The sequence below is a fragment of the Solanum dulcamara genome, chromosome 5 (genome assembly GCF_947179165.1).
Source record: "Solanum dulcamara chromosome 5, daSolDulc1.2, whole genome shotgun sequence".
NCBI classification, from domain to species: Eukaryota; Viridiplantae; Streptophyta; class Magnoliopsida; order Solanales; family Solanaceae; genus Solanum; species Solanum dulcamara.
In genome coordinates this window covers 14,387,737-14,459,825 of record NC_077241.1, presented here as the reverse complement: position 1 = coordinate 14,459,825, position 72,089 = coordinate 14,387,737, and the positions used below count along the sequence as shown (strand labels likewise).

Sequence of the window (72,089 nt, the reverse complement as noted above, 5' to 3'; positions counted from 1 at the left end):
TAATAAGAATAAAGTCAGTACATGCCAAGAATCACATCAAAATCAACCATGTCCAACTCAACTATGTCAGCCATGGAATCCCTATGATAGATTGATACAATACAATCTCTATAGACCCTCTCAGCTAAGATAGAATCACCAACAGGAGTAGACACACTGAAAGGCTCAAGAAGACACTCAGGAAGGATCTCAAATTTACTAGCCAAGTAAGGAGTCACAAAAGATAATGTAGCACCCGGATCAAGTAATGCATACACATCAAAAGAAAGGACTCGGAGCATACCAGTAACAACATCGGGTGCATTTTCTTGGTCTTGGCGACTACCTATAGCATACAGACGGTTGGTTCCCCCACTTGCACTTGAAGCTGCACCTCTATGATTACCTCTATTCTGTGGAGCTGCAGAAGAAAACTGAGCTCTACTACTTCCATCTCCTTGCCTCTTTGAAGGACACTCATTCTGGAAGTGACTTGTCTTTCCACATCCGTAGCAAGCATTGGTGCCCACACGACACTCTCCCAAATGGAGCCTCCCACATCTAGCACATGGTGGTTTTCCTCAAGAACCTTGAGCCATACTTAATTGGGACTGAGAACCTTGAGATCGAAAGTTTTGGTGACTTAGAGATCTTTGATCATACCTGGTATTAGGTATAAAAGTATTTATTGGAGAAGGTGCATAATTGGAAGACCTTTTTTTGAAAGAAAGACTTGTTACCTTTCCCTTGCTTCTGCTCATTCTCAAGCCCAGCAGACTTAGCCTTCTTGCTTAGGTGTTCCTCTCGGTCTTTTTTCTTGTCATCCTCAACCTGCTGAGCATATACCATCAATCTAGAAAAATCCATGTCAGAAATCATTAGCATTGCCTTACATTCTTTCTTTACATGTTTGCCTAGGCCGGAGACAAACTTCCTCATCTTAGACCTCATATGAGGAATCATTTCTGGGGCATATTTGGACAATTGAATAAACTTCAAACTATACTCTTTCACAGTCATACTCTCTTGCTTGAGGTTCACAAACTCCTCAATTTTTGCTTCACGTAGCTCTTGGGGAATGAAGTTATCAAGAAATGCTCTTTCAAACTGATCCCAAAGAGCAGGCTCTGCATCCTCACCTCTACTTTCTTCTCACTGGTTATACCAGATATTTGCCACATCCTTGAGTTGATAAGAAACCAACTCAACCCACTCAATCTCTGTAGCATGCATCACTTTTAGTATCTTCCACATCTCATCAATGAAATTTTGGGGGTCTTCATCAATGTTGGAACCCGTGAAGACCGGCGGATTCATTCTCAAAAAATCTCTAATCCTAGTGGAAGCAGACGGATCTTGATAACTAGAGCTAGGAGTTGGTGAACTCTGGCTACTATTTCGAGCAGCCACCAACTGGGTGGCATAGCAATCGCTCCTCGAAAATCTTCCTCAGAAGTAGGAGTGGTCTGAACAGTAGATACTTGGGGTACCTCAGTAGACCTTGCAGGTCGGCCCCTAGTTCTCCGTGGAGGCATCACTGACTATGGAACCTCAGTGCTGGCAGCGTTCCTCTGACTAACTGAACGTTTAGGAGGCATGTCAGAAACGCGTAAACGCATAAATTAGAAAGAAAGCTTTTATAAAGTTAAACTCTATCGCACGAACTCAGATTATGAAAGAAGTGAAATAATTCCTAATGTCCTATAGCTTCCTAATTATAAGTGTGGTGCACGACACACCCATAAACAAGACTCTACTAGACACGGCTTCATAGACACCCTAGGACTCTTGAACTCTGGGATCTGATACCAAGTTTGTCACGCCCCGAGAGGGTACCCTAAGCGTGGCCGGCACTCAGAAACCATTTCTGCCTTTCGAGAGAACCACTTGGTCTCATTTCTTATTTATTCATCAGCGGTAGACTTAAGAATACTAATGTGGGCTAGTCATAATCAAAGGAAAAATAGATAATTTTTATAAGAAGTAGTTTCTAAGGAGAACTACTCCGATTATATCATCAGACTCTGTCTATGAAGCCTCTAATACTCTTAGATGGTGCTAATGACATGTCCATGGCTACCTCAAAAGAAACATCACACTCAACAATAATAAAAGGATAAGGAGTTCCTTTGAATACAAGAAGGACTCACCAAATAGCTGAAAAGAAATGATCTTCAACGATGCGCCTGTTGAGGATCTCTAACACCTGTATCTGCATCATAAAACGATGCAGGTCGAATGACGTCAGTACGTGGAATGTACGAGTATGTAAAATAGCAGGAAAGTAAGGACAGATATCAAGAAACTCCTCTCAAGAAAACTCAGCTCAGAACTCAACATCATCTCAACATGAATATGTAATGCAATTTTAAAATATAATAATAAAAATAATAGTAATAAGCAATGCTTACTCAGTTGAGAGTTTCTCTAACCGACAACCATCACTTATGAGCTAGCGATGATACAACGAAGCGATGTCGTTGCCACATCCATCCAATACCTTGCCAGGGTAAAGGACATCACCATCTTGGATCCACTCATCAAAGTCCTCTTTTTGGGACTTAAGAGGCATAGCCTCCATCCTACGCTGGCTACGTAGTTCTGGGGTTTGAGTCAATTAAACTCTTACCCAATTCGGATACTACTCCCAAAATATGTGCTCATATTAAACTCATCATCTAGTCTCATTGGACTTTAATTTAAATCATCAAACTCATCTCATTTCATGTTCATCAATCATTATACTTCCAAAAAACATCATTTACATCTCATCAAAACATCTTGCTCAAAATATCATTTGCTCAAATTCATTCAAACTCAACTCTTATGCTCTTTTAAAACTCAATAAAATACATATATAGTATTAATTCATATAACTTTCTTTTTATCAATGAAAATAATAAAAAGCCAACATCTTTACTCAAAACATATGTAAAAATATTCATGAACATCAAATCAATTAGGATTCATTGGAAAGTAGCCATTAACAATAATTCCAATAATATAAGAGATAACAATAATAATAATATTAATGCATAAATATATCAAACTCAATAGAAGAAGAATTAATTTATTTAGAATTCAAGATTTGGATAAAACTCAACTATAACTTAATTATAATGAATTTAAATATTGGGCGCATGGACGAACTCAATCCAATGCTATGAAAGTCTTACATACCATAAATCCAAAGGTTTACTCCGAATTGGAACACTCTTGGACCCCTAGCCTTTTCTTCTCGTCGGAGCATTTTATGTACTACCCGGAATATAAGAATAACCGGAGTAGTATTTTTATACTACTAAAACTAAAACTATATTTGAGAAGAAGTATATAGAGAGAAGAAATGCTTAAGAAAGCTTGATGAATAAAATGAGGAAATAAGGTGGGTATTTATAGGTGGAAAGAGGGACCTAACAATAAATAAAATAATTTTAAAAAAAATCTAAAAATTTAATGGAATATATTGATGTCATGGATGATGTTAAATGGAGTACAATTTATGTCATGCATGATGTCAAATGTATCTAGAAGTTTCCATGGTAGGTAAGATGAGTTCTTTTTAACAGAATATATTTTTTCGAAGCTACGTTTGAATAAGATAAATTCCTTATTAGGATTTGGTTTCTTCATAAGAATTGTAGATATGGAAGTCTAGTTTCATATCGTTCAAGAATCAACCAATTTGGAGAAACCTACAGTGAGATATGAATTTTATTCTATCAACACTCAATTCCGTCACAGCACTATATCTTAAAAAGATTAATTTATTTGACCTATTTATACTCCGAATTTGAAGTTATGTTCTTTATGAAAGTTGTAGGTAAGGATGTTGTGATTACCCAGAAATTTGAATCACCTAATTTGGACCAACCTATGAAAAGTTATTCCCAAAATACAGAGGCTGTATTATTTTCGTCGAGAATTGAAATACCGACATACAACATTTTAGGGGTTGTTACAACGAAGCGATGATACAACGAAGCGATGTCGTTGCCACATCCATCCAATACCTTGCCAGGGTAAAGGACATAGCCATCTTGGATCCACTCATCAAAGTCCTCTTTTTAGGACTTAAGAGGCATAGCCTCTATCCTACGCTAGCTACATAGTTCTGGGGTTTGAGTCAATTAAACTCTTACCCAACTCGGATACTACTCCCAAAATATGTGCTCATATTAAACTCATCATCTTGTCTCATTGGACTTTAATTTAAATCATCAAACTCATCTCATTTCATGTTCATCAATCATTATACTTCCAAAAAACATCATTTACATCTCATCAAAACATCTTGCTCAAAATATCATTTGCTCAAATTCATTCAAACTCAACTCTTATGCTCTTTTAAAACTCAATAAAATACATATATAGTATTAATTCATATAACTTTCTTTTTATCAATGAAAATAATAAAAAGCCAACATCTTTAATCAAAACATATGTAAAAATATTCATGAACATCAAATCAATTAGGATTCATTGGAAAGTAGCCATTAACAATAATTCCAATAATATAAGAGATAACAATAATAATAATATTAATGCATAAATATATCAAACTCAATAGAAGAAGAATTAATTTATTTAGAATTCAAGATTTGGATAAAACTCAACTATAACTTAATTATAATGAATTTAAATATTGGGCGCATGGACGAACTCAATCCAATGCTATGAAAGTCTTACATACCATAAATCCAAAGGTTTACTCCGAATTGGAACACTCTTGGACCCCTAGCCTTTTCTTCTCGTCGGAGCATTTTGTGTACTACCCGGAATATAAGAATAACCGGAGTAGTATTTTTATACTACTATAACTAAAACTATATTTGAGAAGAAGTATATAGAGAGAAGAAATGCTTAAGAAAGCTTGATGAATAAAATGAGGAAATAAGGTGGGTATTTATAGGTGGGAAAGAGTGACCTAACAATAAATAAAATAATTATAAAGAAAAATCTGAAAATTTAATGGAATATATTGATGTCATGGATGATGTTAAATGGAGGACAATTTATGTCATTAATGATGTCAAATGTATCTAGATGTTTCCATGGTAGGTAAGATGAGTTCTTTTTAACAGAATACTTTTTTTCGAAGCTGCGTTTGAATAAGATAAATTCCTTATTAGGATTTAGTGTCTTCATAAGAATTGTATATATGGAAGTCTAGTTTCCTATCGTTCAAGAATCAACTAATTTGGAGCAACCTATAGTGAGATATGAATTTTCTTCTATAAATACTCAATTCCGTCACAACACTATATCTTGCAAAGATTAATTTATTTGATCTACTTATACTCCGAATCTTAAGATATATTCTTCATGAGAGTTGTAGGTAATGATGTTGTGGTTACCCAAAAATTTGAATCACCTAATTTGGACCAATCTATGAAAAGTTATACCCAAAATACCGAGGTTGTATTATTTTCATCGAGAATTGAAATACCGACATAAATATTTTAGGGGTTGTTACAAGAGGCATCGAGGATACACTCAATATTATTGATATTCGGTACGGCGTCGCTAGTTTTCTACTTTGGCTGCATCTGGGATGTCTGTAGCCTATACTTGACTATCCAGCGCGGTGTTACCCTTTTGTACATCATCTTGGTTTCTCACACTTCGGTACTACTACAGTGATGTTATTTATTTATGTAAGACTTGGTTCGGGCCCAGGAAGTATATACAAACTTCTAACATCCCCTAGGGATGGGCGTTCGGTATTTCAAGAATAAACATCGACTCAAAGGTAGAAGTAAGGAATATTACCTTGAATATCGTCATCAGAAGGCACAAATAGATGAGGATAGTTAGCCTTCATTTCTTCTTCAGCTTCCCATGTAGCCTCTTCAACAAATTGATTTCGCTATAGGACTTTGAAAGATGCCACTTCCTTAGTTCTTAATTTGCGAACCTGACGATCAAGAATTTGAACTGGAATCTCTTCATAACTCAAACTCTCTTTCACCTTAATGCTCTCAGCTGGCACAAAAAGTGAAGGATCTCCCAAACACTTCTTAAGCATAGAGATATAAAACACGGGATGAATAGCAGCTAATTCGGGGGGAACTCCAAATTATAGGATATGTTACCTACCCTCCTCATAATCTGATAAGGACCAATGTAGTGGGGACTAAGCTTCCCTTTCTTTCCAAATCTCATCACACCCTTCATGGGTGAAACTTTCAAGTATACCCAATCGTACACTTCGAACTCCAAATCTCTTCTTCTAACATCAGTGTAGGATTTCTGGCGACTTTGAGCAGTCCTCAACCTCTCTTGTATGGTTTTCACCTTCTCCATAGCTTGGTGAACCAAGTCTGGTCCAATCAACTCAGCTTTACCAACCAATTGGTGATATACATCTCCTCCCATACAGAGCTTCATAATGAGCCATTTGAATACTCGAATGGAAACTATTATTGTATGCAAACTCAATAAGAGTTAAATGATCATCCCAATTACCTTTGAAGTCAATGACATAGGCTCTTAACATATCCTCCAAAGTTTGTATCGTACGCTCTGCCTGACCATCTGTTTGCGGATGAAAAGCAGTACTAAGGTTCACTCTTGAACCCAAGCCCTTCTGAAATGACTTCCAAAACTGAGCAGTAAATTAAGCTCCCCTATCAGAGATGATAGACAAAGGAACTCCATGCAGTCTAACAATCTCTCTAAGATACAGTTTGACATAATCCTCTGCAGTGTTCGTAGTCTTAACCGGCAAGAAATGGGCAATTTAGTCATCCTATCCACAATCACCCAAATAGAGTCATGTTGTTTGCGGGTTCGTGGTAAACCGGTAATGAAGTCCATATTGATCATTTCCCACTTCCATTCTAAGATCTCTATATTCTGAGCCACTCCACAAGGCCTTTGGTGCTCAACTTTAAATTGTTGTCAATTCGGGCACTTGGACACAAACTCTGCTATATCTCTCTTCATTCCACTCCACCAGTATACTTCTCTCAAGTCATGATACATCTTTGTTGAACCTGGATGGATGGAATACTTAGAATTATGGGTTTCTTTCATGATTCTCTCCCGAATACCATCAATACTTGGAACACATAATCTTTCTTGATATCTCAACACTCCATCTCCCCCTTTGGTAAAAGCCATTACCTTCTGCTTGTGAACCTCATCCTTCAGTTGAAGAAGAATGGGATCCTGATCTTGCTTTTCTTTCACCTCTGCAACTAGAGATGATTCAGCTCCATTTCGTACTATTGTACCACCCTCACTAGAGTCAATAAGTTGAACTTCCAAACGCGCAAGTCTATGCACTTCCTTTGCCAACTCCTTCTTTTCCTCTTCCACATGGGTTGTACTCCCCATAGATAACCTGCTAAGAGCATCAGCAACTACATTTGCTTTACCTGGGTGGTAGAGAATGCTCATGTCATAATCCTTGAGCAACTCTAGCCATCTCCTCTGCCTCAAATTCAGCTCCTTCTGGCTGAATACATACTGTAAGCTCTTATGGTCTGTGAACACATCCACATGTACACCATAAAGATAGTGATGCCAGATCTTAAGAGCAAATACCATAGCTGCCAACTCAAGGTCATGAGTGGGGTAGTTCCTCTCATGAGTCTTAAGCTGCCTGGAGGCATAGGCAATGACCTTACCTTTCTGCATCAATACACATCCCAACCCAACTCTTGAAGCATCATAATAGATTACAAAACCATCCATTCCTTCGGGTAGGGATAGTACTGGAGCAGTAGTCAATCTAGCTTTCAACTCTTGAAAACTTTTCTCACAAGCATCAGACCATTGAAACCTAGCCTTCTTCTGAGTCAACTTAGTCAATGGTGAGGATATGGATGAAAATCCCTCAACAAACCTCCTGTAGTAACCAGCCAAACCTAAGAAACTTCTTATGTCGGTTGGAGAGGTGGGTCGGGGCCAGTTCTTAACTGCCTCAATCTTTTGAGTATCAACTTGGATTCCATCCCCAGATATAATATGGCCTAGGAATGCTACAGACTCAAGCCAAAACTCACACTTTGAAAACTTAGCATACAACTCCTCCTCCTTAAGAGTTTGAAGGACAATCCTAAGGTGATTTGCATGCTCACTCTTACTTTTAGAGTAGACCAAAATATCATCGATGAAGACAATTACAAACGTATCTAGGTATGGCTTGAATACTCGGTTCATGAGGTCCATAAAAGCTGCTGGAGCATTTGTCAATCCAAAGGACATAACAAGAAACTCAAAATGACCATAGCGGGTTCGAAAAGCCATGTTCGAGATGTCACATTCTCTCACTTTCAACTGGTGATAGACTGATCTGAGGTCTATCTTAGAGAAGCATGTGGCACCCTGAAGTTGGTCAAATAAATCATCTATTCTGGGGAGAGGGTACTTGTTTTTAATGGTGATCTTATTTAGTTGTCGGTAATCAATGCACATTCTAAGGGACCCATCTTTCTTTCACACGAATAGGATAGGAGCTCCCCAAGATGAGACAATTAGCCTAATAAACCCCTTATCTAGGAGGTATTCAGTTTTTCTTTCAACTCTTTCAACTCAGAAGGAGCCATCCTATAAGGAGGAATAGAGATAGGTTGTGTATCAGGAAGGATATCAATACCAAAGTCTATCTCTCTATCAGGAGGGTTTCCTGGTAGATCCTCAGGAAAGACTTCAGGAAACTCATTCACAATGGGAACTGACTCAAGAGATGGAGTCTGATCATTAATATTTTTGACTCGGACTATATGATATATACATCCCTTAGAGATTAATTTTCTGGCCTTAAGGTAGGAAATAAATTTACCCCTAGGCACTACAGAATTCCCCTTCCACTCTAAGATAGGCTCGTTTGGAAATTGAAACTTGACAATTCGGGTCCTACAATCAACTGAATCATAACAAGAATAAAGTCAGTACATGCCAAGAATCACATCAAAATCAACCATGTCCAACTCAACTATGTCAGCCATGGAATCCCTATGATAGATTGATACAATACAATCTCTATAGACCCTCTCAGCTAAGATAGAATCACCAACAGGAGTAGACACACTGAAAGGCTCAAGAAGACACTCAGGAAGGATCTCAAATTTACTAGCCAAGTAAGGAGTCACAAAAGATAATGTAGCACCCGGATCAAGTAATGCATACACATCAAAAGAAAGGACTCGGAGCATACCAGTAACAACATCGGGTGCATTTTCTTGGTCTTGGCGACTACCTATAGCATACAGACGGTTGGTTCCCCCACTTGCACTTGAAGCTGCACCTCTATGATTACCTCTATTCTGTGGAGCTGCAGAAGAAAACTGAGCTCTACTACTTCCATCTCCTTGCCTCTTTGAAGGACACTCATTCTGGAAGTGACTTGTCTTTCCACATCCGTAGCAAGCATTGGTGCCCACACGACACTCTCCCAAATGGAGCCTTCCACATCTAGCACATGGTGGTTTTTCTCTAGAACTTTGAGCCATACTTAATTGGGACTAAGAACCTTGAGATCGAAAGTTTTGGTGGCTTAGCGATCTTTGATCATACCTAGTACTAGGTGTAAAAGCATTTGTTGGGGAAGGTGCATAATTGGAAGACCTTTTCTGAAAGAAAGACTTGTTACCCTTCCCTTGCTTCTGCTCATTCTCATGCCCAGCAAACTTAACCTTCTGGCTTAGGTGTTCCTCTCGGTCCTTTTTCTTGTCATCCTCAACCTGCTGAGCATACACCATCAATTTAGAAAAATCCATGTTAGAAATCATTAGCATTGCCTTATATTCTTTCTTTACATGTTTGCCAAGGCTAGAGACAAACTTCCTCATCTTAGACCTCATATGAGGAATCATTTCTGGGGCATATTTGGACAATTGAATAAAATTCAAACTATACTCTTTCACAGTCATATTCTCTTGCTTGAGGTTTACAAACTCCTCAATATTTGCTTCACGTAGCTCTTGGGGAAAGAAGTTATCAAGAAATGCTCTTTCAAACTCATCCCAAAGAGCAGGCTCTGCATCCTCACCTCTACTTTCTTCCCACTGGTTATACCAAACATTTGCCACATCTTTGAGTTGATAAGACACTAACTCAACCCTCTCGATCTCTGTAGCATGCATCGCTTTTAGTTTCTTCCACATCTCATCAATGAAATTTTGGGAGTCTTCATCAACGTTGGAACCCGTGAAGATCGGTGGATTCATTCTCAGAAAATCTCTAATCCTCGTGGCAGCAAATGGCTCTTGATAGCTAGAGCTAGGAGTTGGTGAACTTTGGCTACTATTTCGAGCAGCCACCAACTGGGTGAGCATAGCAATCGCTCCTCGAAAATCTTCCTCAGAAGTAGGAGTGGTCTGAACAATAGGTACTTGGGATACCTCCGTAGACCTTGCAGGTCGGCCCTAGTTCTCTGTGGAGGCATTACTGACTGTGGAACCTCAGTGCTGGCAACGTTCCTCTGACTAGCTGAACGTTTAGGAGGCATGTCTGAAATGTGTAAATGCACAAATTAGAAAGAAAGCTTTTGTAGAGTTAAACTATATCGCACTAACTCAGATTATGAAAGAAGTGAAATAATTCCTAATGTCCTATAGTTTCCTGATTATAAGTGTGGTGCACGACACAACTATAAACAAGACTTTACTAGACATGGCTTTATAGACACCGTAGGACTCTTGAACTTTGTGCTCTGATACCAAGTTTGTCATGCCCTGAGAGGGTACCCTAGGCGTGGCCGGCACTCAGAAACTATTTCTGGCTTCCGAGAAAACCACTTGGTCTCATTTCTTATTTATTCATCAGTAGAAGACTTAAGAATACTAATGTAGGCGTGTCATAATCACAGTAAAAATAGATAATTCTTAGAAGAAGTAGTTTCTAAGGAGAACTACTCCGATTACATCATCAAACTCTGTCTATGAAGCCTCTAATACTCTTAGATGGTGATAATGACATGTCCATGGCTACCTCAAAAGAAACATCACACTCAACAATAATAAAAGGATGAGGAGTTCCTTCAAATACAAGATGGACTCACCAAATAGCTAAAAAGAAATGATCTTCAACGATGCGCCTGTTGAGGATCTCTAACACCTGTATCTGTATCATAAAATGATACAGGTCGAATGATGTCAGTACGTGGAATGTACGAATATGTAAAATGGCAGGAAGGTAAGGACAGATATCAAGAAGCTCCTCTCAAGAAAACTCAGCTCAAAACTCAACATCATCTGAACATGAATATGTAATGCAAGTTTAAAATATAATAATAAAAATAATAGTAATAAGCAATGCTTACTCAGTTGAGAGTTTCTCTAACCGACAACCATCACTTATGAGCTAGCGATGATACAACGAAGCGATGTCGTTGCCATATCCATCCAATACCTTTCCAGGGTAAAGGACATGTCACGCCCCGAGAGGGTACCCTAGGCGTGGCCGGCACTCAGAAACCATCTCTGGCTTCCGAGAAAACCACTTGGTCTCATTACTCATTTGTTCATCAGCGGAAGACTTAAGAATACTAATGTGGGATTGTCATAATCAAAGGAAAAATATATAATTCTTAGAAGAAGTAGTTTCTAAGGAGAACTACTCCGATTACATCATCAGACTCTGTCTATGAAGCCTCTAATACTCTTAGATGGTGCCAATGACATGTCCATGGCTACCTCAAAAGAAACATCACACTCAACAATAATAAAAGGATAAGGAGTTCCTTCGAATACAAGAAGGACTCACCAAATAGCTGGAAAGAAATGATCTTCAACGATGCGCCTGTTAAGGATCTCTAACACCTGTATCTGCATCATAAAACGATGCAGGTCGAATGACGTCAGTACGTGGAATGTACGAGTATGTAAAATGGCAGGAAGGTAAGGACAGATATCAAGAAACTCCTCTCAAGAAAACTCAACTCAGAACTCAACATCATCTCAACATGAATATGTAATGCAAGTTTAAAATATAATAATAAAAATAATAGTAATAAGCAATGCTTACTCAGTTGGGAGTTTCTCTAACCGACAACCATCACTTATGAGCTAGCGATGATACAACGAAGCGATGTCGTTGCCACATCCATCCAATACCTTGCCAGGGTAAAGGACATCACCATCTTGGATCCATTCATCAAAGTCCTCTTTTTGGGACTTAAGAGGCATAGCCTCCATCCTACGCTGGCTACGTAGTTCTGGGGTTTGAGTCAATTAAACTCTTACCCAACTCGGTGCTCAATACTACTCCCAAAATATGTGCTCATATTAAACTCATCATCTAGTCTCATTGGACTTTAATTTAAATCATCAAACTCATCTCATTTCATGTTCATCAATCATTATACTTCCAAAAACATCATTTACATCTCATCAAAACATCTTGCTCAAAATATCATTTTTCTCAAATTCATTCAAATTCAACTCTTTTACTCTTTCAAAACTCAATAAAATACATATATAGTATTAATTCATATAACTCTCTTTTTATCAATAAAAATAATAAAAAGCCAACATCTTTACTCAAAACATATGTAAAAATATTCATGAACATCAAATCAATTAGAATTCATGGGAAAGTAGCCATGAATAATAATTCCAATAATATGAGAGATAACAATAATAATAATATTAATGCATAAATATATCAAACTCAATAGAAGAAGAATTAATTCATCTAGAATTCAAGATTTGAATAAAACTCAACTATAACTCAATTATAATAAATTTAAATATTGGGCGCATGGACGAACTCAATCCAATGCTACGAAAGCCTTACATACCTTAAATCCGAAAGTTTACTCCGAATTGGAATACTCTTGAATTCCTAGCCTTTTCTCCTCGCCGGAGAGTTTTGTGTACTACCCGGAGTATAAGAATAACCGGAGTAGTATTTTTATACTACTAAAACTAAAACTATATTTGAGAAGAAGTATATAGAGAGAAGAAATGCTTAGGAAAGCTTGATGAATAAAATGAGGAAATAAGGTGGGTATTTATAGGTGGGAAAGAGGGGCCTAACAATAAATAAAATAATTATAAAAAAAAATTTGAAAATTTAATGGAATATATTGATGTCATGGATGATGTTAAATGGAGGACAATTTATGTCATGCATGATGTCAAATGCATCTAGATGTTTCCATGGTAGGTAAGATGAGTTCTTTTTAACAGAATACTCATTTTCGAAGCTACGTTTGAATAAGATAAATTCCTTATTAGGATTTGGTTTCTTCATAAGAATTGTAGATATGGAAGTCTAGATTCATATCGTTCAAGAATCAACCAATTTGGAGCAACCTATAGTGAGATATGAATTTTCTTCTATCAACCCTCAATTCCGTCACAGCACTATATCTTGCAAAGATTAATTTATTTGACCTACTTATACTCCGAATTTGAAGTTATGTTCTTCATGAAAGTTGTAGGTAAGGATGTTGTGATTACCCAGAAATTTGAATCACCTAATTTGGACCAACCTATAAAAAGTTATGCCCAAAATACAAAGGCTGTATTATTTTTGTCGAGAATTGAAATACCGACATACAACATTTTAGGGGTTGTTACAATATCTCCCCCTTGGGATCATTCATCCTCGAATGAAGATGAAAATAGGAGACATAAAAAATGAATATCATCAATACATCAACTCCGATACTCAAATGGTTAATGACTCAAACTCAAGAATAAACATCGACTCAAAGGTAGAAGTAAGGAATATTACCTTGAATATCGTCATCAGAAGGCATAAATAGATGAGGATAGTTAGCCTTCATATCTTCTTCAGCTTCCCATGTAGCCTCTTCAACAAATTGATTTTGCCATAGGACTTTGACAGATGCCACTTCCTTAGTTCTTAATTTGCGAACCTGACGATCAAAAATTTGAACTGGAATCTCTTCATAACTCAAACTCTCTTTCACCCCAATGCTCTCAGCTGGGACAACAAGTGAAGGATCTCCCAAACACTTCTTAAGCATAGAGATATAAAACACGGGATGAATAGCAGCTAATTCTGGAGGCAACTCCAATTCATAGGCTACGTTACCTACCCTCCTCATAATCTGATAAGGACCAATGTAGCGGGGACTAAGCTTCCCTTTCTTTCCAAATCTCATCACACCCTTCATGGGTGAAACTTTCAAGTATACCCAATCGTACACTTCGAACTTTAAATCTCTTCTTCTAACATCAGTGTAGGATTTTTGGCGACTTTGAGCAGTCCTCAACCTCTCTTGAATGGTTTTCACCTTCTCCATAGCTTGGTGAACCAAGTCTGGTCCAATCAACTCAGCTTCACCAACTTCAAACCAACCAATTGGTGATCTACATCTCCTCCCATACAGAGCTTCATAAGGAGCCATTTGAATACTCGAATGGAAACTATTATTGTATGCAAACTCAATAAGAGGTAAATGATCATCCCAATTACCTTTGAAGTCAATAACACAGGCTCTTAACATATCCTCCAAAGTCTGTATCGTACGCTCTGCCTGGCCATCTGTTTGCGGATGAAAAGCAGTACTAAGGTTCACTCTTGAACCCAAGCCCTTATGAAATGATTTCCAAAACTGAGCAGTAAATTGAGCTCCCCTATCAGAGATGATAGACAAAGGAACTCCATGCAGTCTAACAATCTCTCTAAGATACAGTTTGGCATAATCCTCTGCAGTGTTCGTAGTCTTAACCGGCAAGAAATGGGCCGATTTGGTCATCCTATCCACAATCACCCAAATAGAGTCATGTTGTTTGCGGGTTCGTGGTAAACCGGTAATGAAGTCCATATTGATCATTTCCCACTTCCATTCCGATATCTCTATATTCTGAGCCACTCCACAAGGCCTTTGGTGCTCAACTTTAACTTGTTGGCAATTAGGGCACTTGGACACAAACTCTGCTATATCTCTCTTCATTCCACTCCACCAGTATACTTCTCTCAAGTCATGATACATCTTTGTTGAACCTGGATGGATGGAATACTTAGAATTATGGGCTTCTTTCATGATTCTCTCCCTAATACTATCAACACTTGAAACACATAATCTTTCTTGATATCTCAACACTCCATCTCCCCCTTTGGTAAAAGCCATTACCTTCTGCTTGTGAACCTCATCCTTCAGTTGAAGAAGAATGGGATCCTGATCTTGCTTTTCTTTCACCTCTGCAACTAGAGATGATTCGGCTCCATTTCGTACTATTGTACCACCCTCACTAGAGTCAATAAGTTGAACTCCCAAACGCGCAAGTCTATGCACTTCCTTTGCCAACTCCTTCTTTTCCTCTTCCACATGAGTTATACTCCCCATAGATAACCTGCTAAGAGCATCAGCAATTACATTTGCTTTACCTGGGTGGTAGAGAATGCTCATGTCATAATCATTGAGCAACTCTAGCCATCTCCTTTGCCTCAAATTCAGCTCCTTCTGGCTGAATACATACTGTAAGCTCTTATGGTCTGTGAACACATCCACATGTACACCATAAAGATAGTGACGCCAAATCTTAAGAGCAAATACCACAGCTGCCAACTCAAGGTCATGAGTGGGGTAGTTCCTCTCATGAGTCTTAAGCTGCCTGGAGGCATAGGCAATGACCTTACCTTTCTGCATCAATACACATCCCAACCCAACTCTTGAAGCATCACAATAGATTACAAAACCATCCATTCCTTCGGGTAGGGATAGTACTGGAGCAGTAGTCAATCTAGCTTTCAACTCTTGAAAACTTTTCTCACAAGCATCAGACCATTGAAACTTAGCCTTCTTCTAAGTCAGCTTAGTCAATGGTGAGGATATGGATGAAAATCCCTCAACAAACCTCCTGTAGTAACCAGCCAAACCTAAGAAACTCCTTATGTCGGTTGGAGAGGTGGGTCGGGGCCAGTTCTTAACTGCCTCAATCTTTTGAGTATCAACTTGGATTCCATCCCCAAATATAATATGACCTAGGAATGCTACAGACTCAAGCCAAAACTCACACTTTGAAAACTTAGCATACAACTCCTTCTCCTTAAGAGTTTGAAGGACAATCCTAAGGTGATTAGCATGCTCACTCTTACTTCTAGAGTAGACCAAAATATCATCGATGAAGACAATTACAAACGTATCTAGGTATGGCTTGAATACTAGGTTCATGAGGTCCATAAAAGCTGCTGGAGCATTTGTCAATCCAAAGGACACAACAAGAAACTCAAAATGACCATAGCGGGTTCGAAAAGTCGTCTTCGGGATGTCACATTCTCTCACTTTCAACTGGTGATAGCCTGATCTGAGGTCTATCTTAGAGAAACATGTGGCACCCTGAAGTTTGTCAAATAAATCATCTATTCTGGGGAGAGGGTACTTGTTTTTAATGGTGACCTTGTTTAGTTGTCGGTAATCAATGCACATTCTAAGGGACCCATCTTTCTTTCGCACGAATAGGACAGGAGCGCCCCAGGGTGAGACACTTGGCCTAATAAACCCCTTATCTAGGAGGTCTTTCAGTTGTTCTTTCAACTCTTTCAACTCAGCAGGAGCCATCCTATAAGGAGGAATAGAGATAGGTTGTGTATCAGGAAGGATATCAATACCAAAGTTTATCTCTCTATCAGGAGGAATTCCGGGTAGATCCTCAGGAAAGACTTCAGGAAACTTATTCACAATGGGAACTGACTCAAGAGATGGAGTCTGATCATTAATATTTTTGACTCGAACTATATGATATATACATCCCTTAGAGATTAATTTTCTGGCCTTAAGGTAGGAAATAAATTTACCCCTAGGCACTACAGAATTCCCCTTCCACTCTAAGATAGGCTCGTTTGGAAATTGAAACTTGACAATTCGGGTCCTACAATCAACCAAAGCATAACAAGAATAAAGCCAGTCCATACCAAGAATCACATCAAAATCAACCATGTCCAACTCAACTAAGTCAGCCATGGTATCCTTATGATAGATTGACACAGTACAATTTCTATAGACCCTCTCAGCTAAGATAGAATCACCAACAGGAGTATACACACTGAAAGGCTCAAGAAGATACTCAGGAAGGATCTCAAATTTACTATCCAAGTAAGGAGTCACAAAAGATAATGTAGCACCTGGATCAAGTAATGCATACACATCAAAAGAAAGGACTCGAAGCATACCAGTAAAAACATAGGGTGCGTTTTCTTGGTCTTGGCGACTACCCATAGCATATAGGCGGTTGGTTCCCCCACCTGCACTTGAAGCTGCACCTCTATGATTACCTCTATTCTGTGGAGCTGCAGAAGAAAACTGAGCTCTACTACTTCTATCTCCCTGCCTTTTTGAAGGACACTCATTCTGGAAGTGACCTATCTTTCCACATCCGTAGCAAGCATTGGTGCCCACACGACACTCTCCCAAATGGAGTCTTCCACATCTAGCACATGGTGGTTTCCCTCTAGAACCTTGAGCCATACTTAATTGGGACTGAGAACCTTGAGATCGGAAGTTTTGGTGACTTAGAGATCTTTGATCATACCTGGTATTAGGTGTAAAAGTATTTGTTGGGGAAGGTGCATAATTGGAAGACCTTTTCTGAAAGAAAGACTTGTTACCCTTCCCTTGCTTCTGCTCATTCTCATGCCCAGCAGACTTAGCCTTCTTGCTTAGGTGTTCTTCTCGGTCCTTTTTCTTATCATCCTCAACCTGCTGATCATACACCATGAATCTAAAAAAATCCATGTCAGAAATCATTAGCATTGCCTTACATTCTTTCTTTACATATTTGCCTAGGCCAGAGACAAACTTCCTCATTTTAGACCTCATATGGGGAATCATTTCTGGGGCATATTTGGACAATTGAATAAACTTCAAACTATATTCTTTCACAGTCATACTCTCTTGCTTGAGGTTCACAAACTCCTCAATTTTTGCTTCACGTAGCTCTTGGGAAAAAAGTTATCAAGAAATGCTCTTTCAAACTCATCCCAAAGAGCAGGCTCTGCATCTTCACCTCTACTTTCTTCCCACTGGTTATACCAGACATTTGCGACATCCTTGAGTTGATAAGACACCAACTCAACACCCTCAATCTCTGTAGCATGCATCGCTTTTAGTATCTTCCACATCTCATCAATGAAATTTTGGGGGTCTTCATCAACGTTAGAACCCATGAAGACCGGTGGATTCATTCTCAGAAAATCTCTGATCCTCGTGGCAGCAGACGGCTCTTGATAACTAGAGCTAGGAGTTGGTGAACTCTGGCTACTATTTCGAGCAGCCACCAACTGGGTGAGCATAGCAATCGCTCCTCGAAAATCATCCTCAGAAGTAGGAGTGGTCTAAACAGTAGGTACTTGGGGTACCTCAGTAGACCTTGCAGGTCGGCCCCTAGTTCTCCGTGGAGGCATCACTGACTGTGGAACCTCAGTGCTGGGAGCGTTCCTCTGCCTAGCTGAACGTTTAGGAGGCATGTCTGAAACGTGTAAACGCACGAATTAGAAAGAAAGCTTTTATAGAGTTAAACTCTATCGCACGAACTCAGATTATGAAAGAAGTGAAATAATTCCTAATGTCCTATAGCTTCCTGATTATAAGTGTGGTGCACGACACACCTATAAACAAGACTCTACTAGACACGGCTTCATAGACACCCTAGGACTCTTGAACTTTGTGCTCTGATACCAAGTTTGTCACGCCCCGAGAGGGTACCCTAGGCGTGGCCGGCACTCAGAAACCATCTCTGGCTTTCGAGAGAACCACTTGGTCTCATTACTCATTTGTTCATCAGCGGAAGACTTAATAATACTAATGTGGGATTGTCATAATCAAAGGAAAAATATATAATTCTTAGAAGAAGTAGTTTCTAAGGAGAACTACTCCGATTACATCATCAGACTCTGTCTATGAAGCCTCTAATACTCTTAGATGGTGCCAATGACATGTCCATGGCTACCTCAAAAGAAACATCACACTCAACAATAATAAAAGGATAAGGAGTTCTTTCGAATACAAGAAGGACTCACCAAATAGCTGGAAAGAAATGATCTTCAACGATGCGCCTGTTAAGGATCTCTAACACCTGTATCTGCATCATAAAACGATGCAGGTCGAATGACGTCAGTACGTGGAATGTACGAGTATGTAAAATGGCAGGAAGGTAAGGACAGATATCAAGAAACTCCTCTCAAGAAAACTCAACTCAGAACTCAACATCATCTCAACATGAATATGTAATGCAAGTTTAAAATATAATAATAAAAATAATAGTAATAAGCAATGCTTACTCAGTTGGGAGTTTCTCTAACCGACAACCATCACTTATGAGCTAGCGATGATACAACGAAGCGATGTCGTTGCCACATCCATCCAATACCTTGCCAGGGTAAAGGACATCACCATCTTGGATCCATTCATCAAAGTCCTCTTTTTGGGACTTAAGAGGCATAGCCTCCATCCTACGCTGGCTACGTAGTTCTGGGGTTTGAGTCAATTAAACTCTTACCCAACTCGGTGCTCAATACTACTCCCAAAATATGTGCTCATATTAAACTCATCATCTAGTCTCATTGGACTTTAATTTAAATCATCAAACTCATCTCATTTCATGTTCATCAATCATTATACTTCCAAAAACATCATTTACATCTCATCAAAACATCTTGCTCAAAATATCATTTTTTCTCAAATTCATTCAAATTCAACTCTTTTACTCTTTCAAAACTCAATAAAATACATATATAGTATTAATTCATATAACTCTCTTTTTATCAATAAAAATAATAAAAAGCCAACATCTTTACTCAAAACATATGTAAAAATATTCATGAACATCAAATCAATTAGAATTCATGGGAAAGTAGCCATGAATAATAATTCCAATAATATGAGAGATAACAATAATAATAATATTAATGCATAAATATATCAAACTCAATAGAAGAAGAATTAATTCATCTAGAATTCAAGATTTGAATAAAACTCAACTATAACTCAATTATAATAAATTTAAATATTGGGCGCATGGACGAACTCAATCCAATGCTACGAAAGCCTTACATACCTTAAATCCGAAGATTTACTCCGAATTGGAATACTCTTGGATTCCTAGCCTTTTCTCCTCGCCGGAGAGTTTTGTGTACTACCCGGAGTATAAGAATAACCGGAGTAGTATTTTTATACTACTAAAACTAAAACTATATTTGAGAAGAAGTATATAGAGAGAAGAAATGCTTAGGAAAGCTTGATGAATAAAATGAGGAAATAAGGTGGGTATTTATAGGTGGGAAAGAGGGGCCTAACAATAAATAAAATAATTATAAAAAAAAATTTGAAAATTTAATGGAATATATTGATGTCATGGATGATGTTAAATGGAGGACAATTTATGTCATGCATGATGTCAAATGCATCTAGATGTTTCCATGGTAGGTAAGATGAGTTCTTTTTAACAGAATACTCATTTTCGAAGCTACGTTTGAATAAGATAAATTCCTTATTAGGATTTGGTTTCTTCATAAGAATTGTAGATATGGAGGTCTAGTTTCATATCGTTCAAGAATCAACCAATTTGGAGCAACCTATAGTGAGATATGAATTTTCTTCTATCAACCCTCAATTCCGTCACAGCACTATATCTTGCAAAGATTAATTTATTTGACCTACTTATACTCCGAATTTGAAGTTATGTTCTTCATGAAAGTTGTAGGTAAGGATGTTGTGATTACCCAGAAATTTGAATCACCTAATTTGGACCAACCTATAAAAAGTTATGCCCAAAATACAAAGGCTGTATTATTTTTGTCGAGAATTGAAATACCGACATACAACATTTTAGGGGTTGTTACAGGACATCACCATCTTGGATCCACTCATCAAAGTCCTCTTTTTGGGACTTAAGAGGCATAGCCTCCATCCTACGCTGTCTACGTAGTTCTGGGGTTTGAGTCAATTAAACTCTTACCCAACTCGGTGCTCAATACTACTCCCAAAATATGTGCTCATATTAAACTCATCATCTAGTCTCATTGGACTTTAATTTAAATCATCAAACTCATCTCATTTCATGTTCATCAATCATTATACTTTCAAAAATATCATTTACATTTCATCAAAACATCTTTCTCAAAATATCATTTGCTCAAATTCATTTAAATTTAATTCTTTTTCTCTTTTAAAACTCAATAAAATACATATATAGTATTAATTCATATAACTTCTTTTTATCAATGAAAATAATAAAAAGCCAACATCTTTACTCAAAACATATGTAAAAATATTCATGAATATCAAATCAATTAGGATTCATGGGAAAGTAGTCATTAACAATAATTCCAATAATATGAGAGATAACAATAATAATAATAATATTAATGCATAAATATATCAAACTCAATAGAAGAAGAATTAATTTATTTAGAATTCAAGATTTGGATAAAACTCAACTATAACTCAATTATAATGAATTTAAATATTGGGCACATGGACGAACTCAATCCAATGCTATGAAAGCCCTACATACCATAAATCTGAAGGTTTACTCCGAATTGGAACACTCTTGGACCCCTAGCCTTTTTTCTTCTCGCCAGAGCATTTTGTGTACTACCCGGAATATAAGAATAACCGGAGTAGTATTTTTATACTACTAAAATTAAAACTATATTTGAGAAGAAGTATATAGAGAGAAGAAATGCTTAAGAAAGCTTCATGAATAAAATGAGAAAATAAGGTGGGTATTTATAGGTGGGAAAGAGTGACCTAACAATAAATAAAATAATTATAAAGAAAAATATGAAAATTTAATGGAATATATTGATGTCATGGATGATGTTAAATGGAGGACAATTTATGTCATGAATGATGTCAAATGTATCTAGATGTTTCCATGGTAGATAAGATGAGTTCTTTTTAACAGAATACTTTTTTTCGAAGTTGCATTTGAATAAGATAAATTCCTTATTAGGATTTAGTGTCTTCATAAGAATTGTATATATGGAAGTCTAGTTTCCTATCGTTCAAGAATTAACTAATTTGGAGCAACTTATAGTGAGATATGAATTTTCGTCTATAAATACTCAATTCCGTCACAGCACTATATCATGCAAATATTAATTTATTTGATCTACTTATACTCCGAATCTTAAGATATATTCTTCATGAGAGTTGTAGGTAATGATGTTGTGGTTACCCAAAAATTTGAATTACCTAATTTGGACCAAACTATGAAAAGTTATACCCAAAATACCGAGGTTGTATTATTTTCGTCGAGAATTGAAATACCGACATAAATATTTTAGGGGTTGTTACAAAAGGCATCGAGGATACACTCAATATTATTGATATTCGGTACGGCGTCGCTAGTTTTCTACTTTGGCTGCATCTGGGATGTCTGTAGCCTATACTTGACTATCCAGCGCGGTGTCACCCTTTTGTACATCAGCTTGGTTTCTCACACTTCGGTACTACTACAGTGATGCTATTTGTTTATGTAAGACTTGGTTTGGGCCCAGGAAGTATATACAAACTTCTCACATCCCCTAGGGATGGGCGTTCGGTATTTTCAAAGTTTGGTAATTCGGTAATCGGTAATTCAAAGTATATACCAAATACCGAACTTTCAAACTTCAGTTCGGTAATTCGGTAATCCGTAAATCAAACTTCTGTTCGGTACGGTATTCGATAATACCATATTATTTTAATAGTTAATGTACAATAAAAATTTATCTACATTTAATATTTACATTAACCTAAAGAATACATATCTTAACTTATATTTTTATTACTACACCATAATTAAGTAATATATGCATTTTAACTTACTAAATATCAAAATCAAAATTGCTCTAAAGCCATATTCTACGGAGGAGAAATGATACATCGTAAACAAAGAGAAAATAATTTATGAATAGATACAGAATAAAAAAATATTACCATATAATAAAAATGATGAAAAAGAGTGAAAACAAAAAATTTTAATATATCACACATAATTTTTATACATATATTTTTCTTTGAATTGTCCAAAAACTCTACATCACTGCACTAATTACTAATTAGTTCCTGCAAAGATATGAAAGAGTTGAAATCTTTTATTTTCAATATAACTACCAAACAGTTTATGTAGATAATTGACGTGATGAATCATGCAAAGTGAAATTAGAATTCTTAACCAATTGCATAAATTTAAAATTAGAATTTATAATCTTTATATGTACATGAATTTAAATTTTAGCAGTTATCCATAATGTACGTGTTTGAAAGTGTGCATATAGTATGTTGTAAACGTGGGAAAGTTGAAATGGAAATGGTAAGGGAAATGAAAAAATGAGATATTTTTCTCTTACTAAACTCTTCTCTTTTTGGTAATTTTTATTCTTTTTTTTCCAGTTTTTTTGTATTAATAATAAAAAAAATACCAAAACTGAAATACCAAATTTTATATTTCAGTACCGAACCAAATTACTGAATACCAAAATAGACGGTTCGGTTTGGTAATTCAATTTTCGGTATTTTATGCCCAGCCCTAGCATCCCCTATGGGCCTCTCTGGCCAGTGCAACACTGAACTAGATGAGGGAGCTGCAGGGATCCCACCTGGCAGGTCAAGAGTCTGGGTGCGTCTATACACTTGTTGATGATCTCTGAGAGTCACCTATGATGTTACTGGTTTTACTACAGACTTGCATTCATTAGCATCGCCTATCACCAGTATAATTATTTGTTGTGTGGTCCCTCAATTTTATGGGGCTGGGGGTATATTGTCATTGTTTGCACCTTTTGGGGGTATATGGTTTCGATCGGTTATTATTTGATTATACTTATACTCATCTCTTGTTGAATTTGTAGTTGGTCTGCAGAGTGTCTTGGTTTGGAGTTGTGGTTGATATTTTCTGCTAGGCTCAGTTGGGTTAGTACTTAGGTGGCTATGTGATTAGCGGTGATAATTAGTATTCCATTCTTGACTAGTTGACTCATATGATAACTTCTTATTGTAAATAAAATGTTGTCTTGCGCTTTTAGTGCTTTTTTTGACTTTGCTCTTTCATCTATATATCCTACCTTTTGGCCTTATTTCTTACCTACCTTGTACTAGCTCCTGATTAATTATTTGTATTGTATCTACCTAGTTATATGTTATTTATACTTTTTTTATCTGTGGAGCTCAGTCGGCATATGTCTACTGAGTATCTTTCATTTGGTACTTATACTACACTTCTGCATCTTGCAACATATAGTACGAGTTATCGCTGTTGATTTAAACTCGTGCGGAGCAACTGCTGATTTGGAGATTGGGTGAGCTCCTGGAATCCAAAGTTGCCAATCTCCATCTATTTGGCGCTAAGACTAGTCTTTACTTTCTTTCTTAAGCTATTTGTACTTGTATTTGTATTTTAAAAGTCTTGTACTCCTATTTTGATTTAGATGCTCGATTATTGACTGATGTCAGGTCTTGGAGTGGTTCTTTATGTATTATTTATGGTGTTCTCTCTACTACTTATTTTCTACTTTATTTTTTCACCTTCCGCTTGATAGCCCGTTGCCTCTAGTTTCGAGATAAGGGTTAGGGTTAGGCTTACCTGCAGGTGGGTGTTAGCAGGTCCCATCATGACCTGAAAAATTGGATCGTGACATAATACCTCACATTACAAGCACCTATTGAGGTTGATTGCTAAGATCTGAACAATATTCTATACTGTTGAAAATTATGAAAATTAAACCAGAAAAACTAATTTCTCCTTTCCTTCAATTTTGCAGTATGTTGATAGTCCAAGATATGATTTGTTTTGTTTGATTTTTCATTTGGTGTCCAATACCGTATTGGAATCCAATTTAATTTGGATTCACACCACATAAGACTCCATTCTCAAGCAACCGAAGCTTCTCATGTTTTAAAACTAAAATAAGCAAAATCACAATGCGAAATATATAAGATTACTACATGTTATGTCGGAAAATGACGGTTTAAAATTAATTTAAACTTTTAGACAAAAAAAATAATTTTAGAAAAGAGAGTCGCCACTTAATTTTTAAGGAAAAACAAGAAACCTTAATTTTAAAGACCCTAACATATTTAAATCTTAAAATTAGAGAAAATGGGTAAGGGTTCAAATTTCCACTTTGACAAGGTATTAGCATTCAAAGTGAACGCTAACAAGCGGTTATCTGACGATTTGAAAATTATTTGACTAACTTTTGAAAATATTAATTTAAAAGGAAATAAAGACTTTAAAACTATTTTTGAAAAAAATGGTCAAGCTTATACATTGAAAATAATATGAAAAGAAAGTAAAGTTTATCAAAATGGCTAAATAAAGGTAGAAAATTATTTAAAAAATAAATTAACATGAAATGCTTTATCTTTATGGGAATCTAATTAAGTTAAACTAAACTAAGATTAATATATAAACAAATAATTATAAATAACATAAGTAAATCAATTATTACAAAGTGAATCAATAAAAATAAATAATAACTAACATATGAAACTATGGCCTGACACTTCATTTCTGTATGTTTGGACTAAGCTGTTGGGCCACGTACGTTTTGGGCCTTAAGCCCAATTTCTGTATACCGCAATTGTATATACACTATATACAACATTATTTCTGGATATTGAACTGTATATACACTGTATACCACCTGTTTGTTCCCTATATTCATCGTATATCAGAATGTATATATATTGTATGTCAGTGTATACAATACTATTTTCTTGCATATCAGACTGTATATATATATATATATTGTATATCAGTGAATACAACACTATTTTCCACATGTATTCCATGTATACAGCCCAATATCAATATTCAAACCATGAATATTAGCTTCTTTTCCATATATCAACTTTCCAGCAATTCGAACAAGATGATGAGAGACTCAAAACTCAATGATATGTAAGAACGGAGTCCAAAGATAGACTCAAATTGATATCACATGCACCAAAATAAAATAACATAAGCATCTATTCATTTTAAGCTAAACCAAGAAATATATCATGATATTTTAAGGTATCAAATTGATGGGCATCCTAGAGGTGACTAACAACATGTATATATGTAGACAAAGAAAAGGAAACAAGAAATATATTCAAGTAATTAAAGGACACAAAATTAATTTATACGCCATACTAATTCAAATCTTAAAGAAAGAATTAAATCAATTAGGCTATGAAAGTTCTAACTAAATAATAACTTACTCATATTTTGTTATCTAAATCATGTTAAAAGAAGAAATTAAAAACATGAAAATCTATATTGTCAAACAAAACTACTTGAAAAAATAATGTAACAAAATTAATAGCTTTCATGAAATAATCCTAACACATGCTAGCTAATTAATCTTAGCGCATGCTAACTATAAAAAATTTCTACAATTAATCTAATTATTATTAATACATGCTAACTAAAAAAACTAGATTACACAAGTCAACTAAATATAAAATATGAAATAATTAAATAAAATAAAGCTGACAAAAGATTTTATCTCTTTTCGGGCAGCGAGATTGAAGACGATGAGCGAAAGATGACTTCACCACCACCAGCTTGACGAAACTCCAATTCACAAAAAGAAAAATTGAAAATTTAGACTCGAATATTCATGGGTTCGACGTTATATGAACTTTGTTCTTAGCCTAAATTTTGACTTCAATCTCTTATTTTCCTCGAAGAAAAGTCTAGACTGAAAGCTAAAAAATTTCACAACTTTTAAGCTGAGGACAAGAGTCTAAATCCTAATCAAGTAAGGAAATTTTTCTAACTTTGGGTGGCTAAAAACCTCTCACCTCTTCCTCTCTTCTTAATGAGAATATGAGCATTTATATAGCTCCAAAAAACTCAAATCCTTCATGAATTTTCGATGTGGGAGAAGTGCATTTTTTTAGTCATAAACCAATTAATTTGAAAATACAAACTATAATTAAATTAACCTAATTAACATAACATTTAATTAAAAATAATTTTTTAAGATGATTTTCGAATAATCACAAAAGTAGTAATTAAGAATATAGTTATATAAAAATATGTATATTATCCTACAATTATATAAAAAGACAAAAATAGTTAAGAATAACATGAAAAAGATTTAATTTTTATAAAAGTAAATTATTTCAAAAATGTTCGAAATTTAAAGAAACTTGGTAGCTAATTTGCGTTGTAGAGGGTCAAAATTGGATGTCAATACTATAAAAAAGGAGGGAGAATAAGTACAATGGTAAACCTAGCACAAACTAGATTAACCCTCCCCCCCTCACACACACACCTATAATATAACATAAGGTAGAAAGAAACAATGGTAATTGCAAACTACAATACTATTACATAAATTTTTGAGAGTTAAAATAAGGTGAAAGACTTACGGTAAGGAGGAAATTGAAAAGAAAGAATGAGAGATTTGGTGCTCATCAATTTGACGCTCTTAATAATATATAGATACTGAAGTAGTCTTCTTATCCCTCTAGAATTGATATGAGTTTTAGACTTCAAACAGAGGTAGGTTGGTAGAAAACTTTTGCCTATTTTTTTTTTGGACTCCTTTTGGGTTTTTCTCTTTTTTAGATTTTTTGACCTTTTTTGCCTATTTTAAAACCGCTTTTAACCCCCTTTTTTGCCTATTTTTTTGGACGTTTTTAAGAATCTTTTTTGCCTATTATTTTGGAAGAAAACTTTTGCCTATTTTTTTGGACCTTTTTTTTTAATCTTTTTTTTTTACGTTTGTTTATTTTTTTGAAAGTTTTAAAACCTTTTTTGTCTATTATTTTGGAAGTTTTTTTGACTATTTTTTAGATCATGTCTATTTTAGTTGGAAAAAGATTCTCCATGTAGGAGTTTAACTATAATAAAAAAAATCTTTTCCATTTAATTTTTATTATGTTTAGTATAATCAATATTAAATATAATTATGATAATGATATAATAAGTGAAGAAAAATTGTATAATATTTATTTTTAATGATTTTTAGTCTTCAAACAGAGGTAGATTAGTAGGAATTTTTGGCCTATTTTTGGGACTCTTTTTGGGTTTTCTCTTTTTTGGAAATTTTTGACGTTTTTTTTGCTTATTTTAAAAACCATTTTGACCTTTTTTGCCCTTTGTATGTACGTTTTTTAAATATTTTTTTCCTTTGGAAGAAACCTTTTGCAGTTTTGCCGATTCTTTTGGATTTTTTCGTTGGACGTTTTTTTACGTTTGTTGACTTTTTTTGCCAACAAGTCATATAACTCAATGTGTTTAAATCATAACTCAAATGGATAAAGCTAAATAAACTCGAACTCTGTCTGTATAGTCTATGAAGTCTCTAATACTGATTCTGAAAAATAGGTAACAGGATAGGCCCACAGCTACCTCAAAATGATAAATAAAGACTGAAAAAGTAAATACTTTAGAGCGTCTCTAATGCTAAGGAGGTCTCACCAAAAACTGGATGAAAATTTGATCTTCAACGATGCACCTGTTGAGAATATCTACTACATGTGTTTGTATCGTAAATAGATGCACCGCCAAATGACGTCAGTACATCGAATGTACGGTATGTAAAACAGTTGAAAGGAAACTTACTCAAACATACTCAACTCAACTCAACTCTGAAATAACTCAACTCAATAAACCATTCAATATATGTAAAAATATGCTTTAAAAGATATGAATAAGTAAATGCAACTCAGTATATATAAATATAATATTTTACTCTGGGAGCTTTTCTAATCGACAACCATTACTTATGAGCTACGTGATGATACAATGAATTGTTGTCGTTTTCACAACCGTCCAATACCTTGCTAGAGTAAGGACGCAACTCATCTCTGGATCCAATAATAGTCCTCCTTTCTATTCTACGCTAGCTACGTAGTTTATGGAGTTTGAGTTGTTCTATACTCTTACCAAAATTGGTGTTCAATACTACTCTAAAATATATAGTTACTATGCTCATATCTCAAGTGAGTGTATTTACTCAATTAACTCATTTAGTATCTTTTGAACATAAATTAAAACTCAACTCTTCTCAACTTATCTCTTCTCTTTGAAATGGATATGTTCTTAACTAAATAAATGCATTTAAAAGCATAGTTTGACTTCTCAACTCAATCTCAAAAATAGTCGTTTAAATGTATTAATACTTATGCTTAAAATAACAATTAAGAAATTTCTCAAACTCAACTCATGCTCAAAATGATAATTAAGAAACTTCTCGAACTCAACTCATGTTCAATCTCTTTCTCAATTAAATGATGAAACTAATTATTCTTTAACTCAAAAAAGTGCATAAATAATTAATAAAAAACATAACTAGGGTTCATGTGAATACAAACACGAACAAACATCTCATGAACTCAACTCATGAAAATCTTTAAAGTATATTTAAATATCTACAAGAACTCAGTATGATTTATATTAATAACTCATGTACTCATCGAAATGAAACTCAAACTAAATCTCAACTTGACTGAGTGAAGATGTAGGGCATGAGGACGAACTTAGTCCAATATTATGATAGTCTTACATACCTGAAATGAAGATTATTTAAGCAAAATTCAAAGATCTTGCTTGAAACTCTTGAACCCCCAATTCTTCTTCTTCTCCCCAATTCTTGCTCTCAAAAGATTCTAAGTGTTAATAAGAGAAAAAACCTTGTTGGTTACTGATAAGGGACAAATTTTATTCCCAAAACGTCTTGCGTTTAGTTTGGGAAAGATGGGAAAAAGAAAAATTTGCCCCTCATTTAAAACTGACTAGGCCTCTATGGGCCTCTTCCTATGGACCATTGGGTTCCTTTCTAGGACCTGGGGTCCAATTATTGGACTCACTGGAGGTTTTTTCAATGGGTCTATGACTAATCTACTATGGGTCGTAGAGTCAAATACGGGTCGTAAAAGACCCTTCATAGAACTTGACTAAGATTTTGGCTTGGGGTCTACTAACCCCTTTCTACGTAGGATGCTTGATGGGTCATAGTCCTAGACGTAAGACCTAAGTGCATATTTTAGTATTGGAATGTGTCACAGGAGTTATGAGTTGACCTTACGGGTCGTAACTCTTTCTACGGGTCATAACCTTGGCTCATAGGACTGACCCTCATATTTTAGAATTTGACTAAGAGTTGGGGTGACGTACGAATGGCCACATATGACTCATAGGTACTCTTACAAATCTGTCACACCACGATTATACACCCTGGACGTGGTTGGTACTAAAAAACCATTGCTGGTCCCAAATGAACTACTCGGCCTGGCTAACTCACTCAACAGAAGACTTAACTCGATAAAAGAGTAACATCAAGTGGGAATTTAAAAAAGTCTCATCAATATTTAAATAATAACTTAAAGTACTCATATAAAAATAGAGTCAATATCATAACTTAATAATGGAAGTCATATTTTCAAAACGGACTGTGAAAGTCTCAAAGAGACTCCACTCTACTCAGTCTATGAAGCCTCTACTAACTACTAAGATGGTGATGAGACAAGACCGCGGCTACCTCATAAGACTAGCATAAAAAAAGAAAAACTAAAAGTAAAGGAGCTCCTCTAATACAAAGAGGTCTCACCAAAAGCTATGGAAGATATTGAATGTACGAGTATTTAAAATGGCAAATGGAAACTTACATTAGGATACTCAACTCTGAATGTAACTCAACTCAATAAAGAATGAAATAAAATAAGATAGTGCTTTAAATTATTATGCAATAATAAATGCAAATCAGTATATTAGAATATAATACTTTACTTCTAAGGTAGTGTCTCTAACTGACAACCATCACTTATGAGCTAGTGACGATACAATGAAGTGTTGTCATTTTAATAGTCATCCAATACCTTTCCAGGGTAAGGGACGTCACATCATCTCTGGATCTATATAAAAGTCCTCTTTGGGACTATGAAGAGTTGTCCGAATAAATGGTATGGTCTTATCCTATGCTGACTATGTAACAACTTTGGGCAATTTTTACCCTTTCCTAAATGATCTTCACCTTCTGCATAGATTTGTGGACTAAGTATGGCCCTATCAACTCAGCCTCACCAACCTTAAACCAACCAATCGGTGATCTACATCTTCGCCAATAAAAAACCTCATTTAAAGCCATTTGAATACTCGAATGGAAGCTATTATTGTTGGCAAACTCTATAAGAGGTAAGTGATCATCCCAATTACCTTTAAAATCAATCACACAAGCTCTCAATATGTCTTCAAGGGTCTGAATTGTACATTCTGCCTAACCATCTATTTGCGGATGGAAAGCAATATTAAGATTTACTTTTGAACTCAAACATTTCTAAAATGACTTCCAAAACTGGGTAGTGAATTGAGTACCTCTGTCTGAGATGATGGACAGGGGAATTCAATGCAATCTGATTATCTCTCAAATAGACAATCTTACATAATCCTCGGCCAAATCTGTAGTCTTAACTAGCAAGAAGTGGGTTGATTTGGTCATTCTATCCATAATTACACAAATAGAGTCATGTTGTCAGCGAGATCATGGTAAAACTGTTATGAAATCCATGTTGATCATCTCCCAGTTCCATTCTAGCAACTCTATTTTTTTAGCTACACCACAAGGCCTTGGATGCTCAACTTTGACTTGTTGTCAATTCGGGCACTTGGAGACAAACTCTGCATTGTCTCTCTTCATATTATTCCACCAATAGACTTCTCTCAAGTCATGATACATCTTTGTGGATCCTAGATGAATTGAATACCTGGAGCTGTGAGCATCGTTCATAACTCTGCCTCAAAAATTATCAATATTTGGAATGCACAATCTACCTTAATACCTCAACAACCTATCTCCTTCTTTGGCAAAAGCCATCACTTTCTGTTTATGGACATCTTCTTTCAATTGAAGGAGAATAGGATCTTGAACTTCTTTTTCCTCCACTTCAACAACTAATCAAGACTCTGCCCATTCTGAACAATAATACCTCCCTTATCAGTGTCTACAAGGCGAACTCCTAGACATGTAAAGCTATGCACTTCTCTATCCAACTCTTTCTTCTCTTCTTCAATAAGAGTGATTCTTTCCATGGACAACTTGCTAAGAACATCAGCAACAATATTAGCCTTACCTAGATTGTAGAGAATACTTATGTCATAGCCCTTGAGAAACTCAAGCTATATCATTTTCCTCGGCTTCAGCTCTATCTGATTGAATACGTGTTGCAGGTTTGTTTGATCTATGAAAATACCAACATGCATGCCATAAAGATAATGGTTCCAAATTTTGAGAGAAAATAATACTGCTGCCAACTCTAGATCATGAGTTAGATAATTCCTCTCGTGAATCTTAAGCTTTCTGGACGCATAAATATGACTTTGCCTTTCTGCATAAAAACATAATCCAATCCAACTCTAGACGCATCATAATAAATCACAAAACCATTTGTTCCCTCGTGTAGGGACAAAACTGGAGTAGTAGTCAATCTTATTTTCAGCTCTTGAAAACTTTTCTCACAAGCATCAGACCGTTGAAAATTAATCTTCTTCTGAGTCAACTTAGTCAATGGTGATGATAAGGATGAAAACCCCTCAAAAAATCTCCTATAGTATTTGATCAAACCCAAGAAACGTTTTATATCAGTCGGGGATATATGCCTGGGCCAGTTCTTAATGACTTTAATTTTCTATGAGTCCACTCAAATACCATCACCAAAAATAATATGGCCTAAGAATATCACAAATGCAATCCAAAACTCACACTTCAAAAAGTTAGCATATAACTCATTTTCCTTAAGAGTTTGAAGAACAATTTTGAGATGGTTAGCATGCTCCTCCTCATTCCTCGAATAAATAAGAATGTCATTGATAAACATGATAACAAAGATGTCTAAGTACTGCTTAAACACTCAATTTATGAGGTCCATAAATATTGCAGGGGCATTAGTCAAATTGAAGGGCATGACTAAGAACTCATAGTGACCATACCTGGTTCTGAAGGCTGGTTTTGGAATGTCACATTCTGTCACTTTCAATTGATGATAGCCTGATATAAGGTCTATCTTAGAGAAACAAGTGGCATCCTGAAGTTGGTCGAATAGGATGTTGATTCTTGGAAGAGGGTATTTGTTCTTTATAGTAACCTTGTTCAACTGGCGGTAATCAATGCACATTCTCAAAGAACCATCTTTCTTTCGCTAATTGGACAAGAGAACTCCAAGGTGAGATATTCGACCTAATGAACCCCTTCTCAAGAAGGTCTTTCAATTGCTTCTTCAACTTCTTTAACTCTGTGAGAGAAAGTCTATATGGCATAATAGAGATGGGTTGATTATCGAAAAGAACATTTATTCTGAAGTTTATCTCCCTGTCAGGAGGGACTCTAGGAAAACCCTCAAGAAAGACTTTGAGAAACTCATTTACTATAAGAAATGACTAAAGAGATGGTGTCTCTACACTGTCATCTCTAACTAAGACAATATGGTAGATACACCCCTTAGAAACTAACTTTATGGCCTTAGGGTATGAAATGAATCAACCCTTAGGCAAGGTTGGACTACCCTTCTTCTCAATAACTAGCTCATTCGAAAATTGAAACTTGACCACTTGGGTTCTACAATCAACTGAGGTATAACTAGTATAAAGTCAGTCCATGCTAAGTATAATATCAAAGTCAACCATATCTAACTCAACTAAGACTGCAGAAGTGTCTTTATGATAGACGAAGACTATACAATCACGATAGACTCTCTTAGATAGAATAGATCACCAATATGAGTAGAAATACTAAAGGGTTCTAAAAGTCATTTAGAAAGAATTCCAAACTTCATGGCTACATAAGGAGTCACAATAGACAAAGTAGAACCTGAATTGAGGTAAAGCATAAACATTATGAGAAAAGACTCAAAATATACGAGTGACAACATCTGGCGATTTTTCTTGGTCATGCCGATTAGCCATAGCATACAGATGGTTTATACCTACGTATGTCCCATATTTAGCCCCTCTCTGATTACCTTTGTTGGGCTATGTTGTCGAAGAAGATTGGGCTATATTGCCCCCACTACCTTGTTTCCCCATCGAACATTCTGTATGAAAGTGGCCCGTCTACCCATACTTGTAACAACCATCAGTGCCCACTCGATACTCTTCCGAGTGGGGCTTACCACACTTACCATAGAACGGTGCCCGCATAGGACCTTGGGCCACACTCCCTTGGGACTGAGAACCCTGTGCTTTGAAATTTTATGATCTCTGATCATTCCTTTTGTTGGACACAGGTACACTTGCTACAGATAGTGCATAACCAAAAGACCTCTTTTGAAAGAAAGAATAGTTACCATTTCCACCCTTCTGTTGGTTTGACTTATGGTCTGCAAATTTGGCCTTCTTACTTTGATTCTTTTCTCTATCCTTCTTATCGTTGTCCTCAACCAATTGGGAATACACCATAAGTCTTGAGGTGTCCATATTTGATATCAATAAGGTTGTCTGACACTCATTCTTAACATGTCTGCCTAATCCTGACACAAACTTCCTCATCTTGGCTCTCACATGGGAACCATTTCGGGAGCATACCTGGACAGATGATTGAACTTGAGGCTATAATATTTGACAACCATGCCCTCCTACTTAAAATTTACAAACTCTTTTACCTTTATCTCCCTCAACTCTCGTGAAAAGAAGTGGTCTAGGAATGCACTCTCAAACTCATCCCAGACTATGGGCTCAACATCCACACCTCTACTTTCCTCCCACTAATTGTACCAGACATTGTTAATATTTTTCATCTCGTAGGAGACAAGTTCAACTCCATCTATTTATGTGGCATGCATAGCTTTCAAAATCTTCCACATGTCATCAATAAAATTTTGAGGATCTTCCTCAACTCTGGACCTAATGAAGACTAATAGGTTAATCCTCAGAAAATCATAAATTCTATTAGCGATAAACAATTCTTGAGAACTGAAGCTCGAGATTGGGGTATTCTGACGACCCGTCTATGCATTCATTAACTGGGTGAGCATAGAGATATCTCCTCTAAATTTAGCCTCAATAGTCATTGCAGGCTGAGTAGTCTGTGGAACTTTATGAGTCCCATCCTCCTCCTCATTCTCAGCTGCTCAGGCTCAGTTTTAGGTATTTATTCTAGGTGGTTGCAGAATCTCATTCTCAGCAACGTTCCTCTGACTCAAGGTTTAATTGGAAGGCATGATTTGAAAATCATGAAACACAATTTGAAGAACATTTCATAGAGTTAAACTATATAGCACAAACTGAAGTAAGAAAGAAGTAAAACAATTTCTAATGCCATGTAGCCTCCCTATTATAGATATTGCACGCTTCACACTGATAAGGAGGACTCTATTCGACTCGACTTCATAGAAACCCTAGGTCTCTTGAACTCTATGCTCTGATACCAAGTTTGTCATGCCCCAAGCCTACACCTTGGACGTAGCCGACACTCGAAAATTATTGCTAGTCCCAAGCAAATCACTTGGGGGCATTTTAAAATAGTCTCATCATTCTTTAAATAATAACTTAAAGTACTCATATCGAAATATAAGTCAATATCATAATTCAATAATGAAAGTCGTATTTTTAAAACATACTCTAAAAGATAAAGGACTCCACTCTACTTAGTCTATGAAGCCTCTACTAACTACTAATATGGTATCGAGATAAGCCCACGGCAACCTCTCAAGACTAGCATAATAAAAGAAAAACTAAAAGTGAAGGAGCTCCTCTTAATGCAAAGAGGTATCACCAAAGGTTATGGAAGATAAATCCTCAATGATGCGTCTGTTGATGATCTCTAACACATGTGTCTGCATTATAAAATGATGCAGGTTGAATGATGTCAGTACATGGAATATATAAGTATGTAAAATGGAAAAAGAAAACTTTCATTAGGATACTCAACTCAATAACTCAACTCAGTAAAGTAAGAAATAAAATAAGACAGTGCTTTAAAATATTATGCAATAATAAATACAACTCAATCTATTAGAATATAATACTTTACTTCTTAGAGAGTTTATCTAACAGACAACCATCACTTATAGTGACGATACAATGAAGCGTTGTCATTTCCACAGCCATCCAATACCTTGCCAAGGTAATGGACGTCACAGCATATTTGGATCCATATAAAAGTCCTCTTTTGGGACTATGAGGAGTCACCCGACTGAATGGTACAGTCCTATCATATGCTGGCTATGTAGTTTATGGGGATTGAATTATTTAAGCTCTTGTCCAAGTCGGTGCTCAATACTACTCCCAGAACATTATTATGCTCATAAAGATCAAGTGAGCGAAACAGTCAAAATATATCTCATCTAGTCTCATTTGACTTTTACATCAGTTTACATCATCTTCTCTTATTATCATCTCTTCTCTTAAATATAGGTAACATCTCATCTCAATCATTCATTTGAAACATACATAAACTTCTCAAAATATGACATTCAAATGTATTAAAACTCATGCTTGAAAATAGATATCAAAAGTCTCCTTCAACTCATCATTCATTTAATATGGAAAATCATCACTCTTTTAACATCAATAATGCATTAAATACATTGATGCAAAACTCAACTAGGGTTCATGTGAATGCAAACATGAACAAACATCTCAAGGATTCGACTCATGAAAATCATCAACGTTTATTTATACATACACAATAATTCGATAGAATTCCTATAGATAATTCAAGAATTCATTTTAATGAGACTCGAAACTCGAACTCATAACTCAATTTAACTTTATGAACGGTAGGGCACGAGGATGAAATTAGTCCAACATTTTGATAGCCTTACATACCTAGAACGATGGTTATCTGAGCAAAACTTGAAGACTTGGCTTGAAAACCTTGAACCCTATCTTCTCCTTCTCTTCGATCCTTGCTCTCAAAAGTTCTAAGTGTTAATGAGAGAAAAAAAAACCTATTGGGTACTGATAAAGGGCTGATTGTGGTCCCAAAATATATAGGGTTAAATTTGAAGAAGGTGGAAAAAGACCTAAAAACCCCTCATTAAATCTGGAAAAAGTCGACTACGGGTGCCTTTCCACGAACTATACAATGCTTCACAGATCGTGAAAGTGTCTATGGAAAGTGCTACTGCTAGGATCCTTGGGGTTTGGGACTACGTATGGATATCAAAACATAGAGGAGCCTTGATGTTTGGGTATTAACCACTAATTTCACGATATTCTTGGTTCTGTTTTCGTCGGCAGAGGAGGCAAATAGGCAGACAGCCAGCCTTTCAATTCCAACAGTTCTATTTCTTGCCACATAATTTGGGACCCATATATCTTTCACACACCAATTTTCATATGATTCTTTGTCTCCCACTTTGTCTTTCCCATGATCTTTGTGATATATTATTTCATCCGATATTTGTTATCTTTAGATATAAATGTATTGTCATTTAATAATGATGTTAATTTTTGTGAAATTCATCAAAATTTGTTTTTTCGATAATATTTTTAATAATTTTTTTGTGAAAAAATTAATAATTTTTTTTAATTTTGAGAAATGATGTTGGGTGAGTAAAATCATTTTTTTTGCCCCAAACAATGATATGAAATGTAATGAAAAAATCACCTAGCATATACGTATAATAAATGGTGAATTTGCCAACATAAATGAATTGTGGATTCGATGGCAAGAAAGGCGATTGCCAGAACCCAGAATATATTCTCGTAGCAATTTACACGAACAGGAGTAAAGTGTGTTTTATTCGCCTTTAAGAAACTTTGAGTCTTGAGTTATTTATTTATTTTATACATGGCCAAGTGACACAAGATATTAAGTGGAGTAACGTAAAAAAATCACACTAATTTAGCAGTTAATTACTTAGATACACGCCAATTTATAATATTATAAAGTTTATCAGATTTCAGACTTTGAATACATATATATATATATCTAGCATGTCCAGTCCCAGATACATGTTTCTCAGATACATAGGGTCAAATTTAGGTATAATTTACTAGATACACTGCATACAAGTGGATTCACATGTATCTGAGATACATAGACAAATCTCGCCAGCCACTCTCCTATATGGCTCGCCTATCCTAAATACATTTATCTAGTGTCAGATACATAGATCTAGTGTGATTTGCGTGTATCTAGGATACATATACAAGTCTCACTTGCCTCCCTCTTGTTCTCACTCGCCTCTCTCCCTATTTCAATGTATCCGATAGCAAAAAAACATATATCTAGGTGTATCTGATTTGAAATATGATATGAAATTATTTAATTAATGAGCCAATATGTAATTATTTCAAACTATAGGGAGAATTAGTAAATATGGCAGGAATGTTTGTGTAATTACGTAGTTTTTTCTTAAATAAAACTGTATTTCGCCCATTAACCACCAATTAAATAACCGTAGTTAAATGAATAGTTCAAAATTCAGTTTTTTAATTAATGGGAAGAGTCTTTTAAGAAATAAGGAATTCTAATGTTCAAAACGACCTAATGTTTGTAGTCGCTCATTTATAGAAGTGGGGCTCTCACAACATCCATAAATAAAATTCTACTAACACGACTTCATAGAGGCTCTACTTAAAAACTTGACTCTAATACCAAGTTTTTCATGATTCGAGTCTACACCCTAGACGAAATCGACACTCAAAATTATTTTTTGTTCGAGTAAACCTTTGATCTGGCATGCTATAAGATTGAACACTGCTTAATGCGGAAGCTATTTATATACGAACATGCAATATCTTAAAAAACGAACTCAATCACTTTATAGCTAAACATATGAAATCCGTATAGTATATATAAGTTTGCCAAAGAAATACTGAAAGCTATAACTTAACTAATTCATTTACGAAGCTTCTAATGTACTAAAGATAGATTATCAGGTCAAGACCCTCAAATTATCTGGCTATTTTACTAACAATAACTAATAACTATTAATACTCTACATAAACTGAAGCCGGCCTCCAAAAACAAGAAGGTCTCTCTTCTCTTGTCTCTCTACATTTCTTGTCTATTTCTCGCTTATATTGTTACTCTTTTAAGTTGAATTTTATAACAAATAGAAGCTTTTAAGTCACAACCAAATGAAAATTGTGAATTAAATTTACTTATTTTAATTATTTTTAAGTAGGACCTACATTAAAAGACAATCTCCGACAATATTTGGTTGTACCCAGCTATAATTCACTACTAGAACATCCCTGGCCTCAGATGGAGTCCAAAGAATTTAAACCATCCAAGAATGACACTTCACTCTTTAATTATGCGTGTCATTATTGAAAAGAAAAGTCAAAAAAGTTCGCCTAAAAGAGAAATCTTAAAAAATAAAAATAAAAAAAACGTGTAAGTGCTGCCTTTGAAAAGAGAAAACGTGTAGGAAAAATTTATTGACAACACATCAATTTTTTACGCGTTTTCTTCTTTTATAAATAGAAGGTCTCTTGCTCTTATTTAAATTATCCCAGAAAAAAAGAGTAAAAATATAAAAAGAGTTATACACCAAGATAAATATTGTAGTCTTGAGTGTCCTCTTTAGTAGTTGTTCCTTTTAAAAAAGAGAAGTGTTAAGAGCCCGTTTGGATCAAAACCAACTTAAAGCTCCTTTTTAGCTTTTGGACGTGTTTGCCTAATGCTGACTTTAAGCCATAAAGTTCTTAAAATCAGTCAAAAATGAAAAGTTAGGATTCCTAACTTTTTTTTCCCAAAGTGCTTAAAGTCATTTTCTTTGACCATGGAAATTACTTTTATATCACTTATATTTTAACTAAATTCCTAAACTACCTTTTTTTATTCTTTTAACCCTAAAATTCACATTATAAGCACTTTTATCCAAACACTCAACTGTTTATTTATAAAAATAACTTTCAGCACTTCAAAGTTCTAAAAGCACTTCATACATAAAAATTACTTTTTTAAGCCAATCTAAACAGACTCTAATTATTGTTTTCTCATTATATTTGAGAGTTATGTACTCCATATCAAAATAGTGAGATCCTTCTACCCGATGGTTTTTCCCCTCTATCAGTTAAAAGGATTTTTACGTAACATTCTCGTGTTCAATTAATTTTCATATCAAACTTTAGTCCTCCCTCAACAATTATTGCACAGAGCACTGATTAGACTCTTTTTGTCGTTTGACACTGATTAGTACACAAATACATATCTATTTATGCTCTCCAATTCAAGTTCCACATCCATAACTCACATCAAAGATTTAATTTTCTTGTTTTTTTTCTTCCTTGTAAATTCTAATTAAAACAATATTACATTCATGGGTACAGTCAAAACCAACCCAGAACATGAATTTGATGGTCAATTGTCCATCAACACAAGTGGTAGTACACTTCTAGACCCTGAGGAGTTTAGAAGGCAAGGTCATATGATGGTTGATTTCCTAGCTGACTACTTTCAAAATATCGAAAAGTATCCTGTTCGTAGTCAAGTTGAACCTGGTTATCTTAAAAAAATATTACCAGATTCCGCACCAAATCAACCTGAATCAATAGAAAAAATACTTGAAGATGTCGAAAGGGATATTTTTCCAGGGTTGACACATTGGCAAAGTCCAAATTTCTTTGCTTACTTCCCTTGTATTTCAAGTACTGCTGGGATTCTAGGTGAAATGTTAAGTGCTGGTTTAAATGTAGTTGGCTTTAGTTGGATAGCATCACCAGCTGCTACTGAGCTAGAGAGCATTGTGATGGATTGGCTTGGGAAATTAATATGTCTTCCCAAGACATACCTTTTTTCTGGTGGTGGAGGAGGTGTTATACAAAGTAATGTTTCCAATTTAAATTAGGCTTTGCTACCAACTTTTTTTTTTTTAAAAGAAATTATATGATGCATGTTATTTTTAATACACCAAATCAAATAATGCATAAGAAATAATGTCAGCATAACTAATACCAACATTACTATATAACGACCCTTAAGTACATTAATAATTTTAGAAAAACTATATATAATCATATTTTCAACATGCAAAGTTTACTATTTCCTACAGGTACAACTTGTGAAGTTATGTTGTGCACTATTGTTGCTGCAAGAGATCAAATGTTGGATAAGGTTGGAAGAGAGAATATTGACAAGCTAGTAGTGTATGCATCTGATCAAACCCATTTTTCTTTTCAAAAAAGTGTTAAGATTTCTGGGATTAGACTTGAAAATTTTAGAGTTATTCCAACAACAAAGGCTACTGAGTATGCTTTATGTCCAGAATTACTAAGCGCAACAATTCAACAAGATATAAAAGTTGGATTATTACCCTTATTTTTGTGTGCAACTGTTGGAACTACTTCAACAACTGCTGTTGATCCATTGAAGCCACTTTGTGAAATTGCTAAAGAATATGGAATTTGGGTACATATCGATGCAGCCTACGCAGGAAGTGCATGCATTTGCCCAGAATTTCAACATTTTCTGGATGGTGTTGAAATTGCAAACTCATTTAGGTATTTTGGTATATTTATCTTTCAGATAATCTCATTTTATATTATCTATATATAAAAATTAAATGTATAATATATAAATATGCACTTAATTAGCTTCAATCGATATTTATGCTCTTCAATTTTGGTTGTGCATAAGTAGGCACTTAAATTTGTATAAAATTGAACAAGCAGACACACGCGTCCTACGTGGCGTGATACACTTCGGATGCCACGTGTAAGACACCTGGTAGGACTAGTGTGTCTACTCGTTCAACTCTAAATAAGTTTAAGTGCCTATTTGTGCACACTCAAAGTTGTAGGGCATATGCCAAAATTAAACTTTGTCAATATATATCTTCTTGATGGTGTTGAAAACTTAAGTACTTTTTCAGCCTCAATGCACACAAATGGTTGTTCTCCACCTTGGATTCTTGTTGCCTTTGGGTGAAAGATCGAAATTCACTTACAAAAGCTTTGTCAACAACTCCTGAATGCTTGAGAAACGAAGCCACCGACTCCAAAGAAGTGATTGATTACAAAGATTGGCAAATTTCTCTAAGTCGAAGGTTCAGAGCATTGAAGTTATGGCTTGTATTACGAAGTTATGGTGTAGTCAATCTCAGAAATTTCATAAGAAGCCATGTCAAAATGGCTAAGCATTTTGAAGAACTTGTAGCTATGGATGAAAGGTTTGAAATTGTGGCTCCTAGAAATTTCTCTATGGTGTGTTTTAGGGTTTCACCATTGGCATTGCAAAAAAATCTTAAATTTGTTGATGAAGACCAAGTGAACAAGTTTAATGCTCACCTTCTAGAGTCTATTAATTCATGTGGTAAAATACACATGACTCATGCAGTGGTTGGAGGAGTTTATATGATACGTATCGCCATTGGTGCACCTCTCACAGACTATTTCCATATCAATATGGCTTGGGATGTGATTCGAAACCATGCAAATGTCATGTTAAAAGTTTAAGTTATGTTACATCGATAGAGTAAAAAGAATTTTTATACTATCAATTGATAGTGTGAAAATTTGTTTACACTATTAATATAATTTAATTTTTTTTATTGAGTGCTGTTATTTTCATCAGGTGTTCTTGTTGATGAAATGATTTTGTTTTCATGTAATAGCTTTATCACATTTGTTATTAGAGTACTAATTTGTACTATGTCGGTATTGCTTTGTAAGCTTAATAAGACAACTTTAACGTTTGATTTTTATATTTAATTTTGACCCTCGACAAAGTTCCCATGGAATTTGGAGCAAGAAGCAAAGGGAAATTCGGTCCTTATGAATCCTATATAAAGAACCTCATTGACGCTATTGAGCTTACGCTATTTTCACATAGATTAAGCATTATTTTGGGCAAATAATAGTCATTGTGAGAGAGTACTTTGTGAGATTCAACTGATCAACGAAAGAACATGTTCCAGAGGAAGCTGATGTATTAGTTCTTGAGTTGATTTAAGGTTGTTAAGTGGGTCGGGTCGGTCAGATCGAATCCTTAACGGGCCGGGTTGGGTCGGTCTCAATAGTGAAAAAATTATTAAAAACCCTATCCATGACCCATTAAGGGTATAGGGTCCGGGCTTAATGGGTCGAGCTGGTTGGGCCCGTTGGACTTGAATTTTTTTGCGGCGTTTATGTATTCAAAAATTTGAGTCAATCATCAATATAGTGTATCATTATCTAGTTAATTTAGAAGTAATTATAATAATTTATATACTCATAATATACTATCTATTATAGTGATATACTTAATTATATATTATATATATATATATATACTTACAATATATATCTAATATACTAACATTATACTATATATTATAGTAATATAATTAATTATATATTATATATATACTTACAAAGTATACCAAATATACTCACAATATACTATCTATTAGTATGTATATACTTATATTATAATATATATACTTACAATGTATATCTAATATAATCACAATATACTATATATTATAATAATATAATTATGTTATATATTATATATTCTTATGTTATATATTATATATACTTACAGTGTATATCTAATATACTCACACTATACTATCTATTATAATAATAAACTCACTATATACTCACAATATACTATCTATTCGTATGTATATACTTACATTATACTATATATACTTACTATGTATATCAAGTATACTAACACTATACTATCTATTATAGTGATATACTTACATTATATATACTTACAATGTATATCTAATATAATCACAATATACTATCTATTATAATAATAAACTCACTATATACTCACAATATAGTATCTATTAGTATGTATATACTTACATTATACTATATATACTTACTATGCATATCAATTATACTATCTATTATAGTGATATACTTACATTATATATACTTACAATGTATATCTAATATAATCACAATATACTATCTATTATAATAATATACTCACTATATACTCAGAATATACTATCTATTATTATGTATATACTTACATTATACTATATATACGTACTATGTATATCAATTATACTATCTATTATAGTGATATACTTACATTATATATACTTACAATGTATATCTAATATAATCACAATATACTATCTATTATAATAACATACTTATGTTATATATTATATATAATTATAATGTATATCTAATATACTCATAATATACTATCTATTATAATAATATAATCACTATATACTCACAATATACTACCTATTAGTATTTATATGCTTACATTATACTATATATACGTACTATGTATATCAAGTATACTAGCATTATACAATCTATTATAGCAATATACTTACATTATATATTATATATACTTACAATGTATATCTAATATACTCACAATATACTATCTATTATAATAATATACTCAGTATATACTCACAATATACTATCTATTAGTATGTATATACTTATATTATAATTATATACTTACATATATATCTAATATGCTCTCAATATACTATCTATTATAGTGATATAGTTACATTATATATACTTACAATATATATCTAATATAATCACAATATACTATCTATTATAATAATATACTTATGCTATATATTATATATACTCACAATGTATATCTAATCTGGTCACAATATATTATCTATTATAACAATAAACTCACTATATAGTCACAATATACTATCTATTAGTATATATGTACTTACATCATACTATATATTTGTACTATGTATATTAAGTATACTAAAATTATACTATATATTATAGTGATATACGTACATTATATACTGTATATATTTACAATGTATATCTAATATACTCATAATATACTATCCTTTAGTATGTATATACTTACATTATACTATATATACGTACCATGTATATCAAGTATACTAACATTATATTATCTATTATAGTGATATACTTACATTATATATATATATATATATATATATATCCCTTTCCAAAAATTCATTCTGATTGGTTTTTGCCATGAACTCTCTTGGCAAAGTCAGGATCATCTTGCAATCCACCTTATCCGGTAAGTTACCTAACAGAACTTGAAACTTAGGCTCATTTTCTTTATTCTTTAACCTGGGTCTGACTGCTTGACTCACCAACCTTCAAGTCTTCCTCCATCAGGTCATCTTCCAGAACTAAGCCTTCTGAAAGAACGCTCATCAGAAAAATAAATAAATATATATATATATATATATTTACAATGTATATCTAATATAATCATAATATACTATCTATTATAATAATATACTCGCTATATACTCACAATAGACTATCTATTATAATAATATACTAACTATATACTCATAATCTACTATCTATTAGAATTAGATTATACTATATATATGTACTATGTATATCAAGTATACTAGTATTATGCTATCTATTATAGTGATATACTTACATTATATATACTTACAATGTATATCTAATATACTCACAATATACTATCTATTAGTATATATATACTTATATTATAATATATATACCTACAATGTATATCTAATATACTCACAATGTATAATCTATTACTTACATTATATATTATATATATACTTACAAAGTATACCAAATATACTCACAATATACTATAAGAAATTTGTAAGGAAAAAAATTAAGAAATGAAAAAATTCAATAAGTCTTTGACTTTATTAATATATTGATAAAATTCAAAACATACAAGTTACAAACTTACAATTAGTTGTGTATAATAAATTGTAACTTCTACATATTTCGAATCATTTTCTCCAATTCATCTGTATTAACATTAAAAGGAATTGACTCATAATTTTCAAAATCAACAATTCTGTAATTTGGACTAGCTTGTGCAAAAGAATTTCCAATTGAAGTTATTTTTTCAAGTTCTTCGTCTTCTTCCGTATCTTCTGCTCTTTCTTTATTCCTACGCTCCGATCTAATCCAATCTCTGAGGCAAACTAAACACATTCATGACATTACTCCCCAAAGAGTGTAAATTATCTACGATATGAGCCTTCCTCGACTAAATACACTCTCCAATGCAACAATTGACATTAGAACTTTTAGCACATCCTTAGCCATGGTTGATAATACTGTATATTATTTTTTATTGTTCTTCCACCATTTCAGTGTAGTGACACTATTTTCATCAAAGGTCTTTGGAGCCTGACTCAAATAATAATTAAGCTCATCCCAATTTATACTTCGTTAGGCTGTATTCTATTCCAAGTAGATAAATTAGAAAAATTATGGACAGACATACCACGTGCCTGCCTTTTAGAAGATGATGACTCATCGAAAGGACGAGATAGAGGAACAATATGACTAGGGTAACATTATCAAGTAAATCGATATAATGATTATATAATGTTTGAATATCATCATTCGTATCACTCATCGCCTTAAACATACTAGGATCTTCATCTTTTTCAATTTTTATAGAAGTATATATAGGGTGAATACATTCAGACATAGTAATAAATTTCATATATGGATTTAACATAACACTAATTAAATAAATAGGAGGAATAGAAAAACATATTTTTAAAAATTTTCTATCATTTCAGCAACAACATTTTTGTAATCAACTTTCTTTCTATATTTCATAAGCAATAAAGAAATTTCGGCTAAATAAGCTAAAACATTAGAAACAGTAGGATAATACGCACCGAAAAATTCAAGAATAGCCAAATAAAATATTTTTAAAAACACAACAACATCATTAATTTTAGTCCAATCAAATTCTTCCAACATGACTTCGGAAAATTTATATGCATATTTATTAAAAGTTGTAGTTATAGGGGTTTTATAAAGATTACAAGTCCTTAAAAAATCATAAGTCGAATTCCACCTATTCTCAATTTCTTCGAGCATTAATCTAGGTCTAAGATTATTTTTCTCGCATTTTCTTTTAAATTCTTTAAGTCTAGCTTTTCTATTATTTTCTTGAATAAAACCAACTACATGCCTAAAATTTTCAATTGTTGGCTCAAAAAAATAAAGTTCATCTTTTACAATTAAATTATATATATGACAATCACATCTAATATGAAAAATATTATTTAAAGATGTGGGGGGGGGGGGGGAGAGCTCAGTTTTTAAAGAATTAATAGCAGCGGTGTTGTTAGATGCATTATCAACAAAAATATATAAAACTTTGTGTTCAAGACCATAATATTTTGCAACCATTGATATAGAATCAGAAATAAATTATGCATTATGCCTTCGGTCTTCATCATATTGAAATGCTAAAATACGTTTTTGCATAATAAAATTATTATCTATCTAATAACAAGTAACAGTTAAATAATCATTTTTATTTATAGCACGACCAAGATCAGAAGTAAGTGAAACTCTACATGGAAGATTTGTTAATAACCAACGTAAATAATATGCATATTGTCCATGAAGTCTAAAAATATTTGATCTACAAATACTTCTAGTAATACCGTTAAACATGAGATTATAAATTGATTGTATATAATGAATAAAAGCATTAGAAGAAGCAAATAAAAAAGGTAGACAACCCACATCTATCATTTTTTCTATCTCTTCATAGTCCCTCATTTTATTATACGTCCTCGTTAATTTTTTGGTCTGTCGGTTTATTCTATCTTGCACTGGCCCAGTAGCACCCCCTATTCATTCTTTCCAACCAGGATGTTCATTGTCTAGATGTCTAGTCAATTGACCCGTTCCACCTCTATTACCCCCGGTCTTATGCTCGAATTGTTTTTGATATTCTTTACATTGAACTTTAATTATTTCGGCTATGCATTCAAAATAATGTCATACTAAATTAATTTTTTTTCTTTTTTTTACAGGTCGTGGAGGAAGATTAACTGTTCGAGATTGAACATTACCTAAATCTATATTAGGACTAGCTGGTGTAACATGCACATCATCATTATTATCTTGTTCTATTCCTACTTCAAATTCATTTGGTTCTTCTATACTGTAAGTTTCTTGATATTTATTTTCATTCATATCATGTGTACCTACACCTATTTCTTCAAATTCACTAGGTGGTGCTTCAGACATACGAGAATAATTTCTACTTGTACTACCTTTACCGGAAGCACTTTTTTTCTTACTATCACTACCTCTACCGAGACACAAATTTTTAACACTTTTACCTATATTTTTTAATCTATTCATTATTCAAATTAAACTAATAAAAATTATAAACACAAAAATTAAATATTTAAATATACTAGAATTAATTTACTAAATAAAAGCAAGAAAAGGAACGATTATACCAAATTGCCGAAATCAAATAAAAAATTGTAAAATTGATGAAATGTTGAACACTTGAAAGTTGAAAACTTCCATTTGATGTTGTAAATTGCAAAAAATAATAAAAAAGATTGATATCACTTTAAGAGAGAATTGAGAAATTGAGAGAGAATTGAGAGAATTAGATGATTGTTGGTGGAAAAAAATGATTAAATGTTGTAGGTATTTATAGAAAAAAATTTGATTAATTATTTTTTTTTAAAAAAAATAGGCATATTTTCAGATTTGGCCGTTGGGCCAACGGTTATATAGTCGTTGGGCCCAACATCTCTTTTTGAAAATTTGGCCAAAAAATATTTCCAAAAAAAAAATGCGTTACCGGGCCGGTGGACCGGTGGGCCAGTATCGGACCCTTACCGGGCCAATCTTACTGGTCCAGGCCAAAAATAGACTAGACCGGCCTAATTTTTTTTTGTGTTGGACCGGTACCAAGTTCGGTCTCCCCCGTGCGGGCCCTTAATGAGCCGGTCTTAGGGGGCCAGTTAGGGGGGCCCTAACCGGCCCATTTGTCATGCTTAAGTTGATTAGGTTTGAGGTTTTTATTTGTGAGTAATAACCTATTTACTTTCATAGAAGTATTGTAATAGGTGATTGAGTATTGAAGCATTTTCCTTCTACTTTCTAGATGAGGAGTGTAGTCCTGAAATGGGTTGTTACAATAGTGTCACGACTCAACCAGGCTGTGCGTGTATCTATTCTAACACCTAGATAGAAGAATCCTTTTATCCATTTTTAAAATAGGTCATGTGGAATAAATAAAAACACCATGATTCTCTTTTCTTAAAATAAAAAAAGTTTTCAAAATTAGCTTTACAGTATAAAATCCTTTTAAAAAGTCCCAATACATCCCTCCCAAGAAACTAGTCTAAACAGGTACAAGAGCTATTAAGAGTATGACATAAATTATGAATGGAACAGACACAACTTCCACCATAGGTAGAGAGAAGTAAAAGCTGTTAGAAATCATCGCCGTCTTCACCTAAGAAACATCACAAATCCTGCAACCAGATGTACTATACCAATTGGTATAGCAAGAGTAGTAGTACAATTAATACATACTGGAGGCATCATAATCAACCCGAATCTACTCCATAATATCATGCAAACAACCAAAAGAAACATGCAACTTGAAATTATAACCTTGGTCCTCAAATCATCACCCTTGTCACTAACCACCTCTCGTTCTCTCATGAACCAAGCTACACCCTAGATGTGAAAAGACGAATAGAATCAAGAAAGACCCTAAACAAGTCTCTTAACACTAAAAAAATCAAGAAAGTCAACTGAATCCATAAATGGAGAATAAGTCTCAACATAGTCTGATATAAAATAAAAGAAGAAAAAGTATATACAACTCAACATATGTGGAATCATCTAATGTCCGAAAGTCTCTACCATAGAAGTGATGCTAGAACATGTCTTTAACTATCTCAAATATAAGGAAAACTGAAATAAAGTTTAAACAATTCTAATATGAACGTCATCGGAACATGAGGACTCACCATAAAGGCGAGAGGAGTCTGTACTAACCACTGGTCTAATGAGTAGCATCGTGACCTATATTATAAAATAATATAGGCGAAAGAAGTATGCGGTCAGTACTATGGAATATACTGAGTAAGGAGAATGTGCAATACATGACATAAAACATGATAATGCAATGACCAAGCTAAGACATGACATAATCCTTTAAAACATCGTTAAAAAGATAAAACATGATCAATGCAATATTCGTAAGAAAATTATAAGCTTAACATAACATAAGTGAGAGATACCGTAACCGACATAAACCATGTGAGCTATAACATGGAGTCCGGTGTCATCCCTCTCACACCGAAAAGAGATTGTCCTACTTGCTAAGGTAAGGACCATTAACATGAACTATTTTTGGATCCACTAGTCAGGGCCAATTAAGGCAAACCTTACAGAGGCACATAATTTAGGAACCTGTGTAATCTCCACTAGCCCAACTTGATGCTAGGTGATACTCTCAACAAGAATAGTCATAACCATAGCATAATCTTTGAAAATGGTAATAAACTTGTAAGACCAAATTCATCATACATACTTGAAAATCATAAAAATAGCTCATTTAACAAATCATGATTTCATAATATATTCATAAAGACACTTACCTAAGCATCTAAATCATGACAGGCTTGTTCATAGAAAATCATGGAAATCCTTCGTGATAAGAATACTTCACCTTTTGAAACAATCTTGTTTTCATAAAAACATTATCCCTTTTTTTGAGTTTCATACCTAAATTATTGGAAGTATGATTTTCATACCTAAACTATCACTTATTAGTTTGAGAAACACACCTTAGTGGTGTGTGTAATACACTCTCTATTTTTTGCAAAACCTTATCACATGACATTCCACATGGATAAAATACTCTACCTTAACCAAAAAAAATTATTAATATTAATTAAAAGTCAAAGACTAAAGTATTTATGTTCCAAAAAAAATTATTTTTTTTAAGAAAAAGAAATTATTTTTTCAAAAAGTAAAATTCAAAATATTTGTCTCACCCACTTCACCACCTCCCCCCCCCCCTCGTACTTTTATTTTTTAAAATTTCTTATATAAACTATCTTTTAAAAAATTCATATTTCACCCTCTTCCCCACCAATGTTTTTATTTTTATATTTTTTAAAAAATAAAATTATACCCACCCCATCTAACCCTCCGCTCTTAATTTATTTTTATTATTTTTACATTTTTCTCATTTTGAGTTAGATATGTGCATATATTTTTAGGAAAATATTTTTTCTATTTGCGTACCAAAGATAACAGAAATAAAAATTGTATTTTAAGTAAATTCTTACGATAAGTAAAAAATACTTTCCTAAAATCATATGTATATATTTAACACAAAATGAAAAAAAAATTGGATGTGGAGGGTTTGGTGGAGCGGTTGCTTTTAAAAAAATTAAAATAATATCTAAATTATTATTTGAAGAGGGGAGGGATGAAGTAGGATTTTTTTTAAAAAACAATTATAAAAGAAATTTAAAATTTAAAAATAAAACTAAAACATTAGGTGGGGGGGAGGGGGTATGGTGAGAGAAAGTGGTGGAGTGGGATAAAAAAAATATTTATATTTTATTTTATAATTAATTGTTTTGTAGGTGGAGGGGATAGTAATACTTTAATCTTTAATTTTAACTTCTAATAATTTATTTATTTGTTGTCAACGTGGAATGTTTTATGCATGTGGGGTGTGATGCGTAAAGAGAGAGTGTAGTACACACACCATGATGAAAGTGAAATAAAAGAGTACAGTGTGTTTCTCAAATTAATAAGTAATAGTTTAGGTATGAAACTCACACTCCCAATAGTTTAGGTATGAAACTCAAAAAAGGGGAATAGTCTTGGTGTATTTTAACATTTATCTCTAAAAACATCATTAATATTTTATCTAAAAGCATCCTTAAAATCATAGTTCTTCAATTCATGATGCATGCATAATTCCCAAACATAGTTCATAATCACAAAATAGGCATAATGCATGTGTTTAGGAGAAATTCATCAAAAACATCTAATTAAGATCAAATCATGCATAATAAGATCATTGAGAATGAATAAAAGCATAATTGAAATTCCTACATACCTCAATGAAATTCCTAGCTTGAATTGAAAAATGAAACTTGAATCCTAAAACCCTAATTTTATTGGAGAAGATGACCTTGAGAGAGAATTTTCTTGAAAACTTTTGGGGTTTTGAGTGAATGAGAGGGAATAGTTAGATTTTAAAGGGTTTAGGTAGTTACAGGTCTTAGGATAGGTCCAAAATGACATAACTTAGGTATTAAAGAATCGAAAATGACTAAAACTGTCTGAGGTGACCTACGGACCCTACCTACAAGTCGTAGGTCCCCTTACGAACTGCCTTATTAGTCCGTAGGTCAAGGTTCTGAGACCCCATCTTTTTGATCACTTTCCATGAACACCCTATGGTCTGTAGACCTTTCTACGGGCCGTAGGTCCTAACTATAGACCCTTGTCCTCATAATATTTCACCAAGTCTGAAGCCCTACCTAGGAACCATTTCCTACGTGTTGTAGGTCCCCTAGCCCAGCCTACCTGAACGCCAAGCAACTGCTGCATAATTTGGGTTTCGCGAGTTGTTAGCTCCATGGAGGCTAATCTTGACAGACATAGACTGAAAATCCTTGTGTTTTATCCCTCGTTACTCTAAAATCCCTTCCTTCCATGGTTTCCAAGCTTAGGATGGCTTAGGAGAATTTTTGGAGTAACCTTTGTCTGTTTTTTAAATAAAAAAATAGGAGAACAACTAAAAGATATCACATTATTTAGAGTTTGATTCCGTTAGTCATGCTATAGCGGCTATTCAGACGCTATAGAGGCCATGCAGGAGCTATAGTGGCCCTGTAGGCGTTATAGCGAAGTGATGTAGGTGCTATAGTGAGCTGATATTAGCCCGGACTAAGTAAAAATATTTAATTTTTTGTCGCACACTCAAATTTTTAAATTGGTAATGTATTTCAAGGATTTTCAGAATCTTGCATGAGGTGTTTTTATAAGTAGCAATGGATCGTCTTGTTACAATGGATACTAATTTACCTCTCGTTTATTTCCAAACGATTATCAAGGTGGAAATAAGATGAGCAGGTCACAGGAGTTTGCCGCCCATTTTATAATGCCAAGGAGAAACTTGACTCCATAAAGATCACATCATATTACCATGTTTCCACTTCCCCCCCCCCCCATAATTTCGAGAGAGGAAATTTGACTAACGAAGTCATAACCAGAAAAAAAATTCCTGACTATCGAACTGTATAGACACGTAATTTTTGACCGAACCTGAAGGTTTACACCATTATTAGTACTTAAATATTTTCTTTTTAGATCAAAATTAAATATTTTAATTTTTATCTTATTTTATTAGGTTTATTTTAAAATATTTGAAAACTACAAAAATAGAGTCGCGTTTTAGGCTAAGTTTTAGTTTTATTTTCAATTTCTTCAAAAGAAAAGAAAATTTATAAAAAATATATATTTTCTTTTAATTTAAAGTTTTATAAATAAGCTAGTGTTTCTTCAGTATATTTTTATTAGTTCAAGATAGTTTCCTAATATTTTCATCATTATATTTTATTTTTTATTTCAAAAATAAAAAATATAAATAAAAAAATAATAATCTAAAACTCCCTCACGTTTCCCACTTCCCCATCCTAACCCAAAGTCCCACTATCCTAAGCTCCCTCCTAATCTGCACTTCCAATTCCTCTATTATCCCCCTCACTTTCACACAACCCACAATAGACAACACCCATCCACATGCTTATATACATACACAACACAAACACACACACAAAATACTTAGGAGAGAAAAAGGAAAGGCAACACACACGCACAAACCAATCAGAAAAGAAATGAAGATTAGAAAGAAAAGGAAGAAAGGGGATAAAAAAAAAGTTAGTTCATCACATAGTTCGAGTTCTTATTCTTTGGCTCCGATTTGAATCTGGTAGAAAAGTTTAACATTTGCTAACTCTTGGAAATTAGTAGATTGTAGCTGCTTTTGTTGTGAATTAATCTTCGTCAAAAGGTAATATTTTAGGCGTGTTTAACTTTGACTTTATAATATTGAAATGTATTTGAACCTTTTATATCATCAAAACTAATGTAAAATTGATATAACATGTGATTATTTCTCGCATGCTTAAAGGCCCAATTTTTAACTTGTTCTTGATTAAAACACAAAAATTGATGTTCTATATTATGTAATTAATTGATATTGGATGATATTAAATTTTAATGAATTAAGTTACTTTCCACTTTATATGCTTAATAATATTATTATTTTTGAGAAGATAAAATAAAGTGTACATTTCTTTGCATTTTTAAGTGATGAATCTATTCAGAGTATTAAATAAATAAGTTTATGTCAATCTATATAATTAACTTTGATTGTTGAATTTTATTGTAGTAAGTTGCATCGATTAACTTTTAACAATTTTTTTTTATTATCGATTAACTTTTAACAAAAAAAAAATTATAACCTTTTGATTTCAAATGACTTTGATAATTAAATTTATTTTAATTGGATGTTAGGAGCATGATAGGCCAATAACAAGAGTAGGAAAATATTACAACGTTAAATAAATTTTAGGCTTGACATATAAATAAATAAATAATTAGTGGCAAGACTGGAAAGCGATGCTGCCAATATACCACACACTAATAATATAAGACAGTTTCAAAACAAATTTAAAATAAATCAAGGAAGGTGAGACATAAGCAATTTCTAGACTCATTAGCATAATATATTCAAACACTAATTCAATCCAGATATGTCAATCAAGTGAATGTGCTAGAACCACAAAACTCGAGAGGTACCTAATACCTTCCCCTCAATCAGTAGAATTCCTTACTTGAATTTCTAGTTCGCAGACCATAAAATAAAGAGTCAACTTCCTTTTGATTAGAAATTTAATCATGGTGACTTGGAACACCATAACTCAATTTTAAGTAGTGACTCTGAATAATAAATAATCCCTTTTCAAAATAGTCACTTTAATTGGAAAGACTCCTTGTGGGATTCCACAGGATTGTTGTTGTTGTTGTTGTTGTTGTTGTTGTTGTTGTAATTGGAAAGACTCCTTTTTCAAAACTTTATTATTCTTTTAAGAGCAGAGTGGTGAAAAATAAGAGTGTGAATAACTGGACATCTCTATAGCAGTCTGCTGCAACTATAGCAGCTGGTCGAGTATTAGAAATGAGACTAACAGGGAGATGAACAGTTTCTACTCCCATTTCTTTCTTTCACTCACTTGAACTCACCATTTCCTCTCTCGATCTCTCCATTTCAAACATCAAAACTAAGGTAATAATCGCGTTCCTTACTCTTATTACTTTATTATGAACTTAACGGTTATTACATGCTAGAAATTGATAGAGTAGTAGGGAGTTTTGGGTTGATATTTTGAATATTGAATCTTGCACTTGATAGGGGAAATTGTTGAAATATGGGGCTTTCCCTTATGTTTACAACTCTACTATCATGTTCTAGGCGTAAGGATTATGGGAAATAGGACCATGAATGGTCCCGAAATGGTGGGGAAAGTTGAAGGGTTGTTCTTGGGAAGAAACATAGACCTAGGCATTCTTTAGGAGTTGAAATGCCCAAATTGTTTGCATATTTGGATCATAGGAACTTTAGGAACACTGATCTGTAAAAATATGAGGAAAGCGGGATCTTTGGGACAAGGGGTGCAATTGATGTACACCTTGGAGGTTTGGAATGATGAAGGCCGCCATAGCTACATCTCACTATAGCGGGGTGCCACTATGGCAGGCAGGTTGCCACTCTGGCACCCCCTACTATAGCACCTGCATACACCGCTATATTGTCCCTATCCCGCTATAGAGAATGCACGATCGCTATAGTGGGAGGTCGAAATCTGCAGTCTCTCATTTTTGGCGAAGGGTTGAGATTTTTCCAAACACACTCCTTAAGAAGTTTTTTTGATCTCTAACCGATGTTTCTAAAGTTGTTGTTTATCAAATAACTATAATAGAGGGACCAAACTACCACTATGAGAGATTCTTGATGATGCTAGCAAGGAATGATTCTAGGAACTCCGATGGATGAGTTTTTGTCTGGAGTAGGACTTTAAGATAAGGAGAACGACGGAACATGCTAATGCTTTCTATAATTGGATCTAGGGTTTGGTTGTGGCATGTTGGTGGAGGCTCCTCCCTTTTCACAAACAGGTAAGGTGAGTGAGTTCTACGCCATCCTCCCTAATGTTATGTGGTATTCTCCCAATCCCATCATCCGCATTAGGAGAGTGGATGTTTCTGTAGATGCTCAGACTGTGAATGACATGTTGGGGGTGCCAGAGGTCCCACTTATGGCGTGTGCGGCCAAGATAAGGGAGATGGACGTGACCTGGATATGGAACACACTATGAAGGAGAAGTACTAGGAGGAGGTCTATTGGCCTACTACAGAGGGCCTTTCCAACCACTACTATTCGCCCAATGCCCGGAGATGGCTAGCACTGGTAGGCTAGAGGATCCGTCTATCGAACAACCTTAATGATGTGACCTATCTTTGGGCACTGGTGGTGGATCGTGCTATATAGGGGATTCTGATAAATGTGGGGGAGATGATAGTGTCCGAGTTGAAGGACTTCTACAGAGGTAGCAAGAAGTCCCTTCCTTCCTTCCTTGGTGTCTTTGCTCTGCAGATAAGCAAGGGTATCAGTGGATGAAATAGAATATGAGGTGGACAACGGCAACCCATTCGACCCTTTTTGGTCAAACAAAGCCCACCAGAGTGTAGAAGAAGAGTAAGGTAGGTGGAGCAAGTAGTAGTCGGGTAATCCTGTCCCTTCTACCCAGCCCCAACACTAGTATCCAACAGCCACTTGGATGGAGATTTGGCTTCAATCAGGAGGTTCATGGAGGCCACTCCTGCAGGGACTTCATCCCTACCTACTTCTGCCTAAGACATAGTCGTGCTCCGTAGGGAGCTTGATGCTAGAGGAGGAGAGGGCGCTCCCGGGACCATTTTCTTGCACACATGTAGAAGACCCTATTAAAGGTCATGTTCAGCTACGTCGCCCCAGAGAAGGAGCTTCTCGAGTTGGATTCATAGTACTTACAAGAGTTCCCCTTCATGCACGTGATCGAGGGCCCCACTACCTGATGATGGCTAGAGTGCAGCTAGGATTTTCTCCTTCCCCCTTTGGATATATTTTATCATTGCTATGGTATTTTTCCCATTTGGATAGAGTTCAGTCTCTGATTCTCCCCGTTACAGCGCCTGCACTGGTTATCGCAATTGCCGCTATAGTGCCCGATGCATCTGTATCGCGGGAGCGCTATTGCAACCCAGTTTTGCTATAGCGATCCTGATGAGTTTAGCCCAGAATTTTTGAATATCAACGATATTTTCCTATTTCCAACACCATACCAACCCTCAAAACACATACCCATTAATATTATCATCCCAAATTGATCCCAAACATAGGTATTACAGGTATTTGCACCACCAATTCAACACACACCATAGGATCATATCCAGCAACACACACTTAAGCACTTAACATCAGACTCCCACAAGACTAGTTATGAAAAACACCAAAAAGAAGTTCAGTTATTCACATGACAAGTTATTACTAGACCATTATACCTAATCAAGTTGTGGATTTTCTCTGTCTACAGTCTCACATAAATTCGGGAAATTACATCTCACATAACTCCAGTCATCTAGGCAATACTATGCACATAATCACAATTGCAAGTTACATCACATGAGCAAGTAAACTTTAATTAATTAATTCCTCTCATAGGTGACCATTAACCGGTCATCCATGTATATACATAACCTCTAAGGCTATATACCAATTGAAACCTTTACAATTTCAATTTTTCTTGCTTGCGTCCCTTCAACTGCCACTACAATATTTGATTTACTTCATTGAGATACCAATTGAAATTTAGAGATACCAATTGGACTCAATCCATACCATAAGTGATAGAAAACACAAAAGGAGTAAAAGAAGTGGAACGACTTCCTATAATGATTCATATCCCCTAAAGATTAAATGTGGACGTCAAAACACCAATTCTCATGAGTCTATTTGATATTTGCTCTTATATTAGGAGATCGGTAACGTGGGATCTGATATCAAATTAGCACGATCCAACCTATCGGACCATACAGACACCTATTCTAACACCTAGATAGGAGAATCCTTTCGTCCATTTTTAACATAGGTCATGCAGAATAAATAAAAACACCATGCTTCTCTTTTATAATAATAAGAAAAGTTTTCAAAATTAGCCATTCAGTATAAAGCTTGCAAAATACAACAAAATCCTTTTAAAAAGTACCAATATATCCCTCCCAAGAAACTACTCTAAACAGGTATAAGAGCTACTAAGAGTATGATATAAATAATGAATGGAACATATACTACTTCCACCATAGGCAGAGAGAAGAAATATCTGTTGGAGATCATCATCGTCTTCACATAAGAAAATCGCTGACCCTGCAACCAGACTATACCAATTGGTATAACAAGAGTAATATCAATACAAATAACATATACTGGTAGGGACCATCAACAAACCGAATCCAACCCATAATATCATGCAAACAACCAAAAAAAACATGCAACTTGAAATTATAACCTTGGTCCTCAAACCATCACCTTTTTCACTACCCACCCGCATTCACTCATCTATTCTTTCCTCAATATCACCACACACTCTTCTGCTGTCAACTCTATCACTAACAGATAGCCTACCATTAATAAGTGATCATAACCTGGACCTTTAACACACTTAAATCCCTCCCAGGCCTATCCTTCATACTACATCAAGGCTTTCTAAGCCTAATCAATTATACACACTAAGACTTTCCATGCCTAACCATTTATACACATTAAGACTTTCCATGCCTAACCCATCACACAACCCATGACTTTTCGTGACTGCATTTATCAGATTAATTCCATACCTCTTAAATGAACATACACAGCCTAAGTAACCAACCAATGATAAGAAAACCCGACCATCAACGTGGACTAACCACCACATCCATAAGAACAGGTCAATACACCTCCTCTACCTGAGTCCCACTCAACCTTCAACTAGCCTGGACATCTCAACACCCTTAAGATATAACCTAAAGTATTTAACATGTCACTCTCGGTCTCCACAAGAATCATCCCATCATATCACACAACAACCCGATCACTTTTGGGCCAATATACCACAAGAACAACCCAATTCACCCAAGGAACCAACAAACCATACATAATTATAACATGTACCAGGCATAGTATTTGAGATAATTATTGATATTTTGTATAAGGTGAGGTATCCGAATCAATTAGTAATATATACTAGGCATGGTATTTGAGTCAACTAAAGTATATCACGTACCAGGCGTGATACCTTTTCAAACCAAGGTTATCTTGTAGCAGGCGTGGTACCCCTGTCAACCATGCAATTACAAAACAACACACACATATATACACACCTATGTATCAATAGCCCAATATAGGATCCCCTTATTAGTACACATTTGTTTCCAAAAATAATCTTCCTAATTCTATTAACTAAATACTTTTCCAATTCATTTTATTCCCCTTGATTACCACAAGTCCTAGAAATGGCTATAACCCGGCAATTTCTTAACACTTAAGCCTTACAATAACTACCAAACCACCTCAACAAGAAAACTCAAGGTTAACAATCATGAACTAGAGAACCACCCCTAGTCATAAGTTAATCATTACATAAACAGGATATTCCTATCCCGGACGACAATAAAGAACTAGCTTCTAGCCATCCTGACTCCGTGCCCAAATGCCTAGGCATGAAGTCTCCCTTGAATTTAAAAATAATATAAGGTATATGAAGATTAAACTACTTATTTAATCCTATCCTACTTGGATGCCAAGCAAGTGCTGTAGAATTCGAGTTTCGCAAGTTTTTGGCTCTATGGAGGCGAATCCTAACAAACATAGATCAAAAATCCTTGGGTTTTGGTCCTCCTTATGATGAAATCCCTCCCCTCTATGGTTCCCAAGCTTAGGGTGGTTTAGAAACTTTTTTGGAGCAACCCTCATTTGTTTTCTCACTGAAATATGGGAGAAAAATAAAAGACATCGCATTATTTAGGGTTTGATTCCATTAGTCCTTCTATTGGGGCCATGCAGGCGCTACAATGGGCTGATGTCAGCTTGGACTAAGTTCAAAAGTTCTAATTTTTTGTCACCCAAAATTTTAAATTAGTAACGTATTTTGAGGATTTTTTTTAGGATTTCGCATGAGGTGTCTTTTTAAATAACGACGGATCTAGTCATTACGAATAGGCTTGATTGTAAGGGTGAAAGGTACTAGAGTTAGTCTCTTTGGTTAAAGAGTTGTAACCTAAGATTTCTCATATTTTATTTGTGATTTGAGGCAAATCTTATGAGGGTAGGTCGTTGATTTTTACTCCCTAGAGTAAGAATTTTATCACGACAAAATTTCTTATGTTCTTATATTCCACAATTTCTTCTTTATTAGTGACTGAAGAACTCAATTGTTCAGCACATTAGGTGGTAACTATAATAACAAAGTGGATTGGCACATGTGAAATTCAAATACTCTCAACCCTATAGCTGCCGACCTAAAACTTTTTAACCTTCAATTCCATTTCGGTGACTATGGTCACTAGTTCACCGGTCAACCCCCCATTGGGATTGATATACAACCACAAAACCCAATCCCAAGTCTGAATCTCAACTAGGAAACAATGTTATATACGAGCAAAAGAAAGAAAAGGATATCCCAATAAAGCCTATTAATTACCTTCACGACGAGCCTAGGATACTCTAGGAAGAGGAAGAAGTAGACAAATGATAATCAAGGAGAATCTGGAATATGCAGTGATTGGATTTTTTTTATGGATGGCCAGACATATAAGATCAAAGAAAAATTATTCCAAAACAATGTTAATTGAAAGGAAAACAATGTTAATTGAAAGGAGAATTCAACGTTGGATTGTTGAGCAACAGACATATTTCGATAAGGGCATCGTGTCTAGAGGAATACATAAATCTACTATCATAACCATCTAGGGTGGGCATACCCAATGAGAACCTTGAAGTGGGATCCAATGTTCGATCCCTTGGAAGAAACCTCTAAAGCTATTGCATGGATCTCTTTTCCATCACTTCCTCCTAATTTTTTCATAAAAGAGGAAGTATTCTCATTAGCAACATCGGTAGGAAAGCCCCTTCAAGTGGATTTGGCAACAAAGAATCAAATATGAACTAGTTGCGCTAGGGTGAAGGTGGAGGTAGATCTATTAAGAGAATTCCAAAGGAGAATCAATGTGTGAGCAAGAAGGTAGGTGGGAGATATTTGTGAGAAGTGGATCAAGATAAAATATGATTATTGTCATGCCCCAAAAGGGTATCCTAGGCATGGCCTGCACTCAGAGACCATTGTTGGCCCCAATCGTACTACTTGGTTTGATCACTCATTCAATCACTCAGCGAAAGACTCGACTCAATAGATAATTAACTCAAGTGGACATTTAGAAACATCATCATAAATAAATAAATAAATAAATAATAGATTAAAAATACTCAATGTATAATGTAACTCAATGTCATTAACTTAGTAATGAAATTATGATTTAAAAAGAAATTTTCAAAAAATTCTTCTATTCAACTCTACTCTCTCTATGAAGCCTCTAACTGACTCCAAAAAAGGTGTCGAGACAAGTCCACAACTACTCAAAGAACTACTAAGTAATAAAGGAATAATTGAAAAGAAAGGAGCTCCTCTGAATGCAAAGAGGTCTCACAAAAACTGGAGAAGTAGAGCATCAACTATGCACCTGTTGATGATCTCTAATACTTGTGTTTGTTTCATAAATCACAAACACTGGAGAATTAGAGCATCAACTATGCACCTGTTGATGATCTCTAATACTTGTGTTTGCATCACAAAATGATGCAGTCATTCATCTCAACTCATTGGACTCACTCTAAAATGACTTAACTCAATAAAGCATGAAATAGAATAATACAATGCTTTAAAATGATATGCAATAATAAATGCAACTCATTATATAAAAAATAAAATATTTTTCTCTTGGGGATTTTCTCTAACTGACAACCATAACTTATGAGCTAGCGATGATACAATGAAGCGATATCGTTGCCACATCCATCCAATACCTTGCTAGGGTAATGGACATCAACATCTATGGATCCAATCATCAAATCCTCTTTTGGGACAAGAGAGGTGTAGCCTCTATCCTACATTGGCTATGTAGTTATGAGGTTTGAGTCAAATAAACTCTTACCCAACTCGGTGTTCAATACTACTCCCAAACATGTTTTCATATTTACATAATCATTTAGTCGCATAGGACTTTTAATTTAAACATCAAACTCTCTCAAAACATCATCATCATTACCTCTTCATCAATCATTACATATTTTTTTAAAAAAAAATTATTTACATCGTCATCAAAACTTCTTGCTCAAAATCGTCAACTCATCTCTTCTCTTTAAAATAGGTATAATCTCAACTTAGTGAATGCATTTAAAACAAAAATATAATTTAACTTCTCAACTTAATCTCAAAATAGATGTTTTAATGTAATAATGTTCAACTCGTTTATACTTAAAATACTCATGCTCAAAGTAATAATTAAGAGATTTCTCAAACTCATGATCAAAATAATAATCAAGAGACTTCTCAAACTCAATTAATACTCAAACTCTTTCTCAATCAAGATGAAAATAGCCATTCTTTAAACTCAAAATAGTGCATAAAATAATAAATACAAAAACGTTCACAAATCATTCTTTAAAAACTCCATCAATGCATAAATACAAATAAAATCTCACTTAAGGTTCATGTAAGTACAAACACGAATCCATACTCTTAACAAGACTCAACTCAAGAAACTCGTCAAGGAATATTATAATATATACAATAACACAATGAAATTCATAAACAAAACTCGATAGGAATTATAAATAATTCAAGAACTAAATTCATGAAACTTCGAAACTCGACTATGATTCATGTGAATGAAACCATGAACAGAAATCTCAAGAATTCAAGGTGCAGAATCAATAATAATCTCGATGCATAATTATATAGAACTCAATAAACGAAGAAATTACTCATTCGGAATTCAAGAAACTAGAGCTAAGACTCAACTCAGCTGTTTAACGATATAATTTAGATGTAAGGAGTGTGGATGAACGCAATCCAACGCTATGATTAGCCTTACATACCTGGAAGATTGATATTATAATTGAAACTTGAAAAACAATAGCTTTCTCGGAGAAAACCTTTGATCTTGGAAACTCTATGCTTGATATGGAGAAAATAAACTCTTTTACGAAGTTCTTAGAGTGGAACAACTTGGGAAAACCTTGGGTGAAGGGATTTTCTTTGATTCTTGAATTTTTTACTTGAAAGATTTAGGGTTCTTGATGAAGAAGAGGAACCCTAGGTTTGTTTTGAGAGAGCTTCTCGAGATTAGATGGTTTAGACTGATGATTATGAAAGGAAAACTAGTTAGTTGGATGATATACTCAGTCAAAACATTCAAAAATGACATAGGATAGGGCTAAAAAGCTTGGAAAAGGACCAAAATAGCCCTAGAGAATGTGCAAGATTTTTCTGAGGATTTGACTTCTATGATTCATAGAAAACTCTACTGGTCCAGAGTTGAGTCGTAACTTTTTGTGTTCTAGAAGCCTCTAGTAAAACGGTGATATCTTTTTACTTGAAATGAGGCAAACTTGGCGGCGTCGGAAAGAGGACTCAAAGACCTTTAATTCAATAGATCATGGACCACCTAATTCTTTATATTCTAGGACATATTATCGTTTAAAGTTTACCCAAGTAAAATCTTATCCCAAAACTCAATCGGTAAGGAAGCTTTCAACTCGACTTTGTGTTGGAGGATCCTTATCATCTTAATTCATCTCCAAATCTATTCTCACACTAAAGAATTAACCTCCACTTATGCATATAATTATGAATTATCTGGTACAACCCTATACACATATGAAGGATGGCTCGGTCTTAGTTTGAAAAAAAAAATCGGGGTGTTACAATATCTCTCCCTTGGGATCATTCATCCTCTAATGATGACCAAGCTAGGAAATTACACAAGGAACTAGCGTAAATCAAGAACTCAGATACTCAAACACTTAAACAATCAATTCATCATTACTCGGACTTAAGAATACTCATCATATACTTAAACTCGATATGAACATCAACTCTAAGATAGGTAAAAAGAATATTACCATCAATATCATCATTGGAAGGCACGAATGCAATGCAGGAACTCAACGACCCAAGCTCGTGAATAACTCACTCAATTACTCAAACTCAAGAAGGTACTATCTCAAAGATAGGAATAGGAACATCACCTTCAACATCAACACTGAAGCAAAAATGAGAAGAGGGCTATAATCTCCAACGCTTTCATCGAAACTTCTCACAACTTCAGGAAAGAGGCTTATGAGCTTGATATAAGAGTATGACCACTATGAATTAAGTGACATGACTGATAAATTTAGAGCTTAAATACTTTTCTTTCTACATACAACTTTTTCTCGGCTGCAACTCATAACTCCCACAAGGATACATATGACTACTTTCACTAAGTCCTAAGACTCCAAGTCTAACTGCATGCTCTTATTATGTTCAAGCCTAATGTTAAGTCACAGGGTACTAGACATAATATAATTATGCTAATCTAGACCACAAGCTTCATGTTCTACACCTTTATAGAGAACCTCATCTTAAGAGTATTACTCCTTTCTATTATATTCAACCAACATCGAGTACAAATCAAGAAGTACCTAATGCATTGTGCATTCATTAACATGCCATCAATATCACATTCAAGCCTAGTTCTATAATCATCCTAATACACTTACTTGAAAACATTACAAGAGGACATTACTAACCTACTATAATCACTCCCATAATGAACACCACACATGCAAAACTATCATTCTAACCACTTTATGAATTATTTGAAGTCAACATCTCTTAAGAATTCTCATCCCAATCTTATCATCTCTACACCGTCAATTGCATTAACTTCTACAAAAGGTATACCAAAATACTTTTAACTATCTATTCACATAATAAGATCCCATCTCGCTCTTCCTCCGAGTCTATAACATTAAATGAAATAAGCACACCATAACTATCACAATAAGAAACACCCACTCTCTCCCATCTGCCACTACTCATCTACAATCATCAACATCATATCAAGATTGAAAATAAAGGAACACTGGAAGGTCTTAGAGCGACATATCATAAGCACGACTCATTCAAGAAATCTGATATGAGAGCATTCATAATGTAACATGATCCCATTAACCTTTTAAGTCCTATCATGGATTTATGAAACTGAGTATACTCCGAAACATGAAAGCATATATTATGTACTATATAGCATATGGCTAGAAATTCGTAGATTCAAGAAATAAGATCGGGATCGTTGAAGGAAGCTACCACTTCTCACTCTAGGAGCTGAGCATGAACATGAATCAACATGAAGTACACGGGTCTGGGCCAAGGTATGGCTCTCATACACAAGACAGGTGTAGGGTATCACCTCAACTACCATATAAGGAATGTAAGAGATGGAAACACACTGATGTCTCATCCTAGCCAACTTATCATTTTTTAAAATTCAAGACCCACTTTGGTTCATTACCTCATCATCTCCCTCTTAGCTCGAAGGTCAATACCCTTAGCCTACAGACTGATTTTCTACACTTATCTATAGGCACACTGCTCTACATGATAGAGTATCACTTTTCACAAGAATAATTAAACTCTCCGGTTATACTATACCCGAAGATACCAAACCACTTTAAGGGCATCATTCTAAGATACTTCTCTTAACTTTCTCTAACTCTTACGATCTAACCTCTTCTCTTTAGCCTGCTAATAATCATCTTCTAGGTTCATATATTCCTAACTTAGTTGAAGGAAACTTGAACTATGACAGGAGACTCATCATTATATATATACAACTCCCTTCAACCCAATTCTTATGGATGCTAAAGAAAAAGAAAAACTCACATCTAGCCTTCTACACATTGGCAGCTAAAGGATACTAACTAGTAAACCATAACAACTCATAAAATTAGAGCCTCATACAACTTTATACTATCTCAGATACACATCTTAAGCCTCTTCTTACCAAATGACTTAGCCTCATTCACTATTTTCATCTAAGAGTCACATACACCACACTTGTAGCATCACACTTGTTGCAAGCTAATATCTTAATCTCTCGTATATGCTATGTTAAGCCTACTAGAGAAAATTTCAAAATATCACCATCACTCTCATAATGCTATCTCCCCTTTCACAATGCTCATCAAAATTTCAAGCTTAGGTTTTAGTACTAAACATATACATAACACACCTCTCACATACTATAAAAATTCACAACGACTAGATAAAATTAAGAGACACTCACCATCTATGATATTATGACAAGTAATCGATCTTTATCTCATAGTCTATCTAACTATAATCTGTCGTCACATTCCCTTTCACAACCTAAGTACTATTTACTCACTTATTACCTATTAAGATCATAACCCTATGAATATACTAGGGCTCTCCCTTCAAAATTATAAGCCTAGCTTAGATCTATCAACTCATGATGACTCTTCCCTTCTATCCAACGCCTATATTAGGTCTTTACACCTCAATATAAAATTCTTCTCTTGGTTTGAGTGTACTCTAACTTATCCTAACTAACAACTCTTCATATACCTTCTATCATAAAGGTCAGACGATACTTACTACTCTTTAGTCAAAACCAAAACAAACTTCACTTATAACCCCATCACCTACCTTAATGATACATAACTCTAGATACATGCCTCAATTAACCACCCTTCTCACTATTTGGTTTTTACTCCTCTAACTCCACCTTTTGAGATCTAGGATAATTCTACCAATTATAGCCCATAATACCTCAAATCACACTCTTTTGAGTGGTAACACTAAGTAATTTGGGGCATAACTTCCCTCTCAAAGATAACATTTGAATCACAATTTAGGGAAGAGAGTCTGGGAGTATATCTTGCTTTGGCTCAATGCATGATTCAAGTGAATAAGAGTGCATTCTTTCGAATCAATAGGCTTAAGCACATTAATCGTCTCTTGTTGAGTATGGTGTCATCTCTTTACTCTCTGAATACTTTATCTGAAAGTAACTCATCAATAAGAATCTGAGCTTTACTGTTCCAACCACCTTGAGTATAAGGGATAGTCGAATGGATTTGAGCAATGCACAAATTAGAAGGGAACTTTTATAGAGTTAAACTTTATTGAACAAACTCAAAATAAGAAAGAAGTGAAATAATTCCTAATGTCTTATAGCCTTCTGAATAAAAGTGTGATGCACGACATACCTATAATCAAGACTCCACTAGATATGGCTTCATAGACACCTTAGGACTCTTGAAATCTATGCTCTAATACCAAATTTTTCACACCCCGAGAGGATACTCTAGGCATGGCCTGCACTCGGAGAACATCGCTGGCCCCAGGCGAACTACTTGGTCTGATCACTCATTCAATCACTCAGCGGAATACTCGACTCAATAGATAATTAACTCAAGTGGAAATTTAGAAAAATCATCATCAATCAATAAATAAATAATAGATTAAAAATACTCAAAGTATAATGTAACTTAACGTCATAAACTCAATAATGAAATTATGGTTTAAAAAACACTCTAAAAGAATCCTTCTACTCAACTCTACTCTGTTTATGATGCCTCTAACTGACTCATAAGAAGGTGTTGAGACAAGTCCACGGCTACCTCAAAGAACTACTAAGTAATAAAGGAATGACTAGAAAGAAAGGAGCTCCTCCGAATGCAAAGAGGTCTCACCAAAACTGGATAAGTAGATCCTCAATGATGCGCTTGTTGATAATCTCTAATACATGTTTATATATAATAAAATGATACAGGACAAATGACGTCAGTACATTAAATGTACGAGCTTATACAATAGCTGAGAAGAAACACAATCAACAATACTTAACCTCATGCATCTCAACTCAAGACACTCACTCCGAACTGACTTAACTCAATACATCATGAAATAGAATAACACAGTGCTTTAAAATGATATGCAATAATAAATGCAACTCAATATATTAAAAATATAATATTTTTCTCTTGGGGAGTTTCTTTAACTGGCAACCATCACTTATAAGCTAGCAATTATGCAATGAAGCAATGTCATTGCCATATCCATCTAATACCTTGCCAGTAATGAACATCAATATCTATGGATCCAATCATCAAGTCTTCTTTTGAGACAAAAGAGGCATAGCCTTTATCCTACATTGGCTATGTAATTATGGGTTTGAGTTAATTAAAATGTTACCCAACTCAATGCTCAATACTACTCCCAAACTATGTGCTCATATTAACATCATTATTTAGTCTCGTTAGACTTTTAATTTAAATATCAAACTCATCTCAAAACATCATCATTACCTCTTCATCAATCATTACACTTTTTTTAAAAAAAATATTATTTACATCGTCATCAAAACATCTTGCTCAAAATCTTTAACTCATCTCGTCTCTTTAAAATAGGTATAATTTTAACTCAGTGAATGCATTTAAAATAAAAATATAATTTAATTTCTCAATTCAATCTCAAAATAGAATGTAATAATGTTCAACTCGTTTATACTTAAGATACTCATGCTCAAGATAATAATTAAGAGATTTCTCAAACTCATGCTTAACATAATAATTAAGAGACTTCTCAAACTCAATTCATGCAAAAACTCTTTCTCAATCAAGATGAAAATAGCCATTCTTTAAACTTAAAATAGTGCATAAAATGATTAATGCAAAAATATTCACAAATTATTCTTTAAAAACTCCATCAATGCATAAAATATAAATGAAATCTTACTTAAGGTTTATGTGAATACAAACACGAATCCATACTCTCAACAAGACTCACTCAAGAAACACATCAAGAAATATTATAATATATATACAATAATACAATGGAATTCATATATAAAAGTCTAGGAATTATAAATAATTCAAGAACTCAATTCATGGAACTTCAAAACTCGACTAGGGTTCATGCTAATGAAGCCATGAATAGAAATCTCAAGAATTCAAGGTACAGAATCAATAATAATCTCAATGCATAATTATATAGAACTCAATGAACGAAGAAATTAGTCATTTGGAACTTAAAAAACTAGGGCTAAAACTCAACTCAATTGTTTAACGATAGAAATTTGATGTAGGGCGCGTGAATGAACTCAATCATATGCTATGATTAGTCTTACATACCTGGAAGATTGATAGTATAATCAAAACTCGAAAAACAATATCTTTCTTGGAGAAAACCTTTGATTTTGGAACCTCCATGCTTGATCTCGAGGAAAGAAACTCTTTTATGAAGTTCTTAGAGTGGAAGAACTTGGGAAAACCTTGGGTTAAGGGCTTCTCTTTGATTCTTGAATTTTTTACTTGAAAGATTTAGGGTTCTTGATAAAGAAGAGGAACCCTAGGTTTGTTTTGAGAGAGCTTCTCGAGACTAGATGGTTTAGACTGATGATTATGAAAGGAAAACTAGTTAGTTGGATGATATACTCAGTTAAACCATTTAAAAATGACTTAGGATAGGGCTAAAAATCTTGGAAAAAGATCAAAATAGCCCTGGAGGACATGTAGGATTTTTCTAAGGATTTGATTTCTACGACTCATAGAAAACTCTACCGGTCATAGCGTTGAGTCGTAAATTTTTGTGTCCTATAAGCCTATAGTAAAACGGTCGTAACATTTTACTCCAAACTCAAAATAAGGCAAACTTAGTGGCGTTGGAAAACGGACTCAAAGTCCTTTAATATAATAGGTGATGTACCACCTAATTCTTTATATTCTAGGAGATATAATCATTTAAAATTTACCCAAGGAAAATCTTTTATGGAAACTAAATCGGTAAGGAAGCTTTCAACTCGACTTTATGCCAGAGGATTGTTATAACCTTAATTCATTTCCAAACCTATTTTCACACTAAAGAATTAACCTCCATACCGCACACAATTGTAAATAATCCGATACAACTCCATACACATATGAAGGATGGCTAGGTCTTGGCTTTACAAAAATTAGGGTATTACAATTATGTCCCAAAATACTATAAGAATTGCAAAATCCAAGACACAATAATCAATAATTCTATGTGATACATCTAGAACTGTATCCAAAGAAGGACGGGGAAGTGGAGGAAAAACAGAAGAAGAATGAAAAATCACATAATGAGGAGAGAGAACAACTTAAAAAGATTGGGGTCTAACAGAGTAGTAAGGGTCAAGAACAATACAAAGAGAATAAAAATAAAAATGGAGGAGGATGGAGAAGAGAAGGAAAAGGAAGAGTGGAATAAGTCTGGAACAAAAAAACTTCTGCAGAAGGAAAGAAATGAGGCGAGAACAGAGAATAAATTTGGGGCCTTAGCAGAATAAGGGGAAGAAGGGGATGACATACAATAGATTCAACTGATGAAATTAAGGGGGATAGAAACTAAACAATGGGTAGAGAAAAAATTTGGATTAAAGAAAAATATGGGAGGAAAAAGTGGGACTAACAGCAAAGAGGATGGTTTAGAAAACCCATTAGAGAATATATAAGATCCAAAACTAATGAAATCACAAACAGTTGACAAAAAGAAAGGCACGGAAAATGAGGACACAAAGAGTATCAATAAGGTATGGGGATTTATCGAGGGAAAAGAAAAAAGATGATGAGTGTAACTCAGTGCTCAAGATGGGGAAAGGGAAGAAGATAAAAGGAAGAAATGTCCAGATTTACAGGAGTTAACTAAGAAGGAGAAGTAGCAAAGAAGAGATACGAAAGAGTATGAGGATATGTGGGAAAATATTCAGAATATAGTTAGAGAGGGATATTTATCCCCAATACAAATCAAGCACTTGGAGAGTGGATCTAAATGAAGTAAATCAAGTTTACCATCACTTCTCCTTCAAGTGAAAACAAGTAGTAAGAAAAGGCTAGAAGAAATTTTTCGATGATTAGGAAGGCCATATTCTTGAATATCCTCAGGTGATCTCAAAAATATTTTGAGAAATTAATTGTCTTGAATGGAAGACATAAATACAATTTTATAGCTCTATTGGAGCCATTTCAAAGTCCTCATAAATTGGAATAGTATTAAAGAAAGTTAGAAAGCAAAAATGCTTATTGTATTTGCTCATCAAGGATTTAGATTATGTGGGATGATGATTGGTAGGAGAGGTAATAAGAAACAATATTCAGCACCTGACCATGAAGTTTTCCAAAAACAATATAGTGATATTAATTACATCAGTATATGCTAGATTTGATATAATGGAGATGATGGAACGTTGGGAAGAACTGGAGATGTTGGCTAATGAATGCGCAATGCCTTGGCTGGTAGTTGGTGATTTCAATGTGATTATAAATATGGAATAAATTAAGGGGGCTTAGATTTTACTCAACTTGAAGCAGTAGAGTTCAACCAATGTATAAATAACTTTGCTTTGACTGAGTTGAAGTACTCTGAAAGTAAGTTCACATAGTGGAATGGAAGAATAGAAGAATCTTGCATTTTTAAAAGATTAGACAGAGTTCTATGTAACTAAGAGTTTACCAGAATACTCATATCTAGTGAAGTAATGCATCTTGTGAGAAAGGGCTCGAATATGCCCCTTTACATGTATCATGTTGTTTGGAGGGGGAGATACTAGTGAGGCCTTTCAAATTTCTTAATATCTGGGTTAAATATCCAAACTTTAAGAAACATGTATAGGAAAACTAAAAAGTAGATTTTGTAGGATATCCTTTTTTGGGTTTTTCAGGCAAAAATGAAGACGATTAAAAAGGTGCTATCAAAGTGGAGTAAAGATACTTTTGGAGACATATTTCAGCAGATAACAATAATAAAAGAGGAAATAAGGGTGAAGGAGTGTCAGTTGGAGATCAATCCTACTACTGGTAACAGAGATGAGTTGAATAAGATTGAGGTAGAATTGAATAAATATCTTCATATTGAAGAGGAATATTGGAAACAAAAGGTATGCATGAAGTGGTTTGATGATGGGGATATAAATACAAGATTATTTTATAATTATGTAAAAGTGAGGAGGAAAAAACTACAACTAAGTAAAATTTAATCAGCTCAAGGAGATATGTTGAACACCTCAGACAATATTGGGAAGGAGGCAGTTTCATTCTTTGAAGACCAATTCCTGGATCTAATTCCAAAGTTGGTAACAACATAGCAAAATGAGGAGATAGGGAGAATACCTCGCAAGGAGGAGGTCAAGGAGGTGGTTTGGGCTCTTAATGCAGAAAGTGCAAGTAGACTTGATGGTTTCTCTAGTTTATTCTTCCAAAGCTGCTGGGATATTATTGGGGAGGCTATTAGCAAAATGGTGCATGCTTTCTTTTGTGGACAACAA

General features: G+C 34.5%; 1 protein-coding gene and 1 long non-coding RNA gene across 2 annotated transcripts; one reads left to right on the top strand and one right to left on the bottom strand.

The window, feature by feature from the left end:
- Window positions 1–35,380: 35,380 nt before the first annotated feature.
- On the bottom strand, window positions 35,381–37,154 carry LOC129890654 (uncharacterized). The gene is made up of 2 exons (XR_008767031.1): window positions 36,648–37,154; window positions 35,381–35,653 (listed from the first exon to the last, which is right to left on the bottom strand). It is a non-coding gene; the product is annotated as an uncharacterized LOC129890654 (long non-coding RNA).
- Window positions 37,155–39,817: 2,663 nt separating this feature from the next.
- On the top strand, window positions 39,818–42,485 carry LOC129889054 (phenylacetaldehyde synthase-like). Its single transcript, XM_055964167.1, has 3 exons — window positions 39,818–40,601; window positions 40,829–41,276; window positions 41,648–42,485. Exons 1-3 carry the CDS (start codon window positions 40,097–40,099, stop codon window positions 42,228–42,230), a joined length of 1,536 nt encoding a protein of 511 aa, XP_055820142.1. The 5' UTR covers window positions 39,818–40,096; the 3' UTR covers window positions 42,231–42,485.
- Window positions 42,486–72,089: the final 29,604 nt, after the last annotated feature.

Excerpts from the sequence above, each read along its gene's own strand:
- LOC129889054 (XM_055964167.1), top strand. The coding sequence starts at position 40,097 with ATGGGTACAGTCAAAACCAACCCAGAACATGAATTTGATGGTCAATTG. Across the intron at positions 40,602-40,828 it reads TGGAGGAGGTGTTATACAAA|GTACAACTTGTGAAGTTATG; the intron begins GTAATGTTTCCA and ends TATTTCCTACAG. Across the intron at positions 41,277-41,647 it reads GAAATTGCAAACTCATTTAG|CCTCAATGCACACAAATGGT; the intron begins GTATTTTGGTAT and ends GTACTTTTTCAG.